General features: G+C 40.1%; 3 protein-coding genes and 2 long non-coding RNA genes across 5 annotated transcripts in view; 2 read left to right on the top strand and 3 right to left on the bottom strand.

Moving 5' to 3' along the window:
* LOC117827019 overlaps positions 1 to 1779 on the top strand; it is an 11123-nt gene extending 9344 nt beyond the window's left edge. The window contains exon 3 of the long non-coding RNA XR_004634127.1: positions 1354 to 1779. This is a non-coding gene — a long non-coding RNA (uncharacterized LOC117827019). The remainder of the gene's footprint in view (positions 1 to 1353) is intronic.
* Positions 1780 to 7200: 5421 nt separating this feature from the next.
* On the bottom strand, positions 7201 to 8622 carry LOC117827166. The gene is made up of 2 exons (XR_004634156.1): positions 8555 to 8622; positions 7201 to 7665 (listed from the first exon to the last, which is right to left on the bottom strand). It is a non-coding gene; the product is annotated as an uncharacterized LOC117827166 (long non-coding RNA).
* A 10740-nt stretch (positions 8623 to 19362) lies between these two features.
* On the top strand, positions 19363 to 39143 carry LOC117826328 (protein APCDD1-like). The gene is made up of 5 exons (XM_034702306.1): positions 19363 to 19776; positions 26892 to 27075; positions 27986 to 28511; positions 36075 to 36396; positions 36581 to 39143. The coding sequence occupies exons 1-5, from the start codon at positions 19737 to 19739 to the stop codon at positions 37039 to 37041; spliced, it is 1533 nt and encodes a 510-aa protein (XP_034558197.1). The 5' UTR covers positions 19363 to 19736; the 3' UTR covers positions 37042 to 39143.
* A 1280-nt stretch (positions 39144 to 40423) lies between these two features.
* vapal (VAMP (vesicle-associated membrane protein)-associated protein A, like) lies at positions 40424 to 61403 on the bottom strand. Its single transcript, XM_034702307.1, has 6 exons — positions 61162 to 61403; positions 50672 to 50824; positions 48392 to 48495; positions 45071 to 45151; positions 42209 to 42388; positions 40424 to 41474 (listed from the first exon to the last, which is right to left on the bottom strand). The coding sequence occupies exons 1-6, from the start codon at positions 61217 to 61219 to the stop codon at positions 41313 to 41315; spliced, it is 738 nt and encodes a 245-aa protein (XP_034558198.1). The 5' UTR covers positions 61220 to 61403; the 3' UTR covers positions 40424 to 41312.
* Positions 61404 to 64458: 3055 nt separating this feature from the next.
* Positions 64459 to 72089, bottom strand: part of rab31 (RAB31, member RAS oncogene family) — a 9348-nt gene continuing 1717 nt past the window's right edge. The window contains exons 3-7 of the mRNA XM_034703768.1: positions 71153 to 71234; positions 69474 to 69545; positions 68975 to 69081; positions 68019 to 68128; positions 64459 to 67402 (exon numbers count right to left, since the gene is read on the bottom strand). Of these exons, the coding sequence (XP_034559659.1) occupies positions 67305 to 67402; positions 68019 to 68128; positions 68975 to 69081; positions 69474 to 69545; positions 71153 to 71234 (469 nt within the window). The 3' untranslated portion in view covers positions 64459 to 67304. The remainder of the gene's footprint in view (positions 67403 to 68018; positions 68129 to 68974; positions 69082 to 69473; positions 69546 to 71152; positions 71235 to 72089) is intronic.

The following is a 72089-nucleotide window of genomic DNA, read 5'->3' as shown; positions in this document are numbered from 1 at the left end:
ATATAGTCCAAGCTGTAATCTGAGCTTGGGATCACTAACCGTAATGAAAACACAGCACTTCTATCGCCTCCAAGAGTGAGATGTGAAGCCAAAATACCCACTCCATGGGCGTTGATATATTGTGCTGGTTGAGCCAAGGCATGCGTAGAAGCGAGCGAAGCCACAGGAGTGATGTCAAACTCCTCTGAGCCAAACTTGCATTGATGATACCGGGGCTGTTTTTCTGTCCATTTGAATACAGGTCAAGTATAAGTTGCAAGTATTTTAGAAGCTTTAGTGGTTAGTTACAAAAAGATCAGACAACTGTATTTTTTTGCTTCTGTGTAATTACTTTTTTCAGCAAAAGAAGTTGGATTTTAGAATTAAAGCATTGGTTTCTATGAGCCTTTGAGCAAACAACCAATGATGTCATTGTTCTGCTTGAGTCCCTCGCTAACATCCCATGCTTTAGCTAACTTTTCCTTTTAGCTAGCTCTTTAGTCAACTGGTTCATTGTGAAGGTTTTGACTTTTCTTTTCATAATAAGTTAACAGTTATAATGATCAGCAATAAGACAAAGTATCACTTTTTGAAAAACAAACAGGATAGAATATAGTGCTAGCATAGAGCTAATTTAGCTATCAGGGAAAATCCAAGCCAGAGAGATGTTGTTATAACCTGGAAGCCCAGGTGTTGTTTTTATAATTGACCTTTAGTCACCTGTAAAGCATTACAGAACTTTTTAAAACCATCTCTACAAACTAATGAACACTTTATGAAGTATGACTTTAACTGGTTCTGCTATGTTTATGTACTTTCAGGCAAATCCAAACCACCTTGTACTTTAAGAAATGGTTAAAGAGCATGTCATGAAAGGTATTTGTGAAGGCAGATTGATCCAGCTCACAAATGGGGCTCATAGTTTATAGCCTGTAGACACACCCTCTGCTTCTGCTTCATATTCAGTGTCCAATACACAAAGCAGCAAATACCCCACAGTGATGTATAAAAGAATGAGGATTATTTTTTCAATTTACTCAGCCCTTGATGTTATGCAAACAAGATGGAGCGGAGAGGAAAAAAACTGGTTAGTTGGACACCAAGGAATCTATTTCTTAAATCCAGAGTAGAGAAATCTGTGAGGCTTTAAGTTTTAATGTAGTGCAGCTGATCTCCCCCCCAGCCTTCACAGCCTCACTCCATCTTTCAATCATAAGATTATAACAGATTCTTAATGGGACACAGACCCCACATTCCCCCGGTCTGTAACAGGCCCACAGGCATCCAAATCATATTGTTCACATTCAGCCTGAAACAATCTGAAGATGACAAAAAATCTGTGACACACACTGTCGAACACACTGTTCTCATCAGGCCATGGCCGGGAGGAGAGGGAGGTGATGATCCTCACATTGTGCTTAAGCTCCTCTGTAACTGCGAACCTGAAGCTCAACAAAAACAAGAAGAAAGCTGTTTGTGATCAATGCTGGGGTGTTTGTCGTTGGATATTAGAGACTTTTCTGCAACTATCTCTGATTTCTATCCAGTTTGATTTTGATCCAGTTATACAACTGTTGGTTTGAATTTTGTTGCTAAATTTAGAGGGTATGTTCCCAAAATAAGATTTTTATTCAGTTGAAAAGGCAATATGTATATGCTTGCAGACCTGAGATGAAGTCTTAGTATTTATTGCTCCTTGCTTGTATTTTAGAAATGTATTGATATTCACAATCTGAACATAAAGTTTCCAATTTGCTCTTAAAGAAATGCTTTCCTGGTTTTTGATCTTCTTGCACTCATTTTGGGATCAAAATGGTCATTAAAAAAGGTTGCTAACTCATCCTTTGATTCCCCTTTGTGATTCTTTACACAACACATTCTGATTCTGTAAATGTGTTCGAGTCAGTGCAACACCTTGAGTGTTTTTACAGAAATTCTTAATAATAGGAAGTGTCAGGAGTCCTGATGCAACATACAGGGCAACCTCTGATCTATGTGTTTCATTTCTCATGAACTAGTGCAGCACTGTATGCAGGGTTGTGCCCAGAGGGGTGACCAGAGGTGGCACGGCCCCCCCTTAAGAATCTGGTTTGCCACCCTAGGTACCACCCCAAAAGTCTGAACTATGACTCGCTTTTACGCTTTGTCAGAGGCAGGGCTCATATTAAAATCTACTATCTTAGGCTTTGTTGTATCAGGCTGCTAGTAGCTTCCTTCCCTTTGGTTGGTTCTCTAAATCAAAGAGAAATACTTTGTCTATTTCATAAGACAGGTGCATAGAAGAGGAATCGGCTATTAAAATTTTCAAGCAACCTTATTCACATAATCTTACTATCAAAAATACTTTTATTAGAAACATTTCTATACCAAAAATGTGCCAATATTTGTATTAAAATTCAAGATTTGACTTTGGTCAAGCATGATTTTTGAATCCTCAAAGACCTAAAGTTGCAAGTTTCATAAGTTGCTACTCTGTTGTGTTGCTTTTTAAGGTTTGAAAAATGTTACACAGGAATACAAAATCTTATTGTTCTTATATGTTGGTCGTTAAAGTGGATATGATTAGTAGATACAAAGGGCTTTTCAAATGTGATTCATTCATGGGTGTGTGTGCACATACTTAATGCCACCCCCGCCATAAGTCAGTTCTGCAGTTGGGCCACCCCAAAAATCTGTGCACGCCCCCCTGACTGTTCTTTTCCTTATGGTAACTGTATTTTGTTGAAGTCTGTAAAATAAACAGAATGTTTTTTTCAGCTGCACTTACTATAGTTGTCAACGTATCAGAGCAAACTGTGGTGTCATGACTCATCAATATACCTGCATAAACATCTGATGGTATGGGGAGGAGAACAACATACTGGTGAACAGTCTGTTTGCTTTGACACATGCACCCCACCTCAGAAACTAAGGGCATTTCTTTGAGTTCAGTGAATGTGTGAATACAGCTTATGTTCCAGAGCAGGAGTTTAAGTTATTTCTATTATTGTTGATATAACTTTGAATGAGGTTTTCTTCACTCCTGAACCAGAACTTGGAATTTGGCTCCTAAAATGTGTCTTCATGTTTTAGCAGGTGAAACACTTTAGCCTTTAAATGTGTTTGAACCACTCTTAACTCAAACTGGTTCATTTGAAGAATACTGCTCGCGTTGGATTGGTATATTTTCTGTTTCAACACCCTCTAAAGCAAACCAAGGACTCAAATAAAAATCTCTAAAGAAGGCCTGTGAGGATATAATGTTGGAATGCTTTTGTTCTTCAGTGAGCCACAGAAAAAGTCTTAGTTCCTCATCATGAGTTTGGCAAACACAGGGGGCTCCATAGTGTCCTCAGTACTCGGTCTTTAAAGATGTTTTCTGGGTCACTGAAGCAGAACCTGATGCTCTCACTTACATCACACATGCACACAGACACACACGCGCAGACACACACTGGAGGATGAATGAAGGGGTAGCAAAGATTTTGTGTCTCCAAGACTAAAAGATTTCCACCAACGCACACTAACGTGGAAAACGAGAACACTTTGGTGCCTTGGGAGTTAAATTACACACACAAGCACCCAAAGATGCAAACAGACATGCATGCACACACACAGTGACTTATGAGGGAGTCAGACACTGCTGAGTGGGTGCATTGTTGATGACAAGGGCCCATGAAGGAAGGACAGGCTTCCTGTCTGTGATCTTGTTGTCGTGGCGACAGCAGGGCCCGGTCAAATAGATTAGCTGACATGCTTTGATCTTTAAGAGGGAAACCAAAGAGGATCCTTAAATTGGCACAACTTTTCCACATTAAACAAACCGCAGGCATAGTTTTAGAGTTCCTCTGTCAACGACTGCAGTCTGGCTCGATGCTAGTTGGAAAAATCAGCACTTTGAAACTCATAAAGCGGCATGTTGTTAGTTTGGAGACAAAACAATTTATCTGAGGCAGGAAACATTTGATTGGACATGATAAATATCAGCGAGAGGGGCCGATTACATACTCTTTATAGGTACAATCTTTAGAACTTTAACATTTGGAGCAGAATAAGAACAAAGGTCAGCTAATCTAATGTGCCACAGTACAGTATGTGTTGCCTTTATGGTATATTTCTGTGTTTTTACAATAAAGGCTATCTTTTGCATGTCAAACATAGCTCCTGCATGTTGGGAGATGCATGAATCAGTCATCTTATTTGGTGCATAAGTCTGCAAGACATGCACGTTTACATTTTGGAGTATGCCTCAGCTCCTCTGTGAGCCTCAGTGGCCCACTGGTGCCCACAACCCCAGTCTTTGCATCGCTCCACAGAGACACCTGATCCTTAAACATACGTCCAATCTTCATAGACCTACAATGCACCAGTCAAGCTCATCAGATAGGGACTTAAGGTTATCTTCATCCACCAGTTTTTAAGCACATTTTTAATTTGCACATTGTTGCATCAAACTGGAATAAGGTGAAAAAACGTTAAGCTACTTGGCTTGTTAAGGTAACTTAAAGCTACTGTAAATAACTTATATTTTGTGTTGATTTTTGTGACCCTCGTTGACACTGCAGGAAGTCTTATCTCTTTGTCCTGTATCTACCTGTGTTATAGTCTCTAAAACAAATTACTGCACTAGGAAATGTAAGAGGCTCTTTTGGCACTATGCTCTGATCCTGTGGTGACAGGAGGCATTAAGGTGACATCAAAGATTTTTTTAACTCTTCCTCCTGATGTTCTCATTTGATTTTTCTGCATCAAAAACTAGACATGTAAATTAAGGCGGACAAATATCATTCAATGCACCTTTATTGTATTATTGATCCTCTCCTTCTCTTATACTGTGGATGTCATGATGCTGCTCACTGTAGCCTGCTTAAAAATATGGTACAGAAACATCATTGATTAAAGAAAGGCTATTGTTCCCTTTCTCTATTGCTGCCAATGAAAACATAACATAGCACACATCAGTTTCTGAAGAATATTTTAAGTTTTAATAGAACTTTAATCTCGGCTTGGAAGCTGATATTGATATTCACAGTGTAATGACAGACTTGTAAAGTCCATCTAAATGTAGTTATCCTTTATTGACACCCATAGGATTTCTGCACATAGCCCATTGTATGTACTAAGGTGACGTGGGCATGCTGCAACCAGGAACCAATACTTGCCAAATGTTTTTGGTGAAAGGTCCGGACAAAGGCTCAAACATAGACCCTATTAGGGACTGTACTATTACTAATGGACTGTGCTACTTTGGTTTTAATAAGCTGGGATGTAGCTGAACAGACCAAGGTTCTGTGATTTTTCTTTTTGTTAACACATCAAAGAATATAACAATACAACACATACAAACACAGTAACACAAAGAAGTGTGAAAAGGAAACCCTGGCTAAAAGCTTGTGGAAGGAGGCCCAGACATGGCACTAATAACCACAAACAAGTTCAGCAAACAAAACAGCAAATAACATGATAGTCCTAAACACATTCATCCAACATAGCAGCTATAGCATTTGTTCCTTAATAATGGCAGCACAAAGCACCCAGTACCAAAAGAGGAAGAGGTAGATCAGGAGCCTGTGAGCACGTGGATCTGTCCACACTTGATCACACGTGAATCTGTCAACACTAGATCACACGTGTGATCAGTCCACATGATCACACGTGGATCAGTCCACACGTGATCACACGTGGATCAGTCCACACTTGATCACACGTGGATCCGTCCACACTTGATCACACGTGGATCAGTCCACACTTGATCACACGTGGATCAGTCTACCATTGATCACACGTGGATCAGTCTACCATTGATCACACGTGGATCAGTCTACACGTGATCACACGTGGATCAGTCCACACTTGATCACACGTGGATCCGTCCACACTTGATCACACGTGGATCCGTCCACACTTGATCACACGTGGATCCGTCCACACTTGATCACACGTGGATCAGTCCACACTTAATCACACGTGGATCAGTCTACCATTGATCACACGTGGATCAGTCCACACTTGATCACACGTGGATCAGTCTACCATTGATCACACGTGAATCAGTCTACCATTGATCAAACGTGGATCAGTCCACGCTTGATTACACGTGGATCAGTCTACCATTGATCAAACGGGGATCAGTCCACGCTTGATTACACGTGGATCAGTCCACACTTAATTACACGTGGATCAGTCTACCATTGATCATACGTGGATCAGTCCACACTTGATCACACGTGGATCAGTCCACACTTGATCACACGAGGATCAGTCCACACTTGATTACACGTGGATCAGTCTACCATTAATCACATGTTGATCAGTCCACACTTGATCATACGCATCAAGGTGAGTCAGAGAGGACATCAAGACCTCCATCGAGAGACCACAGCATCAGGAAATATAAAATGCTAAATAGAATTCAAATGGTTTTTGAGCAGATGATGTTTTTAAGTTTTTCGTATAGCAAAGTTTCGCATCTTTTTAAAAAGGAAACGTAGCTGCTGAAATCTGATAAGCTGTTCAAGCTGAGTTGTTAAGTTGCTGATCACCTCAACATCCACAGTTTGGTCATGGCAATGGGCACTTACCAGTATATGTAATAATGTGTGTAATAATTCTAAAATAATCCTATGACAATAAAGTAAACCAATTTTAAAAACCTGCTTCACAAAACATGAAGGCCCAAAACTGAAATACAAAACATAAAGGCTTTGCTGCGTGTCACTTCTCTCTCTCTGCCCACATCTGACACTTTCCAGTCGGGCTCTTAGTGATGTCATATAGTCTTTGAACCAGTAAGTTGCAAATTTCTACGTTTTCAATCCGCCTCTGCACCAGCGTCAACAAGAAAAACTCTGCTGTGTTTATCCCGCTTCATGATAAAAGTGATTTTGATCCTGCTTTGTTTAAATCCTTTTGAAATTCCCAGACAGCAGAACTCAAAAGCTGTCACTCAACAAACTGCTCTTTCTCTGTTTGTCTTCGTCTTTTAATAAACAAAATCAGCTCTCTCTGTTTATTCTTCGCCGGGATCGGGTTGCCCTCTAATCAAAACAGTTGGCCGGTTTGTTCCATTGTAGCTAGCATCTAGCATCCGTTACCCTGCTGTTTCATCGTCCTGCTTTGTTTTGGTGCATAAACAGTGATTTGGCATGCTGGATAAACACTTCATGTCATGTCTGCCTCACAGAGAGACAGAGACAGAGAGCAACACAGAGAGCAGGATCAAATGACCAAGTGAGAGAAAGATGGTGGAAAGACTGACTTTATTTTTTGCCATAATCCTTCCTTTCCCTCCGGGCGAAGCGTCATTTTGGAGTGGTTGGATTAATCTTACTGTCTGTGGCTTCAATGCTTTTCATGTCCTCTCAGCTACATTAACGTCCCCTCTGACCTGAGACCCCAGGGATATCTAAATGCACGCCTTTGTGTTTTCTGTGGTGGAAGCTGAAGATGGAGCAGCGTAGGCCACCTGCCAAACTCTACAGTGTCACATGAGGGTCATAAATCAGAACGATTATGAGGTTTGTGTAATGGTACAGTACGAGCGGTTACGGGGAGTCATGTGGAGACAGATTTGATTCAGCTTGTGTTCTGTCATCCTGCTGATGCTGGTGTGGTTGTTGGTGGCCCGGTGGTCAGACAGACTATCCTTCAAACACGGGACCGGTACAGACCTGCTGTGTCAGCAAATATTCAGGCTGCTGGAGTGTCCTTAGAAGAAAAGTCAACATGGGAAAAATGTTACAACCTTCAGAGATCTAAGATTACTTCAGACTCTTAATTTGCTTTTCTCAACCACCCAAAATCTGGCTGTCAATTCGGGCGTTGCCAAACCATTAGTCAATTCAGTGTGTTACGATACAGTATATTACATTACAATAGATAACATTGCAATACAAAACAAAACGATACTATACCATAGGATATGATACGATATAATGCGATTAGGTATGATACAATAAGACAATACAATAAGACAATACAATATGGTATGGTACAATATTGATTTTCCTTGATCTGAACACTGGATGACTTCTGAAGTTGGTAACTGGACTTTGATCAATGGAGTACACAGAAAAGGAAGTCTTGGTTGCAAGTTGTTTATACTTAACCGCTGGCTACACAGGAAATACAAGGAAGTGGGCCATTGTTCTCAAAGACATACATTTGAGTCAGATGATTGCCGATGGGTTCTGAGATTGGTCAGTACCAGATGAGAAAGCTTGGATTATAACCAAGCAGAGACATTGCTGTACTGTCCTTAATTTCCATACCTGAGGATGTTTTTTCCAACACAGCCTGAAAAATCATAACAGGATCTTCTGATCTACCCCATACATGCGGAGTCTGCAGAAAAATTTACCTTTGCTGTAAAGTAGGCCATTATCCTCCACTGGTTACGTGGCACTTCCCACATTAACAGCAAATTACTCGTCCAGATAATTTAAATAATGAATTGAAACGTATCAATTTCAGGGATCATCTACTTTTTTGAAATCCATTTAATAAAGAATAGAGCGAATGAGTTCTCCTCAATAAACAACAGTACCTGAAATTAATAAAAAGTTTCATTTGGTGTAACAGCTGCAACCTTTCTTACTTTTCTTGAACCAGAACAATTCTTGCTGATTTGTGTCTACATCCACGGTCACTTCCTCTACCCACACTGAAAAACCCACTGAGCAAGAAACAAGTCCAGGCATGTTCTTCAGCTGATCTTACAAGTCATTCTAGAATATGTGGGAAACTGCTCATCATTTCAGATAAAATAGTAACCCCAAAAGGTAGGCAGGTAGGCCCAGACAGGGTTGTAGTCGAGTCACCAAATCTCGAGACCGAGTCAAGTCTCAAGTCCTGAGTGTTTAAGTCTGAGTCACCGAAGAAGAGTCCGATTCAATTACCTGAATCAGAGTCCAAGTGGATACATCATTACCTGAGGACTTGTGAGGAGGACAGCTTTTCACTTAGTGTAGAAAACACATTGTATTTATTGACATTAGATTCTGACTGATCCTGCCAACGTGTCTGGAGATTTAAATTACCAATGAAATTACAGAATGTCGTCCATAAATGCACACTGGGCCTCTCTTAATGGGTGGACACACTTGTCTAATCTGATGGATTGGGATTACTGCATTGTCTAATAAACTCAAAAATACATGCAAACTATCTGCTATAATTCAGAACTTTTAACAACCAGACATCTTGTACCGGGGGGTTGAGTCACTTACATTACCATTACCTTACACAACAGTTAAAGTAACATTCACATTTCTTACATTTATAGGTGCATCCTGGACAGATGTGTCTTTTTGTAAAGCGTCTTGAGATAACATTTGTTGTGAATTGGTGCTGTATAAATATAGATTGATTGATGTCTGTTTTCAGTTTTAAGTTTTTCTCATTTTCTCCTCTTTTATTCTTCACATCCGGCACATGTGGCGCTGCTCTAGAATGCATCTACCATATCTTAGAAAGCCAAACGTACAATTAATGGCGACTCTTTTTGCATCATGGTAGGAACTGTCGCTAACGAGATGGCCCAACAACGAAACTGACAAAAACAATAAAACAGTCAATAAATACATTTGTGTGCTTCTCTCCACCCTCTAAGTCTTAATGTTGTTGAGTCCAATATTGAGTCATCAGTACCCAAGTGCAGTTGGAGTAAGAAGACCTAAAAATCAGGACTGGAGTCTGACTTGAGTCCTGGACTGTAGTACTACAAATCGTGAGGACATCTGAACAGGGATTGAGGTTTACAGAATAACTAGGATGGCCAGTTCTTATATCTGTCATAGTGAAACTAATGAGGGTCTTCCAACCTATTTTGGGATTGAACCTAAAAATAACAGCCCTGTATGTTGATGACTTGATGCTTTCCGACAAAGCCTTAAATAAGAGTCGTCGCTTTCCTACATAAGCGGTGGGAGAACATTCTTACTCCTGTTCTTTTCTGTGGACTGTCACCCACCAAGACACCCCGCTCCGTCTGTTCCACTGAAAGAAACTTTACAGTAAACTGGGCTGGCATGTAGGCAGCTCCCCTGTGGCCCTGCACCCATCTTCTCTCTTTCTCTCTCTCTTTTATTTATACATATGCCGCCACAAGCCAGTCCAAAGAGCATCTGGTTCCTCTTGGGCCTGCGGTCACAACACTGAGAGAGCGCCACATCAAAGCTCGCTCCATCCAGCCCGCAGAGAAGAGAGGAGAGCAGAGAGGGAGGAAGAAGAAGAGAGAAAATCTGGGACAAATTCCGCTTCACACACACACCGCAAATCTGTCTTTGCTCATGGAAAAATTCAGCGCACATCTGTGGTGTTGCGCCGAGAATCCATCAATCTCCGTGTCCTGACCGCCTCACTCACACAGATAGTCTGACTTCCCACGCTCATCTTTTGACCGCTTCAGAGGCTTTGGCGAGAAGTTTGTGAAGCTCTTAAGTTTGTCATTTTCTATTATATTAGTGTTACATCATCTCTATACAGTGATGTTAATGATACTGCAACAGCAAGACTTCACTCATGTCTTCTGCATGCTTAGAAATCTCAGAAGAAACAAATCCACACAGGGATCAAAAAACCCTCTTAATGCCTTTCCTGTCTTCAGGCTTGGACACGTACACACACACACACACACACACACACACACACACACACACACACACACACACACACACACACACACACACACACACACACTGTCTCTCTCTCCCTCACACACACACAGACAGAGAGAAGATCAAATGTTAAGGGGAGTGATGGGGCTTTTTGAAATGTGACCTCTCTAGTAATTTCCCTGTCTGTCAAAGGCACCAAAACACAAACATGAGCGTACCTGTCTTTTCCTGTGTTCGACAGCTGAAACTCAAAGAACAATTTCACTCTGCAGAGACACGTTCAGACAACTGATGTGAGCGGTGATGAATTAGCATCAGATTACATTTTATCTCTGCACTAAAGCATCAGAATTAGTAACATATTAGAGTAATGAGAGACAGCAGGGAGGAGTGTTGGTTGGAAAGACTTTCTAATGTTTCTACCTGGGCACCTTAACATACCACTCACTTACATAGAAATTAGTATGGTGAAAATATAAAATGGGGCCTGATGTTGAATATCTCTAGTTAGAAGATCATTGTTGCATCAAAAGGAGCTAAATATGTACAAACATTATTAATTTGATGCCAGCAACATGTTTCACAACAGTTGGTAAAATGGCATGTCAACCATTCTTCCACGGTCGGTTTTAATGCAGTGATTTCTACTACAGAGTCATGTCTGTTTTTTAATGCAGTGACTTCCACTACAGAGTCATGTCTGGTTTTTAATGCAGTGACTTCCACTACAGAGTCATGTCTGTTTTAATTTAGTGACTTCCACTACAGAGTCATGTCTGTTTTTTGATGCAGTGACTTCCACTACAGAGTCATGTCTGTTTTTAATGCAGTGACTTCCACTACAGAGTCATGTCTGTTTTAATGCAGTGACTTCCACTACAGTCATGTCTGTTTTTAATGCAGTGACTTCCACTACAGAGTCATGTCCGTTATTAATGCAGTGAACTCCACTACAGAGTCATGTCTGTTTTTAATGCAGTGACAGAGAGGTGAGCCTGTTCTTGCTCACTATGTCAGGGTTTCAAGTCTTGTGACCACCAGCTTACCATGCATTATCCCTTACATAGTGAGTCTCATGATCCAAACATAGTCACAGCAGCATCATATATTTTTCTAATAGTTGTTTCATAGAGAAAGTCAGCAGTGACGTGTAACATGAGTTTTTATGAACATTAACTGTCATCATGATCTTTGCATAACCTTAACCAAAGTGCCTCTGTTGCCTGAACCAAACCACAGACAGGAGTGTGGAGTCAAACCAGGGACTGTATTTGACAAACTGCCCTCTGTACACCCACCATTCACCCTCTTCACCTCACTGCAGCTCCATCATGCTTCATAAATGTGTTTCATTCACTCAAAGAAAAGTCGTCACTGAACATCATCCAGGCAGTGATTACGTTGTCACCACAATTTAGTCATGAAAACCTTTTAGTTACAGACGTAGTTTCTTGGAGACAGGGTGGACATTTTACAAACAGCTTCCATGATCATAAAACGCATCACTTCATGTGCAGCAAAAAATGGTCCCAGTGTATAAACATAAAACCTTTATTAAATGGCACTAGCTGTCAAAACACACTTTTATTTCTACCAAAATGTGCTCTTATTACTTCAAACTTCCACTCCTTTAAGCCCCGTCATAAATAAGATTGTCAACTTAGATGCTTAAAAAGAAAGCAAGAATATTGCTATCGAAAATTGATTGCACTGTTTTGCAGTCCTCAGTCAGATTTGTGAGGCTGCTCTTAGGTTGTCTTCGAGCCACCTGTGAGCAGCTGGACGATCAGGAAGTGTTCTCAGCTCTCTTCCTTCTCCTCAGACTCTCTTTTGATGTGAGCAGCTGCCTGTCACACCCAGGGGAAAACCACTGGACAGAAATAAGATGCAATCTCTACAGCTTGCTCTTTGGCAGCCCTTGTACAGAGCTGTCTCTTTACTGATGAACCCTTTTTTCATGTTTGTTTTTTTCAAGTTGCCAGGTGATTCAGTGCTGTTTGCAAACATGATTATGTTTCCAAATGAGCCATTAACATGCTTTATTACATGGCTTCCATATGAAAGCTTACACAGCATCTGCTATCTCCTTTCTTTTTATGAGATTAGGAAGTCCTGGACAAATGACTTCAACTCTGTTGTTTATGTGTAACTATTTTATAAGAATCCATTGATTCAAACCTCCAGTCTTTAAATATGAAGCCAAAACAGGCAAACAAGGAACTGTAGTTCCTTGAGTGTCCACTTGAGGCTGTCTCCAAAATCCCATTGACACCCATGTTAAAATGTCTACTTTTACATTACCATTAATAAGTCTGGTAAAAAAAAAAAAAAATACTAATAGTTATGCATACATTTGCTTAATAAGGGGCATGGCTAAGATGATGGCCGGACACCATGTAGTTTAGCAGGAGGCTCAAAGCCTGCTTCTGCCTAACACTGTGATAACATCAATGTTTTATACTGTCTATGATAGTTATCTAGCATTGATACAGTCCCAACACAGACAAAAAAAGACATTTTTTCATAGTAATTTACAGAAATGTGGGTTGAATTTACTGAAATCTTAAACACAAACATTTCTACAGACATAGTCAGTGAACAAGTTTCCATAACTCTGCGCTCAGCCTCTTCAAAGATTGTTTCTGAAAACCCATAAGCTGTGAGCTGGACCAGTTTTTCCAGCATATTAAGCTTTTTTGGGGAAAAAAAAGTGTCTAATCCTTTGAGTCTCCTCCTGTCATTATCAGATTCCTTGCATACTATAACTTAATTGCGGCCGACACATAACAAACATTGTTTTTGGATATCAGGTGTCAGGGCTGAGGTCTTTGTTGTTTTGATGTGTAGTTGCATTTTTGTGGAAGGTGCACTTCAGGTTAAGCATGCAGGCTTCTACGTAGGGGCTACATAAACCTACAGCGTATGCTACTGCACAGATCCATCCAATCAGATTCAGGTTGGATGCAGAAGTATAAGTAAGGGTTAACTACACATTACAGAGACAACCTTTTCAGTTTCTCATAGCAACATTCTTGGTGGGTTTACATTTGACTGTTAAAAAGCAGCTCTGTAAAATTGTCACAAAAAATTAACCTTACACAAGTGCAGAACAAAAATCCTTTTAGAGACAGGATGTTCCAATTTGTCCATAGGGGGCATCAAAATGAACACAAACCAACAGTTCCCTATAGTAGCTTTAACTAACCCAGACCATGTCCTTTTCCTATTACTAACCGAGCTGTTTTATACCTCCACCTAGCCAATCAGCAGCTGCTTCACAATATCAGCTATTGTTCCACGGGTTCTACACCACTCGCCGTCTTTCTACAATATGAGATGTCTGCTTCATACAGAGGCCAGCCATGTCTGGTCAGCTGGCATCCTGAAGGACTAACAGAGGGCCTGTAAGAGAAGTCTAGAGCCCACTGGATGGCCACAAATACCACAAGAATCCTGACTCTAGCATTGTACAGGAACAGCTTGGCCTCTTCAGCTCTGCTTTGAATGTCAGAGGGGTCGTTCCTCATCACAGACCTCTACCCTGATTTACATTTTTATCACTTTTGTTACTTCCTTGATTTCCCTCTTCATCTCTCAGTGAAAAAAACAACCTGAGCAGTCCTGAAAACGGCCCGAGGTAAACAATCCATCACAGAGAACATGACAGCTCATGGCTCCTGTCCGTGTTTCGGTTTTATCATTATTCCTCCGGGCTGAGCGAGTGGCGTGTTTCAATATCAGCACCACATTACATTTCGCTCTGCTTACTGTCAATCAACTCACACTCGCAGGAAGCCCTGGAGGTCTCCTGGAGGAAGCAATCAGTCAAACGCTTGTTGCTGAAACATCTGGGTCCTCCTGCAGGATGGCAATTTTTTTATACCTACTGTACGTTTATCATGTAAGCCTGGATTTATGAAGGATTTAAAAAATTAGCTAAATGACTGAAAAAGAGATTAGGCAGGGGTTGTATTTCTCCAGCCTCTGCATGTCTTTCCTTGAATGTCCTCCAGTTTTTCATTTATTTATTTATCTATTTATTAATTCAAGGACAGTTCCTCCTCGGCCCTGCAGGCTGCTTGATTTAAAAGAAGCTCCACACAATAGGTTCTCTCATCGCACTAGTATTTACCATCGCCACACAGATAAAAGACCTCCCACCCCCTCCCCTCCTACACCTTCTCCCTGACTTTTTCTTTTTTACCCCCTCTCTCCCTCTTTATTTCCCACTTCTAGTCTGGAATGACTTAACTGTACTCTTTCAGTTGTCTCTGCAGCAGCAGATGTCAACCATATTGGAAGTGAACTTGGAACCTCAAATGGGCTCAGGGCTACCTCACATGTTTGACTCTGTTTAAGTAATACGTTTTTTCAAGGCGCATCGTCACCCTTCTGCAGTTTGAACTAATGTAGGTGGAGTAGTGTTTGCAGATATATTTTATATGTTTCATCTCAGTTAAACAGGCATGAAGACTAGTTTTATTTTCCTCTTAAAACACTTTGAAAAAAGATGTAAGACTGGAAAAGCTTCCTTAGTCTGAAAAATTACTCAAAATTTTCAGGAAATCCCAACATTTTCTAAACCTGCTTGATCTTATATGTCCCTCACAGCGTGAAGTCTCATCCTGTAATACGAGGGTAGATGGTGGAGGGTGGGCAGGGGAGGATGAGTCTCTGGAGGCAGGACATGAAGGCAACAGAAGTACACTGCAAAGCCAGAGTTTAATGCTTACAACATAACTGCAGAAGACAAAACAGAGACCTATCCTATTATCACAACCTTTGCATTTCTTTTAATGTGCATAGGCAGATGTGCAGACATGTTCACTGCTCCCTTGTTAACATTGCACAAGAGTAAGCAGGTCCAGTTTGAGGTGAAACTGGTGATAGCACACAAAGCAATGAAAACACACTGGCTGTCACTCCTTAAGCCTGGTATACAGCTAATAAATTAATATCTCATAACTCAGTGTGAGTTTTATGTTCATTGTGCACCACTCCCTCTCATTCTAACTTTTACATCAGCCTCCAGAAATGACACAAACGTCTTCAGGGAGACATGATGACAGACGCAAACAGAAAACAGAGCAGTCATCCAGCTTCTCTGAACACAGCGTTAATCAGAAACAGAGAGAGACTTTGAAACCTCCCCACACACATTCATCTAATCTGACATGTTTAGGGACACCAAATATGAAAAATATGTCAGAGCAATCTCTGACGGTTTAAAACCAGAGTCACAGTTTTCAGCATTAACAGGAGAGTCATGTGGAGCAGCAGGTTTTTAGGTGTAACTCTCTGTATGAAACTTTAGAGGAGTTTAGACTTTTATACTGTCCCACTGAGTCCTTTCACAATCAAAGCAGCTTATTTCCACCTCTCATGAGCCCATCCCTGCAGCCACACAAAGAGGGTGCACTGATGCTTTGATTAGCCACACAGGACAACACAGGGGTCAACACACCAGAACAAGCCCCACAGTCTCACCTCCCTGCCTCCAGCCTCTCCTCTATACAGCCTCGTTATTAATACGCCTTCCGGCCCTCTCCCAAATCCCATCAGTGTGTTTGTCCGGATCTCGCTCTGCGGCTTTTCCGGCTCCTGAGAAAAGAAGGAGTTGAGGGAGAGAGGAGGGATGGAGTCACTCTCCCAGAGCGTGGATCCAGGATTAGAGGGAACAGAACAAACACCATGGAGCGTAGAGAGAGAGGCAGCCGAGGGGGGTGAAGACTCCAGACAAAGGAAATTAATTAGAAGTCCCTCAGTGGAGCGTTGCTCTATGATTAGGGATTGGAGGATTATTGGATAAGCACATGAAATACTGTTTTTATGTGCGACAAGGCCTCCTTCATCATTCTTCTCTTTATGAAAATAATGACAGTGAAATGTTTCGGAGCTGAGTCAGGTTCGCTTTGAGCTTTAAGATGTTCAAGCTGAGTGAAACTGAGTAGAAGAACTACATGTTTGTGCATCAACCTCTTCTTTTTTTCCAATTTCACATATGATTTCCCTTTTAATAATTTAAAGATGGAAAAATAATCTTCTTTTGCATCATCTGACATTCATTTAAATTCTGAGCTAGCATGATCAGTCAATGAACCATAGATTAGGCGCGATTAGCATAGTGTTTAGCATAGTCAGGTCACATTGCACAATATGAAGTTGCCAGGTTTTGGTTTGAAAGAAGAAGTCAGAGGTAAAAATGAAACTTTGAAAGAATCCTCTTTAGTAACCAGAAGCAAGAACAGTCCTGACTTCAGCATTTATTAAATGTTATCTTTAGATCACAAGTTATTCAGTGTTGTAGTTGAGTCACCAGGATAGCATTCATTAAACCATTAGAGTAGTTACTTATGTGGCTGGTAATCAGTTGGAATTGAAAGAAAATAGCATACCATAGAAGAAGAAAAAACTGGTTTGGTGCTTTGTGCTCAGTTTGCTCGATGTCAGGACGACTGTCTGAGGGAAGAGGAGCTGAGAGTCGCCTCGGGGTCAGAAGATCAGAGCAAGAACAGAACCACAAAAAGAGACAGAAACTCAAGGCCAAGGTCCCCACCGACACACACACACGCACACACGCACACACACACACACACACACACACACACACACACACACACACACACACACACACAGGTGTAGGGGAGGAAAGAGCTCTGTGAAGCTCCATAGTTGTTCCTCCCTCCAGGCAGGGCTCCTCTGATGAGAAGGTTTATAATTTGAGAGCAGCGGTCAGGAAAAATGTGAAGCATCCATCATGAGTGATAACAGACAGGATGTTGGACACTGAGTATGATGAAGGAAACCACAACAGGAAAGGCTACAGGTGGTCCTGCTCGGGTTACCTTACCCATAATTAACCCACAGGTACTTTGATTACCCTTTTCGTTTTTAAAAAATCAAGGCCTAGGCTGACATGCATCTTATTCCCATAATAATAAGTAAATGCCAGTTGTTTACTCCTTGAGTTATTTTTCTCGTGATCTGGGGATAACAGAGGTGGTTTTCTTGTGATGAGGGACTAACAGGCTGGTCACCGTGAAAAATCAGACCATGACAACCAAAGATGGTTCTTACCAGATTTACCTGTGGTATGAAGCATGTAAAGGGAGATATTACTTCCCTTTGTTTTGCTCACAGGATGAACCTCGAGGACAGCTATGTGTGCTCTCTGTGGATTCTCACATGGAACAGAACGATAACCAAATCTTTTAAGATTTTAAAAGTCTTTTTTTGTGGGCCAAGCTTCAGGGCTTTCATATGGAGCACAAACAGGATATAGATAAACAACTCAGCCTTTCTGTTATTGTGCACTCCAAAAAATTCTCTCTCTGAAGACTGCAGCACTGGGTAAGTTTGAAGTAGGATATTTGGAACGTAAGTTAGGATGGAGTTTAAGCTCTACTTACGTTTCAGGGCTTGCACCACCTGAGGTAGTTTCAACGTAAGCAGAAGTTACATCTTAAATCTTACACTCTATAGCTCTAAGGAGGGGTAAAGTCATCTGATCGTCTTAGCTCATTGTTTTGAAAGACAGGATGATAAGTAGTTTCCTAAAGTCTAATAAAATTAACATATATAGGGGCGCTGGTGGCCTAGCGGTCTAAGCGCCCCACATACAGAGGCTACAGTCCTCGTCGCAGGGGTCGCCGGTTCGATTCCCGGCCGGTCGACCATTTCCTGCATGTCTTCCCCCACTCTCTACTCCCCACATTTCCTGTCACTCTTCAGCTGTACTATATAATAAAGGCAAAAAGGCCAAAAATATAACTTTAAAAAAAAAAAATTAACATATATGTACATTTTACACAATAGATTAATTATTATCATATCATACTGCTTTATCATATTGAACATGCCTTGATGTTGCTGTTAGTGGATTAAAGGGAGTTGAAGGCCGTTATTGTCAGCAGTTAGCATGTTCAGCTATCAGGCATGAGAGTGAGCGCAGAAACAACCATCCCATTAAGAAAAAACCTTTCTCTGATTGGCTACTAGAAGTGTAAATGTCATAACTCTGATAATTTTTTGGATGTTAGTGTATACTTGTTAAGATGAACTCAATGTCTGCATGGTGCAACAAAACAAAGACACAACATAAGTTACAAACTAACTATTTTCAAAGCATTGTCCAGTGGGGACGTCACATTCTGATTTAAGACACAACTCATACATGGCTGGTGCAACAGGCCAGATGAGTGGTTGCACAAAAAAGTAAGAATAATTTGAGCACATAACGGTGAGTTGTTGCAAATACCCCAAATAAAAGGACCTTAGATAATCTGGTCTTTGCAGAATTAACCTGAACCCTGGATTCTTATTTTTCAGGTCATGTCAGGTTGGGAAGTAATTATTCTTATAAGAGCAAAGAAAACTTCACCATTATGAAGGGTCTGAAAAAGTAAGGTGTTTTACTGCAAACAAAAAAAATGTCTTCAATCAAGTCAGGCTCTCTGATGAGAACTGTGTAAAAAGTAATGCAGGGGTTTTTTGTGGTTCAGGTCAATTTAGGGATTAGAGCTGTTGCTCGTAAAGCCTCACTGTATTGAGGTGGGAGGGTGAAAAATGTTAAAGATGCATTTATTTTGTTATTCTGAGACGTAAAATGCTTCTTTTGCAAGTTCACGAACAGAAACAGTGAAGTTAAATCAGTTAAAATCATCACCTGTGAACAGCTGACCATTACACCTTGCACACATGGCCTTTATTTTTTTCCTTTTTTTACAGTGTGCATCCAACTGGATCAAACTTCAGCACACTCCACGCCCATAAAGTGTGTGCAGAGGCGGGGGAGTCCAGTTTGTGAGCAGACGTACTTACACTCCTCCACGCACGGGGAACGCGCGTAAAAGCAATTCCGAGCAGTCCCGTCTGAACGGCAACTCTCAACTCCAACAGCGTGCAGCTCAGAGGTGCCGGGACTTTCCCTCGTCTTGTTGATGTGATTCTTTGTCTTGGAAGTCAGGTACACGGGGTGTTATTATCGGTAGAGACCCGGAGTTGTGAAACATATGATGCTCGGACATCAGATAAGTGTTTGCTCCACGCTTTGGATTCACAATGTGAGGATTAGTATCGGAAGAAATAAGGACGCTGCGTAAAGGAGAAGCTGAACTCTTCAGTGTGTCCAGTGAAGCTCGTCAGTCCCAGCTGAAGAGCGGAATGGGGCCGAAATCTGCACTGATCCTCATCGCTTTGTTGGGTAAGTTTTATCCTTGTAGTGCAGCAAGAGAGGAGGTTTGAGGGATTCTGGGTTTGTTTTAATCCACGTGTGCGTGGTAAACAAAATGTCCATCCAGTCTACGAATGAAGCTTTGTGGCACACAGTTTATTTCTCACCTTCATAACATAATAACCTCCAAATTGTGTTATAGTTTTTAAAATTATATCAGACCTTTGATGTTTTCTACTTGCAAGTGAAGATTATATCTTTAATGGGAACCTGACATGCCTCTCCTCCCTCTACACACCTGTACACCATCATGCCTGTGTGTGTGTTTGTCCCTATGTCTACCAGAGTTCATATTAACGACAATATGTTCTGCTAAGTTGTCCCTCATGCCCCGGTGATGAACATATTGGAAGGCTAAAGGCCAATAAAAATCTTCCCCGGGGCTGCTGGACAGATGAAAGTGCTTTAAGAGTTAAGAGCCACTTAAAAATATCCATTCCTGCTGAAACCCCTGTCTGAGCAGCAAAGGATTATGGGACTGCAGTTGACCCGATCCATCTGTTGTCAGTGACAGTTGAAGGAAACATTTGGCTTTGACTTCAAATGAGCGGGTTTGAATAGGATGATATTTTGGAGCTGATATACTCTTAAGTGTGTTAAAGTGAATCTAACGTTCAATTAGGTGGTGTGTTATTGCAGTCTTTCACAGTGTCAATGAAAAAGTGCTGTCAGCCTGGATTAGTATGTGATGTGAATTTACAGAGGAGAGAAAACCTCAGCAGACCTCAAATTAAACAATGAAATTTAAAGAGGACTCAAAGCAGCTGCTTAAACTTCACCTTTTTACTGATTAAGAATCCAACAAGATCCCAGCTGAGCCTCAAAAGCTCTCAAGTTTTACTGTCTGTAAATAATCAGCATTTTCTATAACAGCAAGAAGATGAGCAAACATGGGATGCATGACATGTTTTTTTAAGCCTATACTGATGAGCAATAATGACCTCCTCCTGATGGTCAGTACTGATAAGATTACTGTTTTTCTTTTTACATTTTTAAAGCTTATAAAGTGACGTTTTTTAAAGTTCGTTTTAGGACTTCTTTGTAATGTATTGGGTAGGACAGCTGAATAGAAAGACAGGACATGTGTGGAGTAGATAGAAGGGTAAGACATGCAGCAAAAGGTCATGATTGGGAGCCGAACCAGCAACAAGTAGAGTTTATGCACCTGAGGGTAAGAAAGGCTGAGATTTATTGAGCAAGGGCACATGCCCTTTTATTGATGCTCCTGCTGTTTGTTTTTCTTCAGTATGTCTTTGTAGGGATGATGACTTTCTTGGTGGCTTAAAAGATTTGTTGTTTTAAAACTTGAGGACTTTTTTCTTCTCCTTGAATTACTTGCAGTACATGTTTTGTTAATTTAAACTGTTTTTTTTTTTTGCTACTCTGAAACAGTGAAAAACACACACCAGTGATATCATTTGTACTCCATCTCCTAAACTGAAGAGTTTAAGTTATTGCACATCCTGCAACTCTTCATGTGCATAGTTTTTTTTGCCTTTTCTAAAAAGTTTCATCATCACCAGCATGTGATGGGACAAAGTGTAGAACTATTGACAAAACACTGTGTGAAAATCCAATTGAGCTTATTGATCACAGTAATAAAGAGGAACTCCAGTGATATTGCATTCATGAAGCTGACATTAGTAATGAAATGTGAGATCTTGAAAAAGAAAGGTCTGACACTTTAGACAAATACCAAATAAACAAAGATTTTATCACTGAACATTTTAAACGTGGCTCATATTGAGCCTTGACATGCTCTAGGAAATTGTAATTCAACAGTTACATTTTCTGCAGGATCGCTTCACAGAACTTGGAGAAGAATAGTGTTAAATGAGCGATAAATAAGGCCTTGCTGGGTGATGTGTAAAATCTCAACACAAGAAATAAAACTCCCACACACTCCCCTGTCAACATGGGACACTTTGGGTCTTTATATCACTGAAGAAGCCAAGCAGTAAGTAGCTGTTATTGTAGAAAAATTGATGAAATAATGTGCAAAATAATTTCATATCAAGGGAAACACTCCGATAAATCCTGCCAACAAATTCTTAACAAACTGCAGCAAGAAGAAAAGAAGGAGGTCACGAGTTCAGACAAACCAACAGAGGGAGGAAAGACAAATGATGCTAATCATCATGCAGCCCGACACGTTCCACCTACGTGTGAGCAGAGTCTCTGTGGTGGTTCGTTCACTGATGGTGCCAGAAGTTGAAGGCTTTCTAAAACATCAACACAGCTTCAGGAGAATGTCTTCACTCCTGTGGGAGAACGTTGATACAAAAATGGACCCTTGACAAAGTCTATTTAGCTGTTCAATTACTATAAATCACATGGTCTTTATCAACTGGGGTTTGACATGAAATTGGTGACGTTTACATTTCAATTTTACCGATTTTGCTGGGGTATTTTTTATGAACAAGACATGCATGGTCCTCTGAGGATAGGTTAGAAAGTCCGGCTGAGCAGGTCATCTTTTCATTGATCCAGTAGAACATCTCTACCTCCACTCAATAGATACATAAAATAAATCACATAACCACTCCTGGTTCCTGGAAGATTAATCTTCATGAAGTCAGTGATGCCCTGACCTGTCCCCTGTGGCTACCATGCTTACAGTAAAATGCCCTGATAAAAGGGACGTGGCTATGATGCTAAACCAGGCACACGTGTTTTTGAGCTCCTGGCGATTTTCAAACAAACTCCCATACATTATCCTCTCAGCACAATGTTTTTCATACAACAGTTATTAACTTGTCAGTGTGAAAAGCAGTTATCATGCTGCTTTAAAAGCTGAAGAACTAACCTTAAAACAGACTTGCTCCCTATTGAGAGGATGATGAATTGGATGCTTACAGCATCAGTAGCATTGCTAGCTCGCATTACTCAAGTAAATTTACTTTGTTACTGTCTACCACTGCTCGCCAGATACAAGCCTAACTCAAAAATAAAGATACAAAGTATTGAACACTTTCAAAATCTGGATGTTCTGCAAAAATCTTGCCTTGATGAGTGGTGACTTAGCTACTAAAATCAACGAGTCCTGGATGCGATCTGAGATGTTAAGAGGGATGTGATAACAGGTTTGACATAGAGTGGGATAGACCTGCTATGTTTGTAAAAGCGTTGAGCGATAAAGTTTGTTGTGATTTGGCGCTGTACAAATAAAGATTGATTGATTGATTGATTGATTGATTGATGTGAGCGATTTTTTTCGTGTCTCACAGATGAGGCTGAGGAGTGCATAAGTAAGATGGAGGACACTGTTCATTTTCAAGTCAAATTACTATTCTAATCTATGTAAACTAACATACTAATAACTGTTGGATAAAAATGTATTGAATAACAAAAAGTAAAATATTTACCTCTGGTCAAGTAGAGCTAAAAGTCTCCCAGAACACTCAAGTAGCAGCACTTTCCTGTACTGCTGTATTTACATCTCACCTTTTAGATGTAGCTTGAAGTCAAGGCTAAAGTGTTGTATGGATTTCACTCCCCCCTAAAGTCCACACGTTCACTGCCACATGTAAAGATAACTCAAAGAACAGTCCTTTGTCCGATCTGCTCCAGCACTTCTGGATTTTCCTCTTCCCATGAACGATGTGGAGCCTCTCAGCTCGTCTGGGGTCCCAGTGCTGTGACCTCACTGGTGGGAGCGGGCCAACTGGAAATGTTTTGTGTGGTTCAGGGCTCGGAGAGTTTTGTGGGTGCTTTGATTTAGATAGAGAGCAGCAGTTTGGGAATGCAGCGATGAGGGACAGGAGAGGGTTTGAGTCCAGCTCTGATTGTTTTAATGAAAGCTCAGATTTTTAAAGACAGAAACAAACTCAATACGATTTGACTCCTCCTCTTAAAAACTGCTCAAGCAAACAAGCTACACATAAAATCTGTTTAATCATCCCCTCGTTTATTTCCATGTAAGCCTGTTTTCGATTTGGTGTTCTTGTTTGAAGGGATAAACTTTATAAAAGAGTCTGTAACTGTGTTTATAATGGCTTTAAATGAAGCTCATGTTTAAAAAGTCTTCAATTTGAAGAAGCTGACTCTGTATCAGGTGTGTTGCTGCAGCATAGTTAAACATCAGGTATCAACAACATAATTCACCCTCACCTGTTTGCCAAAACCACAAAGTAATGCACATGCCAGACAAGTGATTTTCTTTAATTTGATGCAGTTTAGTCCCAGATTAGAGAACAAATCTGCTTTCCTTTACCACATTACACACTGTTTTCAGAGAGGAACAAGTGGAAAGCTCCAGATTTACTTGAGAGCTGAGAAACAGTAGCATTTGCTGACTGAATCCCTAAAATACTGCAAGTATTTCTACCGATATTCATTCATAATCATGGTTGTTACAGGCATACATTACTCAGAATTCATGGAAAGCTTCAGCTGAATACTTGGAGGTAATTCACCATCAACTTGACTGTGGTGTTGAAGTCATACCCGGACAGTCATTGTTGAGCATCTCTGGTGTCTGCTGGAGCACTGAGCTTTCTCTTTTTGACACAAATTCACCTTTGTCTTAAAAAATGAATCTAACTCCCTTTGTGTCTTCATCACTCCTCATTAGATTGTGTCTAAGAATCTAGTTTCCCTATTTCTGTTTTTGCTTGATTCACTTTTCAGTGTTTGGTGTGAGGCTGTATATCAAATGTACCTAAATAATTATAAATGTCATTGGGAAAACAGCTTTGAGTGACAGGTTTGCAAAGTTAAAGTTCTCCAGAACATCTGCTGAATCAACAAAATGACTGTTCTCTTAAATTTGTTTTTCAAAAGTCCAGACTAAACTCTGTTGAATAAAAATAATAGACATGAAAAAGTTTGGACAAAAGGAAGCACCACAGGGAGATTTGTGTTTGGCCGTGAAGTTGAAATTCAAATCAAGTTTTTTTCCCAAATTTCAGGCCCTGTCTTTGATCATGGATTTAAGGCCAAACATGAGTTCATTTTTTTGTTTTGTTCACATAAAAAAAGTTTTCTTTATTCCACTGCCAGAGTGAATTAAATATATTTGGGTTGTGAATAAAACAGGAGATTTAAGGACATTGGAAGCATTGAGAAACACTGATGAATATATTTCACATTAAAGCTCCTGAGAGGAACTTTCAGTATTTGTTGATTTTGGCGCCCCCTGTGGACAAAGCTGTAACTTTTATCTCCTTGATCTTGACCCGTACAACCTGCTTACTGTTAACAGTGACATTAAAAACTCCCTGTGAATATGTACTATGGAACAAATAAAGGCTGTTTCTTTAGTGAGCTGTCGATTGTCTGGTTCTGGTCTATTGCAACAGCAGGAAAATATGGCGCCTGTGTGTGTGTGTGTGTGTGTGTGTGTGTGTGTGTGTGTGTGTGTGTGTGTGTGTGTGTGTGTGTGTGTGTGTGTGTGTGTGTGTGTGTGTGTGTGTGTGTGTGTGTGTGTGTGTGTGTGTGTGTGTGTGTGTGTGTGTGTGTGTGTGTGTGTGTGTGTGTGTGTGTGTGTGTCGGTGCCCTACCCTGAAATCCACCTGCTATTAAACCTGAGGTTCTATTTAAACAACGGAAACCTCAGTGAGGGGAAACGTGTGTTTGCATTAAACATCTCAGCAGGTCTCCTTTTAAAATGTACACACTCACACTTAACACACACAGTCCGGTACTTTCATCTTAATCATTGTAAAAACATGTTTATGCAGCCACACAGACTCTTTGCTTTGGTTCTGGCCAGATTGCAGGTGCACACACACCCACACACACACTCTCACACATTCACACGTTACATAAAGCAAACTGTGAAGCGTCCTCTTTCATTTTGAACGCGGCTCCAGCCAGCAGAGCGGCGTTACTAATGCCACCAGCTGAGTCTGGAGATCAGGTCTTCTCACTGTCCAGTGTTTCCGCTGAGCAGAGCTGGGATGTGCTGATTTACACACAATTTACACACGTAGCTAACTCTCGGGTGTAAAACAACTGGACAAACCTTTGTTCTTCATGTAGCTTTTGCTTTCTTTTAATCAGGTTCTCCTGCTCCTCCCTTTGTGTGTTATTGGTTTCACATTAAAAGCACACAGACGACCACAGCGGCATTCCAAGGCGTTAAACGATATTGCATGGCAAGTCGGGTCAGATAGAAAGAATTTACAGCAAAGTCTTCATATTTCAAGGTAGATTGTGATGATATTGGAGTCTTATTTTGATTAAATCCCTGCTGGAATGTGAGCTTCAAGGCCTTTTATTTGGCTGCAGGCTTCGAAAATGCTTTCATTTCCGATATTTTATCCCCTTAAGCTCAGACGATTGTTGAAAGTATTGTTGCTTCATATGGTGCAGCAAGGGTTTGCGTACAGGGTGGGAACTTGGAGATTTCAAATGTCAATACTGCTCATGTCCTTTTATCTTTGTTTGCAGCTCGATTTCAGGGTTTGCTTCAGTGTTTGCAGAGGAAGCAGAAAGGCAACGATCAGTTCTTTAACTTGAACATCTAAGTTTTGATTTTTCATCACATGTTCAGCTAATATCAACCCGTAAAAACTCCACTCAGACCAGGTGTTGCAGGTCAGCGATAAAGCCCTGTAATCCCTAGGTGATGACATGAGTTAAAATGACTCAATAAAAGCCTGTAAGCACTTCAAAGAGGTCTGGATGATTGAATAAGCAGAGTGAAAACATGAGAGGGAAACTTCAAACTAACAAGATAACTTCTTTCCCTTTTTGATCTTCGTCTAATTAACTTCCTTATTGCTTTCCCTAAAAGCTTTTGTGCTCTTTTTTTATGGGGATGAAAAGATCTGAAAGAAAAACGCTGTTAGAGTAAAGTTATTTTTTCGTGGTTTACTGAACAACTCAATTTCATTGAAGCTAAAATCTGTGCCTTGAAACTTCACTAAAATTTCACTTAAAGTATCTACTTAGTGCTTAAACCCCCAAAACTCACATGAAAGATATGAAAATAAACATCCACCCCGTCAAACATTCATAACATAATTTGAATGCAAAATGTAAAAAAATCCTCAAATATTCCAGAAAGAAAGGACACAGCTATGGTCAAGTCTAACCTGAGCTCCTCTGAACCTTTGGTGTCTATCTTTTTATTTCTGCAGGCTGGGCTGAAGGTTCGTCTCTCCATTACTCGGATGGTCTGTCCAGCCGTCTCTCCCTGGAGAAAACCTTCGGCCGACTGGTCAAGGACTCTCAGTGCCAGCACATGTTGAAGCACCTTCACAATGGAGCCAGAATCACCGTGCAGATGCCTCCAAACGTGGAGGGCCACTGGGTCTCCACCAGGTAAACAAATACAGGCTGATGGTTTTATCTTTCCTGTGCATGGTTTTTAGAGGAAGACACCACAAAAGTCCAATTCATGTACACCAAACTGCAAAATAAAGCTGAAGAGGAAGTGCAAATACATGCATTTTAGAATACAAGGAAACTTAATATTCCATCTTTCAGTCAGCACAATCTGTTTCAAAGTTATTGAAGTCTTTCGTCCATGCAGTTGTGGTTTTTCATGGTCATCGTGTCTTGTTGGTGATCAAATGCAGGCTGGGTTCAGCACGATATTTCTGTCAGATTTTGGTCTTCTGTTCCCAGAAAAACATTAAAAACTGCAGCGTTCGAAATCATTAATCTTGAATTTCACTGCTTCCTTAAATGTAACAAAACGCCATCCTCTGCTTGGTTAACTTAACTCTCACTCTGAAAGAAGTGGATCAAAAGTTTATAGTAATGGAAAACGGAGATATTTAATCTCTTCTAATCAATGTTTATTTTTCTTTGCCTTCCTTAGAGGAGCCCATTTGTTTAAATGTAGTTTTTTCTTTTAAAGAAAAGGGCTAATCTTGTAGTTTGGTCTAAGGTGATGTTAAGTCTATGAATACCCATAGAATTGTTCTGAAGCCACCTTAAGCCAGAGGATTAAAGTAGGCTCAAATGAAAAGTCAACCTGCACTCCCTTCAGAAAGCCAATGTTCTGCATAAGAGATTTGTTCGTGCACGTGTTATTGAAGAACATGCACTTGTGATTAAAGACATCAGGAAGCCCTTCAAAGAGAAATACACAGCAGGCAAAGCAAAAGCAACAGAAGTAAAGAAGGGCTTCCTGCACACACAAACACTCTGGACCTAATGAAAACCAAAGTTTTCTGCACAAACATGCATGGTTTAGACTTTGAACTTCTTCTGTTCTCTGTCACAGCTGTGAGGTGAGACCAGGCCCTGAGTTCCTGACACGCTCCTACGTTTTCTACTCCAACAACACCTTCCAGGCTCACCAGTTCTACTATGAGGACAACCACTGCACCAGACCCAGCTACACGCTGGTGATCCGGGGTCGTCTGCGCCTCCGTCAGGCCTCTTGGATCATCCGAGGGGGCACAGAGGCAGAGTACCACCTCCACCGCGTCCAGATGGTTTGTCACACAGCCACGGTGGCCAAAGAGCTGAGCCAAAGGCTCAACCGCAGCTGCAAAGGAGCAGTGAAGGGCCCCTGGGAGCCCAATGTGATCCATGAGCTGTGGAGCGAGGAGGGTGGCTACGACTGCTCCAGAGAGCTGAACTTTGCAATGCATGAGCTGCAGCTGCTGAGGGTGGAGAAGCAGTACCTGCATCACAACCTGGACCACCTGGTGGAGGAGCTGTTTCTGGGAGACATTCACACGGAGCCGTCCCAGAGGCTGTACTACAAGCCGTCCAGCTACCAGACCGCCCTGCAAAACGCCAAGGTAAGTCCCTCATGATCCTCACTCAGTTAGAGGGATGATGGGAAATGTGGTGGTGGAGCCACTAGAGCTGATATAATTCAGTGGATTATGAGTTCCCCTCCCAGGGATCAGAAGATGACTCTGAGGGATAGAAAGGAGATTACATGAGGTGGAATTCAAGTTAGAAAAAAAAAATGTACAAAAAAGTTTACACTTTTTAACAGTATTAGCTTTTACTTTTTAAGGTAGCATAGTGGCCCCATGGAAGACTGTGTTTGGGACTGACTCATTACTCATTACTATAAGGCAGGGCTATTCAATTAAATGTTTGGTTGGCCGGATTTTCAGACTAAGGACATGAGCAAGGTTGGACATTTTTAGCAGACAGTGAGCAAAGTTAACCATTTACAAGAAAAGCAAATAGATTAGATAACAAACACACTGGATGTTTATTAAAGTATTACCACATCCAAAAGGGCATAAACACAATAAAAGAGCAGCACTTGTCAGTGTTACCTTGCGTAAAAGATGTTTTTCTTGCCGGACCCAAGTCACGATCACTCGGCAGTTGCTTTCGGGCCATTGGAGGGTTGCTTTCGGGCTGCATGTGGCCCGCGGGCCGCTAATTGAATCGGGCTGCTGTCGGGATCACCTGAATATGTTGTTTAAAATGTTGTAGTCCTCAGAGATCAAACATTTCCTCTAGAGACAATGCATGAATCACATTCCTAATTTGGAGTAAAAGTTCTAGAAAGTTTAAAAAAAATGCTATGAAATTTAGCTTTGCTCTTAGACTTCTGTCCCTACCAAATTTATCATGTTTCTCAAGTTGCACGTCAGACTGTAAACAAAAGCAACACACAGATGAGGAACCTTTGGCTGAACCACAGCTGGCAACATCAGAAGCCCTGTGTGACTTTGAGGTTTTATCACTTTTGACTTCGGAGGCATGCAGACAGACTTACCTGTAGGGGGCGTTGTGTTACATCCAGGATGAGAATTTCTCAGAGCTCTGAATCCAGTGTTCGTGAGTTGGAATGCACGACAAGGAGGGGGGTTAGGTTTTGTTTTGTGCTCTGAGCATTAAGCTCTCTGCTGGACCTCTGCTGAAGTCAACCACCAAGATGTCGACCCTCTGTACGGCCAAAGACCACACAGTAAAAACAGCATGACCTGACTGTAAGAGCAGTATGAGACTTTATCTGAAGCATATCCCACACAAGGCTGTGAAGAGACCTGGGTCAGACAGTATTCAAAATAAAGACTTAACGTGTTGTTCATGAGGGGTTGGTGAAGGTGGATTGATTAGAAAGGAATATTTAAATGCTGAACACTCAATAAATGCTGAACTGTTGAGTTATTGTAATTCTCTAGAAGGACTTTTGATATAATCTAAAATATTTAGAGACACCACACTCCACCTGTAAGATGCAACAAACAGCCATCAAGCTGTTTAATCACGGTTTAATCTTAATCTGATTTAGGATCAGTGTGTATGCCAACAATCTTGCCCTTTGTACCCTAAACATTTGCACTTGTAGAAACCTGACGCTGTGTACACACTGATTTCATCTCTTAAATCTAGCGTTAAGAAAGAGGCCTTTCTCTCCTCCGCTGAGCTTACAGATGTAATTTCTTTATTTACACTGCTGAGCAGCAGCTTCCCCGTGGAGTGAAACCCTAGAGTGATGTTTTCACTGTCACCCTCCACAGAGATTACAATGAAATCCCGCTCTGGTCTGCTGTCTAAATAAACATCCATGTGTGTGGGGATGATGGGGCTCGGTGTTGCTGATCAGAAAGTAAACAGAGGTTGGAGTGAGGAGCTGTGATCTGACATCTCCCCTGTGTCGTTTTAATGACCAGAGCTGCTCTCTTAAAGCCCCTCTGGCCCGCAGCAATGTGAAACCCGGCCTATCTCTGGGAGCGATCAACATGTGGTATTCCTAGAATTCGGATTCATGCGGCCGTATGAATTATTCCAGAGAGCACATACCAGGTCTGATTTCACGCATGCCTGAGGCTCAAATCAAAGTGTTACATGTGCTCGCCTCAGTATTGTTCTGGACTGAAAGAAAGGCGGATGTTTGACAAACTTTGCACTTCCAAAGTTACAAACAACACTTGAATGTGATGACAGCTGCCCTTAAAGGTACAGGTCATAAAAACGATCTAACTTTTGTAGCAATATCATGCTGTGAGGATATTTTGTTTCCCTCTTAAACATACATATCTGCTGCCACCTTCATATAAATACAGTGAATTCAGTTTTGGTTGATCTGCAGTAAAACATTACGTTCAAATGATTCAACTCTTTCAAGAGAAAGTGCCCCTGGTTACTGGGAGTAACACACAGAAGGTGCTCTTTATAGGGACTGTTTCTCCTTGAGAGTTGTTCCAGTTTAAACTGTTCACAGTGGGCTCTTTGGCTCGTGAACATTAAAAAGCAAGTTTTGGAGGACATCCTGCAGCATCCTTCTCTTATTAAGAAACTCAAAGAGCTATTGTCTAGCTCTGCCTTTCCCTTCAACTCCATGGAGTTATTTGTTGTCTTTCAGTTCTTTGTTTTGGTTTTATAGAACTTCAGAGTTTTTGGTCCTTAAAAAAGTGCCATCTACATTCTTTCACTTTGCAAATTGCAGTAATAAAGGATCTGTCTGCTTGATCAAATGAACCTCACATCAATATTTGATGACTAGTCGTGAATCTAGAGCAGCATTACTAGCTTTGTTGAAAATTTCCCTGAGCAGATGGTGGAGACCAAAATGGAGCTTATCATAGAGTGGATTTTGGGGGAACTGTTTTCATAAGCTTCTTTTTTATAACTGTTTGACACATACAGTGTTACCTGAGAGGCTCTGGGGTATAAAATTGATGAAATTTCCCTTTTGCTTTTTTAACTGGCCAGAGGTACGACTCCATATGAATGCTTGTGTTATGTCATCTGGTTGTGTACTTACATAAGTAAGCTGTATTTACAGCTTCTAGTACAGCCACTCATTAAATAAAAATCGATATAATGCTGATTTCACTCTGTATTAATTTAGCTTAACAAAGATAAAACACCATTCAGTGAAGTAATATTTAATCCCTATAATCTGAGTTGACCTCCCCTTTAAGCACTGTCGTATGCTTCTATCATAAGACGTGTTTGTGTTAAAGGCAATTCAGAAAATCATACAGTACAAGTTGGCCATTTTATAGCTTCGGTCAGTCTAAGGCACCACTGGTCTCGAGCTTTTCCACATATATTAAATTAAGATTTGAATTTTATATATTTTGTGAAACAGTGGTAGAAAATACCTCACTCCTTCCTACACAAAAAGCTCCAAATCAACCACCTCTTGAGGTTGTACTAGTTTCTTTTCAGGGCTTTTATATTGCCAGGGTGACGATCCAATCCATTAATCTTAAGCGTTTTACCCCAAGCTGGTCCCAGTCCAGAACACTTGCTGGTGCCAGCATGTTCATTTGTGGTTATTGGGTGGATCTCAGTGGTGAGAAAAGCAGCAGACTTTGTTTCCAAAGGTTTGTTTCTTGTGTTTCTTTCAGTCGTCTAGTTTGCTGTGATGTCATGGAGGCCGAGTTTAGACCGCTTGATAATGATCCTTGTTAGGAAGTGATCTGTTTTTTATATTGTTGTTGTTGGTAAACTGTTTCTGTGGTTCTAAGGTTTTTAAAAGTATCACTCATGCTGAGACTCATTTGTGATGTTGTGCTGTACTTTTCTGGGTTTGGTTTTTATAATGTTTGTGCTTTGGGACTATTTAGTGAGCATGCAGGCATTCAGGATTCAGTTAGACTTTAGTCATGAAGCTGGTCAGTCTATGATAAGACTCTTATTGTAAATTCTCAGAAAGTTATCTTGTTGTCTAGCTCTACAATAAAATCATCACGAGGTCTCTTCTGCTTCTCTTAAAATGTTACCCTAAAATATTAAAAAATTCAAAGTGAAAGTCAGATTCTCCCTGATCTACTGTGGTTTGGATCTTACCTCATTTCCACGTCAGTTCTGACTAAAGTACCAGCCAAACGTGGTTGTAAAAAATAAAATGGATAAATGTCAATTATGTGAATGAAAGGCAGTAATATCCTCCTCATTTCCTCATTTCCTTGTTTTTCTTTGATTCCAGTAAGGCTCTAAAATGTTTTTTTCCAGCCTGAAACGCCAACAAATTTATTGCAGCGCAAGCTCATACAGGTTTAAAATTGTTGTTTGGCAAAATACACCTTTAGAGGGAGAGTATTTTTCAGTTTAAGCTTCCAGAACATTCAGATGTTATTGTTAGTTCATTATAAATGCTTTACTGAGAACCTGATCATGTTTGACACAAACTGAGACAAGTTGATCCAGCAGCACTACTTTATTCTACTGGGTTAAGAGGTGGTTCTTTTTCATCTTGATCCTTTCAGAGCTAAACGTTTGATTGATTCATTTATTTTTCCAGTGAACATAGAAATATTATAATTTACTATTTATTTAATTACTATTTAACTTCCAGTCTCTTAAAGAAACAACCTTTAAAACAAAGCCGGCTGTGTTTCTTTGATTTTCATGGTTCACTTGTAGGTCTTTGACTTTCCTCCCATGCAGTAAAATCTATAAACTAAGATGTAAACATTATTTTGAATGTTAAAGATAAGTTTGGTGTCACAACTACAATCAAAATTTAATTTGTGACCTGCAAATCATTTTAAAGTATTTGTGTGTGTACATTTGACCTCTGCTCCAACACTCAGCTGTGGTGATTATAAACTAACGTATTCAACTTTTATCTGCTGAACAACAGGGAGTCATTTCTGCTTAGGACGAGAGGTGCCGCTCACTCAGGTTGATTTTCTCACAAAAATATCTCTGAGCTTTAACATAGATTCCAGCCGTCCTAGTCATGTGTTGATAAAAATGTTTACACGCTCGTCTGAGTCTCCTTCAGTTAGTACTGTGTGCTCAAAGCGATGAGCTTCCAAATACAGAGAGAGGGAGAGCTATAGGACTATTCACCCTGGTTTTTGTCTGTCAGGCTACAGTTTGAGGGAAATCTGTGAAAAACTATAGGAAACATTTTTTACAGCTCTGCCAAAAGTCTACTTTCATGCTGCCCTCAGTGTTCTTTCATGATCATAGAGTGCTTATTGAATCATTTGTTTGAGCCTTATAGATCCAGAGATTGTGACTTTTCTTTGACTGTCTCACATTCAGATGCGTTTCTAATAATCTTCCAGCTCTAAAAAATATAAGGCACACCTCTTAACTCTAATTTGAGTAATTAAAAAACCAATGAAGTCATAAAAAAATACCTTAAAAGCTTCTCTATACTTAATACTTCAATCTCTTTATGACCTACAGAAGCAAATCAGACTGTCATGAATATTTGAATACATTCAAAGGTTATTTATTTTATCTTTAACTCTCCATCGCTACAGAGGATTAACAGCAGTGCGGTAAACACACTGCTGTTAATCTTCTGCAGCAAAGATTCACAGTGTGTGATATGTTCACTTAACGTTCACAACACCTTCTACCAAGGTGGTTTTAATTTCATATTTGCATGATGCACCAAAGAACAGTTTTGTACATGCATGTAATTCCCTCACTGAACACTGGGTGGAGCCTTGGCTCATGTTGAGCTCCAGGTGAAGGCAGTCAGGTGTTTTTTGAACATCTGAGGAGTTTACTTAATTTTCATTTGTACAAGGTTATTATACATTTATATTTGGACTTCATGACTGAATTCTACCTGATAACTCTCATTAGACATGATTCTATTGCTTCAACCTGAGCATGCAGCCTTTTCCATATTCGCTCCTCAGTGTCGTTGAAGATGCTGGTTTTGTTAAAAGTTACTCACTACAGTTGAGGTTGGAGACTAGGGGGGCTGATGAATTTTATCATTCATGTTGTAAAGCTTCTCTTTTGTCACAAAGCTTCTTTGATGGTGCAGCAGGAAAGTTGAGCGATGAGCATCTTTGGATGGAGAACACATTCATGGTTGGGGGATTTATTTTTCTGGCTCCGTCTGGCTGTGTGTGTTTTATGAGCTCAAAGTTCCTGCAGATCTGGAACATGTTCTCCACACCTGCCACGTAAACTCTCCCTCATACCGCCCGCTTTCTTGTTACCCCGTATATACATATGCTAAAACATATATGCATATTTGAATCTCTGCACACTGTATTTATTTCTCTTTCCCTGCTACATGTATTTATTCTCCCTCATAAGCACAAATGGTGCTCTATGCTCTCATGCACACAGAGCTGAATTCACAGGAGTCCTCGCTCCAGTCGGCCCATTAACCTCTCACTCTGAGGCAGTTATGGAGCTGCACTGGGATTATCTCATCTGGAGGATGGAGTGATAATGCTTTTCCCCCCCTGCTTTAAGCATTCTCTGCTTTTTCTTTTCTTTTGTACTTCCCATAAATCTCACAAGGACGGAGTGTTGTCTGGGAAAAGAGTGATTGTGTTGGGGAGTTTGTGTCTTACATTTTGACCACCCTCAAATAACAAAAAGTCCAGCACCTCCCTGGAGTCCTTCAGACGTTTTGGAAGAGGTTTTGCCGAGCACAGTACGACTGCTTCCTGCTTTTCTCCTGCCAGAGATCACAGCTGTCCTGTCTGAGGATACTCTGCTAACATGCTGTGAATGATTAATGGTCAGTTAGATTTAGAAAAACAAGAATTTGTAAGATTTTATGAGGCTGAATAAAAGACATCCTGCTGTTGTTTGTGCGTGTAATGAAAGGTGGCCTCGCACCTCGCTGTGTGACATCCTGTTGTCACGGTAAGACATCTGTGTTTTACAGTGAAGCGATGCGATCACTCTGAGAAAATGTTGGAACTTTATCTGGCGTCCAGCACGGCCGAGGTTCAGACTGAAGGAAATAGTTTTTCCTCCTCCTCTTCTGAGCAGTCGCCAGAGGTCCTTTATTTGGAGTTCATGACGCAATTTACAGATGATGGATCGAAAAAGCTTTCAGCACTGACAGATTTTATACAGGATGACTGCATTTTCATTCAAGAAAGTTTCGCTGGAACTTCAGTAGAAGTTTTTAAACGATGAAGCCTCAACAGCTCGCTGATTTTATCTTGGTAAAGGCTCATTTCAAAGTTTGTTTTTTTATACCTCACCTGCAAAGTGTGCTTGTGCTATTATCAAACTACATAACTAAAGAAATCATTCTACCTGTTAAGTTTAATCTGTAACTCAAAGTCAAATATTCTGTTGAAGGACCTGAGATGTGTTGCATACATGAAACAGAGCACATTAAAGAAGTGCTTTTTCATATTTTTAAAAACAAATATTAAGTTAAACTTTTGGATTGTAATCATGAACAAAGTTTTAAATTGTGATGAAAACATGTGTTGGAGTAATCCCAGGATGACACCACAGGCTGCTCTCAACAGCTTGTTTAAAAAGTTTTGCTCAAATTGTGGCATCACCAGCTGTTGATCCTCCTTCTCCTGGGGGTTTTCTCATTCAGGAGAGGCTTCTTTTCAGTTTAAGAAGTTTATAAGTAACACTCTGAATAGAAACAACTTTAAATATCTTCATCATCATCACATTCTGCTTCCATTTCTTCCCAGAACCATGACCACGGCTGCATCGCCTGCCGCATCATCTTCCGCTCTGACGAGTTCCACCCTCCCATCCTGCCGCCGCGGGCCGACCTGACCGTCGGGCTGTATGGTCAGTGGGTGAGTCAACGCTGCGAGGTTCGCCCCGAGGTCCTCTTCCTCACCCGTCACTTCATCTTCCACGATAAAAACCACACCTGGGAGGGTCACTACTACCACTACTCTGACCCCGTCTGCAAACACCCCACCTTCACCATCTACGCCCGCGGGCGCTACAGCCGAGGACTCCACTCCACCCGAGTCATGGGGGGGACTGAGTTTGTCTTCAAAGGTAAATGGATGATATTGTTTAACTTTCTTAAGAGGTGGATGTCAGTCATCAAAAGAGGGGTGTTGATTTAGCTCAGTTAGCAGAGTAAGTGCCCCATGTACAGAATCACTTGTGTTACTTTTGCGAACTCAAAAGCAACGCGAGAACTGATCTGAGCTAATGATTGTTGTCTTTTTTCCTCTAGTGAATCACATGAGAGTAACTCCCATGGACTTGGCCACCACCTCCCTCCTCAATGTCTTCAACGGTAACGAGTGCGGGGTTCAGGGCTCGTGGCAGGTCGGGGTGGAACAGGACGTCACTGTGACAAATGGCTGTGTGGCACTGGGCATCCGCCTGCCTCACACGGAGTACGAGCTATTCCGCATGGAGCAGGACGCACACGGACGCTATCTACTCTACAACGGCCAGCGTCCCAGTGACGGCTCCAGCCCAAACCAGCAAGAGCGGCGGGCCACCTCGTACCAGATGCCTCTGGTACAGTGTTCAGCTAACAGCCAGATGTCTGACTCCAACAGAGCGGACGGCAGTGACAGACTTACGCAGCACAATGACTGCGCAGGATCGCACCGAGGCGGCCACGAACACGTCAAAGTGGCTCTCCTGGCATTCGTCACGTGTTTGCTTCTCTGCTGGAAAAGCTAAAGAGAACTTTGAACTTTTTTTTACAAAAAGACGAGTGTGGATTTAAAAAAAACAGGGTGAACAACAGGATAAAACTTTAACCTCCTGGGACGTGAAGGAGGATTACAAATCTGGTGCCTTTAACGCCTTTAAGACTTCTAACTACCAAAGACCTGACCATGCTGCACCACAGAAACTGCACTTTAAAGTGGAACCAAAGACAGACGCGTCTGTGTTTCCACAAATATACAAAGATGTCAATATATAAGACGGACCTGGGAGTATGTTTTTATACAGTGTATTTACCGACAACCATCAAGTCATTTCTTGGTACTTCAAAAGGACGACAAGAAGCTCCCTGCTGGAGGAGAAGTGTCACTGTTTACAGTAAAAGGGAACAACAACACTTTTATTAAAGAACGATTTTAACATTTCTTTAAAGTATGAATCAACAGTTACATCATCTTTACCACATTTAGACTTATCCTGTTATCTTACCACATACATCTACTTCAGCTGCTTACAATCTTCTTTACAAACCCAAACTGGTTCCAATTGAGCCTGCTTTGAAATGATGCCACGCTCAGATTCAGAAACTACACCTGGATTATTGCCGATTATCCACCACTACTCCTGTTTACATGCAGCCATGCACCGTCTGAGTGCCTTTCAGCTTTGCAAACTGTTGGCTCATTGGTTTGTTTGCAACTATTGACTGTATATTAATATGAACAATGCGCCACCATCTCCTCATGTTGTGAGATGTGAAACCAAGATGTTGCCTTAGTGGGCACTGTTGGAGCAAAGCATGGGTAGAAGCACTCTGGCTGATGGAGCCACTAGACTGATGTCATACCATTTCCAGTCACCAGGGGGAGCTCCAAAAGTTTTGGCTTCACTTGGGTAGCTGTTGTTCTGTCCATGTTTTATTCAGTTTATTCACAACACTCAGAGCTGACGGTAAACAGGCTTGAGACTTTGTGTCGCTGACTGCAGTTGCAACTATTACTTATCCAAAGAGCTGTATATCCACAGCTAAAGAGAGCTCCTTAAATCTGGATAACATTGGTATGTTCCACCTTTCTTAACTAAAACCAGACATGCGCTCATAAAGGCCTCGTTCAGAACCTCTAAATCAATACCCTGTTAACTTCATTTGAATGAAATTCACTATATTTTCAGATTCTACATAAAGTCAAATCCATGTGAATGTATTCACTGGCATGGCCGTCAAATCTGAAGAGAAAGTTTAAAATGAATCAAGATTATTTAAATTGGATCATGAATTTAACAAATCATAACCCTTATACTGGATGAATAACATGTCTGCCTTGTATTGCTAACATATAGATTTAACATTTTCAATGTAATGGGTTTATTTACACGAGGGATCAGAATGTGTCAGAGAGAAAATGTCTGTGTAGATGTATGAAATCCTGTCACTGATATCCATAGTGAATGATCCACATTAACAGTGAAGGGTTTCAAGGTCTACAGTTTTGAACCAGCAGACTTCAAAGAGAAATTCAGGCTTTGTTCCCCCCAGGTTTAGGTTTTACCACATTCTCATCTCCCTTTTTTACTATTCTTTTTCAGATGCACCAAAAAACCTTCAGTTTTTGCTCCACGCTGATGTTTGGGCAGTTATAACAATAATATACTCATCTGCAGTTACTAATATAAAAGTTGGTGCTATAAATATGTGACAGAAAATACAGAGGACTCATGTCAGATCAGGGTTCCTCCAGTTTTGAGTCAGCGGTCTAACAGGAATAACTGGACTTTGGTGTAATCGTAACAAAGGATAGCTTCTGGTTATTACAAGTCTCAGATATTACCTGTTCAGATACAGTGGCCCCTTGAAAAGCCCATTTTTAAAATACCACAGAAGATTAGGATTACTCTCCCTCTCGCCATCACCGGATGATGACACCATCCTCTAGATCGTGGAGCTGTTTGGAAACCAAAACTGTTCAATGTTAGAGAAAGCACATCATCATCTTACCTCTGTTTGTTTCATTGGTGCAGAATCTTGTTCCCAAACTAAAGAACATGTGTACAGTAAACCTCTAAGAAATGTCTGTAACTGGATTCATGTATAAGATTAAATCTTTAATACTCTCTGATCTCGACTTCTTATGAACACTTCCTGTTCCACCATCAGACGGGCAGGTTTGGATCTTCTACATACTGAACTTTCATCTCATCTTTTGTCATGGGGCGGCTGTGGCTCACTGCTAGAGTGGGTTGTTTCTCAATCAGGAAGTTGATGGTTTGATCCCAGCTCCGATAGGACACATGCTGAAGAGACCTTGGCCAAGGCACTGAACCCTGTTTTGCTTCCAGGGTGAATCCAGAAGAGTATGAATGGAATTAGAGGATACTGACGGGCACTTGTAGTGTAAAAGAACGTGGAGTGGTCAGATTAGAAAAAGTGCAATATTAGTACGAGACTATTAACCATTTAAAGGTTTTACAATTTATCTGCAAGTTTGTATTTTGTGCCTCTGAACAAGATTCTATTTACAACACACTGCATATGTTAACACTATTATATAAGTTGTTTGGTTAATGTTTTTCAAATTCCTGATGTAGCCAATCAAAGCTCCTGTTTCCTCAAATGTCCGTTTATTATATTCAGTTTGTGTCACTGTTGCCACACAGTCGCAGCAAAGCATGTAACATGTTATTTCTCTCCTACTTTCTCTCTCTACTGCCAAAAAGCAAAAAAACAGAAGTATCCAGTGGTCTTTTCCCACGCTCCTCCATCCTGCAGGAGTTGGAATGAATCATATTACTCTATGCTTTAATGAAATGATTGCAGGTTTCACTTTTGGGGAAAATAAGCATCTTGTAAAAAAGGTTCCATGTTTCAGTCGTCATGCTGAAAAAGAGGGAACTCTGGGGCCAAATTACCGCTGGAGATTAAACCATACAGAATGCCTAATGTACCAAAAATGTACCATATTACATCGGGTGAAAAACCTTGAAAACACAGAGCCGCAGACGCCATTTTTAGATTGATTAAATCCGAAAGTGTATAAAAATATCTTCATTTTTTTACTTTATAAAAGCAATAGAACTCTAAAGGGATCCAAACCTCTGTGTGAGTGCTCAAGCTCATGATATCAGAGGCTGACCAGCACACAATCGTGTTTCTGAGTCTTGGCAGCTCATGACTGAGCGCCAAATCAGAATAGATGAAATATTCGAGTAATTAAAACATGTGGTTAGCTCATATTGTACTTTGTCCTCACACAAGGGGGGGACAAAGTATCTAATATATAATGCTGGCAGGAATACTGACAGAAAACTTGGCATCCAGAGACAGCAGGCTTATTTATGCTGCATGTAATGAATGTCTGAGGGTGTATCATGAATGGCAGAGACAGGAAACGACAGCTATCGAAACCACATTTTTTTCATTTTATTTTTTCAATGCTTAATACCATGGGACAGGATTTTAAGAATGAAGACCTTATTTCAGTCAATATTTGCCTCAAGGAATATATGATTTGTATAATAATAATAATAATAATAATAAAGTTGAGTCTGCATCGTGAAGGAAAGGAAAAGGACAGAAATGTACAAGGAGGAGGCACCTATAAACCCCGGCTGGACCTGAACATTCAGAGACAAGAAGTAGAAATTACAAACTGAACTTGTTTACTTCAGAGGCGATCCAGCAACAGGTAGAGCAAGGTCGTTACGATGCAAGGTCGTTAAGATGGAAGGTCTGTCCTCTGTCTGTGTTTAAAAGGATTTAAAACTACATTTACAAGACACCTAACATCCCATTCAATTCCTATTAAAAACAACAGAGAAAGGGGGAGGGAGAGAGAGATAGAGAGAGAATAAAGAGAGAGAGAGAGAGAGAGAGAGAGAGAGAGAGAATAGAGAGAGAGATCTAATCGGACTGCTTCTTGCTCATGGTTCTCTCTAGGTGCTTCTTCCACTTTGACTGATAGAATACAACTTTTATTGTCCCGATGTATATCTGTGTAATCCAGCGAACAAACAAGAACAAAAAGAAAGAAAACAACAAAAAAAGAGAGGAGTAATCACGTTTGTGTCGCCTTTCTGTTCTCAGCTCTCTGTGTACTAACCGTGTGAGACTGTAAAAGGCGACGCCTTCGTATGATACTGTACAGATGTGTTCACTGTAGGCCACACTACCAATGATATGGCAAAGTCAACAGAAAGACTTCTCGGTTTTTCCAGGCCTGTTTTTATTCCGGAGTCGGGGGAATTGAGGGGAGGAGAGGGGATACGGCTGGCATGCATCTCCCAGTCTACAAGATGAACTTCCCTAGGAAGAATCCGATGAAGATGGCTGCTATGACGACGAGGAGGGAGGGCAGGGAGGCGGAGCTGGTTTCTCGGCCGAGGAGGGTAGTTGAGTTTGATGTCATGTGGTCTGGGCGGGGTACCTTTCTCATTCTAACACCTTCGTCCTGTAACAGAGGAAGAGGAGCAGACAGTTATCAACAGGAAGTTCAAACTCTTTAAACAAGTGTATGCAGAAGGAAAATACCTCCTGAGGCGGATCGAGACCGATTAAAAGGATACCCCAACTAAAGACTCACAGATGCATCATCAGTCTCATCCAACCGTGATCATCTATGTATGAGTGCACACAGTGCTGAAGGTGTTGTACACCATTGGGTCTAGGTGCACCTGTATTAAAAGCTTAAGTGCTGACTTCAGTTTACATCCTCACAAGCAATGTTTTCATATCATCACCAAAATGTCACGATGGCAGTCTGTATCAGCTCAGTGATGTAGGCTGTGAAAAACCCGTGGAGCTTCAGCTCTTTGACATTGAGTGGACCGGCCTCTTCATCCAGGAGAAAAAGGTACACATCCTTTAAACGTAATTTAAGCAGCTGCTTAAAAGCACATCAAGGGGACTCTGTTTGAATGTTTGGACAAAACCATTTTAAATAAAACTGTCTCTGTATTTTTTAAATATAATGACTTCATCTTAGTGTGTCCTTGAAGAAGCAGCTTGTCTGTTGGCAGCCTGATTCTGAGTGACAGCACACAAACATCCTTCGTTTCCCACACAGGTGGAGGAGGGCAACCCGTTCCTCTCTTCTCTACATCACATTTGGTTTCAGCTTCTTCTCTGTTAATGCATTTGAAGGTTTCATCATGTAATGGACATTTTTTAATCAACCCCTCTCACCTTTAATTGCCGGTTCTCGTCAGCCAGCTTGTTCATCTCACTCTGCAGCCTCTTACACTTATCCATCATCTTCTTCATCTCTGACTCGTCCAGTGAGGCAGAGACAGGCACCGAGGCTGCTGACGGGTCAGCCTTTGCAGAGTTCATCACCGGGGCCGCTTTGGTCGCCTCCACGTCATTCTGCCCGACAAGCACAGGGAGAGAACCACCAAAGTGAGATCCAGCATGCTTTGAGCTAAGTATGGAGGCTAGCCTCTAGACAGCGGACAGAGCCAAAGAAAGGCAGCCTTGTCCGAGTCCCGGGCGCTCACAGCGTCAGATCAAAGAGACCAGGGAGGAAATGCATCCCTCCAGAAGTCCTGTTTGATGTGGCGTTGTTTAGTGGGACAGACAACATGACGGCACGGGGAAACCAGGGTTTTGTAATGAAAATACAAGAAGTGTATTGTAGTTTAGGGCTGACAGTGAACACGGAGACAGGAAGTGATGTAATTACCTCTTCTGGAACAGGCAGTTATTTAGAGGTCCATCAGGCTGCAGGTCAATTTTAAACCAAATGACATATCCAGTATTAAGCTTTTTTTGTCTCTCTGAGTGTATGTGACCTGGGTCATGTATTAGGAACATCTGTTGTTGATATTTTATCAATTTTGGCCTCTCAAAAGTCTTATCTCTTATCTCTGTAAAACAACATCACTTATCGATTTCCTGTCCTTCCATCAGTACAGACGACTTACAAAAGAAACTGAACTATTTCTCAGGTTATGGATGAAAACATATCAACATTTTAAGATGCTGTCCTTAAAGGGGAAATTAAAATGTTCACCCATGTAGAGTAGGTCAATAAATACGTTTTCATTTCATTTGAGTAATAAATCATAAAAAATAAGAGAGTTCCCTAGCTAAGGAAAATATCTGCTAAAAGATGATAACATTAGCAGAATGAAAATCAACAAAAAAGTTGTGAATTTGATTTGGTATAAAAACTTAAATATTCGATTTTAGATTTTCAGTACACTGAGACCTACATACAAGCCTGTGTCCTTAATTTATTAAATGAAGGACACAGACTTGTTAAATGTAACATTTTATCTAGTTTTTTTAATATTTGAAGATCTCATTTATTGAGGCTTATGTGAGTTGAAACTAAGAACTATGAAGTCTTAGAGGAGATAAAAGCAGTAACTTTCCTGAGCAGATACTTAATGTTTTTTTTGCTTTTTTTAAAGGTCTGTTCATTTGAATTTTTACACACACAAAAAATCAACTTAAACAATTCAGGCAAGTGATGTTTTTCTTTTAAAGGAAACAAAATAAAAAATCTAATTGATATATCAGGGAGTAAAAATAAATGGTAGAAGAGAGCACTTGACATTGTCCATAAAAAGTTGCAAGGTCTGGGTATGCTGACTGAATTTTGATGTTTTTAAGCAAGTTGCTCATAAGGAGCTGACTGAGGGGTCCACATACCCACACTGTAGTGTCTTAGCATTAAGCTAACTCTGCTATGCCTTGAGGCAATCCTTCTTCTAACCTACAAAGCTCTTAATAAACAGGCACCTTCGTATCTTAAAGAGCTCACAGTGCCATACTACCCCTCTCTAATGCTACACTCCCAACATGCAGGCCTGCTGGTCGTACCTAAAGTCTCTAAAAGTAGTATGGGAGGTAGACAGACACCCTCTCTACTTTAAAGAGTAGGCTTCAAACTTTCCTTTTTGATAAAGCTTATATTTAGAGCTGGATCAGGCTTGGACCAGCTCTTAGTTATGCTGCTATAGGCTTAGACTGACACACAGGGATCTTATCTCACCCCCCTCCCCAAAACCCCCCATCACTTACTTTAATTCTGCCTGTCCCATTAAAGTTACTAACCATAGACCTTTCTGGAGTCCCTGAGCTCTCTTGTCTTGTAGGTTCCCCTGAGCTGCCGTAGACATCCTGCTGCTGTGGATGTTCCAGACTCCAGCTGATATGGATGTGCTGGACTCCAGCTGCAACAGCTACTACTACTACTAATCGAGCAGCTCGCTTATCTAAGCCTGATTAGACTGAGGGATCATTCAGACGAGATTCCAGTGTTCATAGAGACAGACTGTAACAACAGCCCTGTTATGAATCCTGTTTCATACAGCTCCAGGGTTTTATTGATACAGAGGTTTAGCGCTTCAGATTCTTGATGCTGAGTGGAGACTGTTCTAACACAACACCTTTGGTTCATCAATGATTGTGTGCTGTGAACTATTGGTCAGGTTTGATCAATCAGCTATGCTCTAATCATTCAAACCTGTCAGCTTCGAGAGCTCTCCTCTCACCTTGGACGGGCTTCAGAGCAGCTGCACTTGGTATTCACACTGAAGCACTTGGGCTTTATGCAGGCAGCTAACAAAGACGATGCTAGCTGTTAAAATGCAAAATGAAGTGCAGAGGCATGGCTGAGGCTGTTGTGTTTCACTTCAATTGAATGCAACTAAGAATTCATGCGTCATGCAAGAGAGCATTTATAAACTATTCAAGGAGAATTGTATCACCCTCAGATTCAAAACAACTTTTATTTTGAGCAGCTTATTTATTCTTAACATCAAACACAATGCCTCATTCTGCATTATTGAATGACTGCAATGCTTCAGCAGACTGTCTCACTTCTACCTTACACTCCTGTGTGAATTCTCTGGCATGCCAAGGATGATCTTTTCACCTAAAAGTAAGCTTGAATTGATCAAATCTGAGAGATCTGCCAAACAAAATCTAAATTTCACCTGACAATTTAGTGAAAGAGTAAGCAAGAGAAGGAAAGAAATCGACAAAACTGTGCAGGAATAATAAAGTGTACCGGTCTAAAGGTGCAACAGCGTCTCTTACCACTTTATCGTTTTCAGAAGGCAGCTCGAAGACACATCTCAGCTTGGAGTCCATGAGATCATCAGGTTTTGCATCTTTCCACTGGTGGAGATGAAAAATGGGAGAGTTACTCATCAAGTCAAACTGTTAGCTGCTGGACTCTATCCACATATGCTCACAAACTACTTCATACTGCTCACATGCAATGCAGCCTTGAATCTGTGGACATGGCAGAAACATAAAACATGCACGGCTTCTTTTAAAAACATTCAGAAACACTGTCCAGGTTTAAGCCGGAAAAGCCACACACTTCTCAGAGGTACATTTTTCTGTGGATTTACAGGGTGAGTACGAAAGATCAAAGACAAATTCAACATTTCTGATTTTCTTACACTTACAAACAAATAAGGTGTCGGTTTAAAAAAAGAAGCCCAATGGTATTAGCCTGTGTATTTTTTAGAACAACAAATCTCCACACAGTCAGATGCACCACAGACATGAGACTTTTTAAGGTATATGTATACACTAAATTAGAAAGGAGTGCTGGTTATGAAGCTTTTCTGTGCCTTTTTTATTTTGAATAGTCGGCTTAAAGGAATGATTTTTGACTGAAGAGAAGACCAAACAAATTGCTTGACTGTTGATTAAAGCTATTGAACTGTTTCTCTAATAGAAAAAGGTTCAAGCTTTCCCTTGAGAACCTCATACCTTTGTTCCTCTGTACTTCCTGGATTTAGCTTCTGACTATGGACTAGCCAGTTCATGAAACCGGTATGTCCTGTTTTACTGCCTGACTGAGCCTTTGCTGTCCTCTGGTGGAGGACTGGGGAATGCATTTAGGTTTACTGGTTTTGTGCTTGGATATGGGTCCATTGTTGCAAACAGTTCTGCAGAGAATGTAAAGAGCAGGAAATGTTTAAAAAAATGATTGGTGAAGGATAAGAAACCTCAACTTACAGTCCTGCTGATGTGTTCTATGTTTTAAAAAAAACACTTTTATTAGGAGCATAAATATTGTCTTTAAAAGATTTTACTCCAGCTGTTACACAGAGCTGGTCTTCTCCAACATTTCATCAATGACTTAATAACATGGTGCTTATTCTGAGTTGTTGTAGCTGCTTATTCTGAGTTGTTGTAGCTGCAAGAGCACCAGTGAACTGTACACTGTGGTGACTTCATGCAGTTGGAAAGGACACATGTATGTAAAGCTACAGACATCAAAATCAATATAGAATTTCATTGACCTACTTTATGTAAATATTTGATAAAAATAATCCTCATTGAAATGGATGAGTCTTTGCTTTAGAAGCCTGTCAACACTGTGACTGCTGGGATTGTTGATTTTGTGGAGGCAGGCTGAGTAATGTGGCAAACTGTGTGTGGACCCACACAGATGAAAGGAAACCAGCTTCTTACACTAGAAAATGTAGGATTTTGTTCTACGCTGTGTTTTGCAGATATTTGTTTTGAGCTGTAGCTGAAATGATCTCTTATTTCTAATTGTGGGAATTTACAATCACTGAAGTTGCTAGTTCCTCAACCGTGAAGCATTACAGCGAGCAAATCTTCTATCGTGGTACAAACCATTCTTTTTACTTGGCTGTGTTAAATACTTGATTCTGATTGGTCATTCTGATTGATTCTCAACAACAAAAACGACACAACTATCATCTCTCTCATCATCTCCTCTATCCCTCTTTCCAACCCAAACTCAGCCTCAGCAAATGTGTGTCTAACATGAGTCTGGTTCTGCTCAAGGTTTCTTCCTGTTGAAGAAAGTTTGTCCTTGCTGCTGTAACTTGCTAAATGCTGCAAAGTGCTCTACTCATGTTGGATTAAGATGAGATCAGACTGAGTCCTGTCTGTAAGATGGGACTGGATCTTATCCTGTCTTGATGTTGGGTCTTTGTTAATAATAGAACTGAGTATGGTCTAGACCTGCTCTGTTTGTAAAGAGTCTTCAGATAACGTTTGTTGTGATTTGGTGCTATATAAATAAAGAATGATTGATTGATTGACCAGGAACAACCTGAACCCAAATCAATCTGTGAAAAGGAGTCTGCCACATTTCATTCCTGATTGATGACACTGTGGCAAAAACGTTTCTGCTAGCATTCTTGATCAGAAGGTGAAACAACACGAGGAATATTTTTAATATTAGATCCTGTAGTAATCTGATGGTGATAACAGCAACAATGTTAAAAGTTGTGACATTTGCCACATTTCAGTGTGAGGGTTCGTCACCTGCAAAGCTCTGAGAAGGTGGAGAGCTGAACGAGGACAGAGCATTTAAATACTTGAATATTTCTACAGAAATGTTTCACCTCGTCCATCGATGCCTTCAGTGTAATCGTTCAGTTTGATGTAGTTTAACATAACTTAACAGGAAAGGTTTAATTTGACTAAATTGAATGTTCTGTTTAATGATAATGTTCTTTTAAGTAGGCTGATGGGAATCCGTTGCCATGGAAACATTACAGACCATGGGATTGGAGGGAGTATTATTTTAAGCAGTGTATAATCTTTAAATCAATGTTTTGGAGTCAACCTGTCCTTTATTAGTTGGTAGCTGGACAATAAGCTTAATAGCACAACCACCTGATCACTATACATTATCCCTGACATAATAAAATCAGATGATGATGTAACCCTACAATACAGTAACTGTTAGTATAGTTCTGTTTGATTTACAATTGAATCTGTCATCAAGTATACTTTCTTCTTTTACGTGTATGACATTTCCACTGCCCTGGTCTCCCCGGTCATGACGTCCAGCCAGCAGCATACAGAATAGATAACAAGCTAGAAAATAGACTCTATAAATAAATGCATAACCTAAAAGCCTACAGATGTTTGAGCTCTAAACAAAGAACTGACTGCATAGCTCAACTATCAGTTTGTTGTTTAATATTTATGGTGAACATTTACACTGTTGATGATTCTTCAGAATCAGCTTTATTGGCCAGGTATGCTTGAACACACAAGGAATTTGACTTAGGTAAACAGATTTTTGTTAATCTATGCATCCTACAAATCACATGTTTTAAAAGAATCATCATTTGCATTTCTAAAAAACGATGTCAGAATAAACTGGAGTGTGCAAATGACTCTCTGTGCTCTGTATTCAAAACTTTAATCCCCTGCCTCTTGCCAAATCAAATCTCTTTTCCCTGCACGGGCAGATGGATTCACAAGAACACCCAAGGATCCAGCCCCGATGGGCTCCAAAGCCTGCTCCCAACAGGTTCCATGGACGACCCATTGATGCCCGATATCTCTCAGTAAACCGATCCTGCCTAACATTTGCTCAAGCATTAATGGAAGAAAAAGAAAATCACTCACCAACATATCCATGTCAGACACATTTGGAGGGGCAAAAATCGTCTGCACCATGAATTTGTGTTTACTTTTCTCGTTGGGGTCGTAGTCGAAGGGCTGAAGCATGACTGCAAAGAAGAAACGATACATAAATAAATGATCGGCCAAATATTCTACGTAAGAAATCAAAGACATCTGTTCCTGAACGCGTAAAACATATAAAAAACAAAAGAAAATCAAATCTCATCCAACTGGCTCTCCATATGATTCGATTTGACCCGTCTGATTGAAGTCATGTTTTCTTTTTTTCTGCACAATTCATAAAATATGTTTTCAATTTCTCCAAATGTAATTTTCCTATAATAAATCTGCATTGTTACTCATCCTGAATCTAAATAGTATTAGACTGACGCAGATGCCATATCTCCCTTTAATAGAGTTACCTAATATTAGGTATAATCATAAAACTTTTTCCAGCCAGCTACTCCATCACGCCATGACTGGTGCGTAAGAAGCGGTGCATTCTTGGAATTTTGAGGACCTGGAACGTACTGACCATGAAGAGGAGGTTCAGCTCAGAAGTTTGAGTTCTTTTCCCACTTTGAGTGTGAACGTTAAAGTACACTGCAGCTAATACCAATTTAAAAATATGGAGGAAATTTCAAAAATAGCTTCAGAATGGTCCCGGCTTTAGAAACGCAAAATTTCAAATGAATCTGTTCATTCGAAAAATTGCTCTAAACATTTTAGGTAAGGCTTCTGTCCAAAACTGAATAAGATGAATAAAACAACAGAAACCTGATGGAACAAATTAGATTATTTGAGGCAGAACTAGAATCCACTTTTTACACGGGTTACTTTCCTTAGTCTTCTAAAACCAGAACTTCCTGCCATGCTACAAACTGTGGTCGGTTCTTTAACGCTACCATCAAACTGGTTATAACCGTGCTTTTAAAAAGGCCTCTCAGAGTAACATTTATTCAATAAAGCTTCAATCTTTTAAACATCTTATTCATTTTCAAGCAAAGTGACAATTTTTCTGTTCCTTTATCCTTCAGTGTAACAGTTTGCAGCTTTCCTTCATCATTCATGCCATTTTCGAAAGGCCTGCGACATACTACCTATGAATTTAGTATGCAGTACGTACTGCATACTGCAAACTGCTTTTGAAGATAGTATGTAGTATGACTGTTCTGTTGGATCTGTTCTGCAGTGTTTCCCCTACCATTATACTGGGGGGGCGGGGCGCCAGGCGTCGCTGGATTTTCTGGTTTCAGGAAGTAAACAATGGCCAAGCTGATAGAGAAACTGCTTCTTTAGCATACCTTGTGATTTAAAAAGTTAAGAGGTGGTTTATATGGAATCTAATAATTTTCACAGCACCTAAAAACTGAGTTCCCCACCGTCATATACGGAAAAAAGAAGAAGCGTAAGGTTAGCTCTGTGCATTGTGGGAAACAGTACGCGAGGCAGACTGGCCCGCTGCATATTGAGACATTCCCGTATCAGTACGACACCCAGGAAGTATTGGCAGACTGCAGATTTTGCTCCTCTTCACATACTACATACTACTGAAAATTGGCCAAATCAGCATGTACTGGTATAGTAGGCGGTTTCGAAAACAGCCTAAGTGAGGATTGTTTGGGGTTCGGTTGGTAAAAAAGGTAGTTTTAAGAAGTTGTGCATGGCTTTGGAGAGATTGTGAGGAATATAGGCCACGATAATTGATTAATGGAGCAATAACTAAAATGTTAGGCTGATTATGACAGACCTTTAAAAGTCTTCATCTGCAGTATGCTGTTTGTTTTAAATGAGCCTCATCTCTTTGTGAAACAATGTATACAGCATATGTTACCTAAGCCCTACTGAAACTGAATTTTGTTAATGTGAGAGCACCGTATGCAAACACCTTTTTACTGATTTAACTGAGCAAGACAACACATTTTAATATTTAAAACAAGAGAAGGATATTTGTTAGTATGTAAATATGTTTAGCCACTGATTTACAGCTCTAGTCTACAGCATTCACTGGTCAGTTTCTATTTTCTGCATCCAGTTTGTGCTCTATACCAAATGGGCGATGACCAGCCGTGTCGACTTGGTAGGGTAAAAAACGCTTCCAAAAATCACAGCTTGGGGCTTTAACACCTCTGCTTCATCTTAGCAGGTAGCCTTGTTTACATACAACCAAACCACGCTCTGTCTTAGTGACACAGTTTCCCTTTAAAGGCTCCTCACTGTCTCTATAGCAGTAACATTTTGGGTTAAAATTAAGTTAAAATGAATGAATGAATAAAAACTTACCCGAGATAACGACAGTGCAGCCTGCTTCGATGACACCACTGTTTGGCCTTACACAGTACCTGCGGGGTGCGGTCGTTTTCACTTTGAAACACACTCTTCTGTCAGAGGGGTTCTTCAATTTGAGGTTCGTGGTGACTACATCTGTGAAAGGACCTGATGGACATAGAACAAACATAAGAGGGTTACATTTCTGTCTTTTAGGAGCACACTTGTCTCATCCACTGTAATACCATACATGAATATTGAAGCATTTATCCCTATTTCACAAATTAAATCAATCAATCTATAATAAATAACAAAAAGGTACAGTCCTTGGACAGTCATGTTCTTGCTATGATTAACTGCAGAAGAACATTTTCCTGGCAGCACATCCTCCAAAGTTCACCACGACAGAGTTTTACACGAAATCAACAATTGAATAATCTGCTGCTGCAAGAATTTGCACAATGAGACATTTTCTGGGGGAATTGGCTTGATTTTGATCATCAGATATGTTTTCAGTGACACTGCAGAAATAAGGTGAATCGGATTTATCAGGTTTAACTCCATCACTGCCGGGACGGAGACAGAGGGACCCTGTGATGAGGGGCTGTGTTTCTGGAGCAGGAGTTTAAAAGGAACTTCTGAAGAGATTAGTTAAAAAAACAAGATCAGGTTTTAACTCAACTAGACCCTGGTGATTAAAAGGACTAATTGAATAGCGAGTTCTTTGGCCTGGAGGCTGTACCGCAGGAAGGTTTTACCTTATCTAACCCTAAAACAGGGATCGATACGGAGGGCACATAAAACTGGTATATTACTTGTGATACTTCTACATTATCAATAATAACTGAATCTACTTTCAAGTGTAAGAAAAAGTGCCCTATGATTCATTTATTGGAGGATTATTGAAGCTTCTGTTACCTCATTGGTAGAACTTTAAGACAGTGTTTGTTCTCCTTTTAAAACTCAAGTCTTATAAACACTGTAGCCTGAAATATCCAATTATACCGGCTGGAATGAGCGCACTACCTTTAAGTGGAAGCTGAGCATGACACACTCGTGAAGATCAGATCTCTCTAAATGCACTTTAATTCTTTTTTTCCGGACAGCTGATTTCATACAGATGTTGTATATACTACTTATCCGACCTCAGGTCGTAGTGTATCAAGAGATCAGTAGTTAGCCCTTCATCTTGTGACAGAGCTCGTATCAAATTAGATACCTAACCGTCAGCATTATCAGGCTTTTTAAAGTCACATCATGTCAAAAACAAAACTTGAAGCCAAGTCAGAAGCCCACAAAATTCGATTCAGCACAATTAGGCTGGGAGCCGGAGAAATATGTCCCATGATACCTGGTTAGACATAACAGCTCTGCCACGCTACCAATTTGTCCCGCTGCACTGCATCAGCCAGTTAAACATTAAGAGGTTATTTTAATATTAAAAATACTACCACGGACCACAAGACTCTTATGAAGCTACTCTCAGTGTTATCCGACAGGTGCTTGAAGCACAGACTGTAAATACTAGATGAGGTCACGGTGGCGTCACTCATCGGTTTGTCATAAATGTTTCCGAGGCCTCACACGGCTATGTTGTTTTTCTCTCAAGCAGTGATCGTGTTTAGAAGAGACAGTGGAACTGTAAAGAGGTACAGGTTGCAAATGCTATGTTATCAGAGGTATACAGTCAATGTCTGAGGATAATTCATTAGCTACTGAATCAGCAAGCTAGCCTGTGAACTTTCCAACGAACAAGACCCTATCTGTAAAAGATGACCAGATTTAATGGAGGATATGGAGCAATGGAAACTTCCAGATCGCCCACAAACTGAAGGAGAATAACACAAACAAGGTACTATACTGACTGTTTCTCACATGCCAGCACAAATAAACAATGCATGAGAAACATTTAATGATTAAATTTGACAGTTTGTAAGACCTCTGCATGAGAGATGGACCAATTCATCGGGCTGATTGAAGTCATTTTGAAATAATTAAGCTGGCATCAGCCGATACCTGAGCTCACGAGGCCGATTAATAACAATTAATGTCTGCAGACACTGCAGGCAGACGCATCATTCTGCATTCTACTATAACTTTCCTTAGTCGCCATCATCTTTTCCATACAACAATGTTTTTCTCTTCCTAAATGAAAGCACATCAAATCCAAGCAATTCCCTGCTTCAAAATTGAATACCAATCATGATCTGAAATCTAAAACATAAACCAATGTACACTTCTATTCCATGAAAGATCAATCCAAAACATGTTTCAGGCTAAGTATATTTTTTTGTCACTACCTCCCCGAGTCGGGAGTGGGTAATTTGCGCGCCTGCTGCCCTCCTTGGATGTGGTAGCAATTTCTCAGGCTCCCTCTCCAGAATCGAACCCTGATTCCTCGTTAACAGACATTCCAATGAGACGTCGCCATCACGGGGGCCATTGATCGGCTGTCTAGAGTCACCAAAGCGACCCTGCATTGGCTTTGGGTATGATAAATGCACGCATCCACGAGGTCAGCACTCGAGGGCATGTATTAGCTCTAGAATTGCCACAGTTATCCAAGTAACGTTGGAGCGATCAAAGGAACCAGAACCAACTTAATGAGCCATTCACAGTTTCACTGTACTGGCCGTGTGTACTTAGACCTGCATGGATCAGCTTACAGGTCTGTTAGATTGTAATGTGCCAAGAATAATTGATATTATTAAATTATAGACTGGTCATAAGCCGACCTGCCTTCTAATTATTGGCATTGGCAATTATCTGCCAATGAAAACCCAACATCAGTTGGCCATTCCTTGGCTGCCCGTAAATAAACGCTTACATGCAATTCACACATTATTGGATTTTCCCTCACCAAAAGAGTTTGGGGTTCATATCTGAGTTTTAAAGAAATCCCCAAAAAGGCAAAAACAACAAACTATATACAAAGGTTCAGTCCCTGAATTAGCCGAGGCGACACCTAGCAAAGCGCTATTAGCACCAACTAGTCGGTCAAAGAGACAAAACCCTTTGTTATAACAACTTATACCTTATCTAAACAGGTGATTAATGTGAAATTCCACACCCTGCACTGTTGTCGTGAATGAACTCAACTTTCATGCTCCAATTAGTCTTCCATCCAAGCGAGAGGGGACAAAGTTTTAGCCTCGCCTTTGAATCTTTAAAGTGTCAGCAGTGAAATTGGCTTTAGTTTTTTATCCTGGACGTCCTTTATGTGCTCTGATTTATTACATCGGGATGCTAGATGGTATGGCATCAGGGAAATGTAATTTTTGCACAAATATTATGATATTCTCAGCTGATAACTACAGAGACATATATTGAAATGTCTGGTAGGAGTTAACACATATTTATGACTGGGTCAAATGTTTGAAAAATAATGATCAGGTGTTTTTGTACCCTGACCTCCAGAGTAGTAATAAAACCTTTGAACAGAAAAGACATACAGTCAGGTCAAATCATTGATGATGAGGATCTGACATTGGTTTGAATTTCTAAAACATTGTCCTTGTTTCAGATATTCAAAAAGGGGAACATAACCAAGCTTCCTGTGTCTTACCACAGCTCGGTCATTGTTAGGAAGTGAGCACAGCCTTTTCAGTGTTCCTTCACAACCAGCACTCAGAGATAAGAAGCATTGCAGGACCAGATTGGAGTGGCTCCACCCAGCTAAAGCTAACATGTTTGGGTGATGAGTGGGGCGTTGTTGTCAGCACAGGTGCATCACAAAGACATTCCTACAAACCTGAAAAACCTTTTGTCACGGGCACAGTCTGCACCATCTGATATTTCTTTGTACAGTTTGGGTTGGACCTCTTTAGTTTTTCCTGTGTAGCTTTTATTAAGAGGTCAGTGTCAGAGAGTGGGAGGTGATTATGTTAGTATACATCGTGTGCAGTTATTTAAAAACTATGTTTCATAACCCTGTGTTCCAAAACAACAAACATTTAGTCCTGCAGTTTCCATACCGTGTAATCATAACACCACCACCATTAATCCAGACACACTGAACACTGTTTGTGTAGATGAGCCATGTGATACACTGTCAATGTTACTGGTAATGGCAGTTATGGACTTTCCATCATTGTGTATAAAATTAAATGTAGTCATGCAAGTCGAGTTGTCGAGATGAAATAATCATATTTAGATGTTTTGAATTAGTGAGGAATGACGGTACGTAAATAAAGCCGTTTCCAAGAAGTAAAGGTTAGGCGTCATTATTTAAGATCTAGAATGATTCTCTGGCGTTGGACATGCCGGATATTTTTCTGATTAGAGTCTAACAAATATGGAACTCGTTTCTGTGGATTAGCATCTTCATAACCAGCCAATTTCCTCACAAGTCAACTTTCTTGAAAAAACGACTGTGTACAATTATGATATCTCTAGGCCAGCCTATCATCTACACAAAGCTTCCCTATATGTAGTGCAGACAGTGTTGAGAGTGTTGTAAGCCTTAAAGTCGGAGTGTGCTTTCTCAGTGAAACATTGAAACATTGCCATTTGTATTGTACATGTTCTTCACAGCTGGTTTCAATATGCAAAAAAAGTATGTGCATGTGTGAACCAAGCGGTAACCTCCGGTCTTAAAATATGAAGCCCATGCAGAACAGCTAAAAACTGCAGTTCATTAAGCGTCCGCTTAAGGCTGTCTGCAGAAACACCGGGAACCACATACACACCCATTCAAAGAGACGATATTTGCATCAATAATAAACATGTTTACAGCCTGGTTCAAAAAACTGTTTGGGTCTTAATAGCTCATTTCTCTATCAGCACACTCTGTACAGAAGTGCTTGATTGACAGGCGGGCAATCTGAGAGTCAACGTGAGAAGGTAGCATAAAAGTCAGAGAAGTTCACAGCAAGCAGGCAGGTTTCATGATGTTTATACCATGTGACCTGCATTCAGTGTGAACCAGGAAAAGCAACACATAGCAGGATGAGTAAAAACATCAGAGGTTGATGGAGACTTAGATCAAGGATGTCTGCACATCTGCCGTTTCTACATCACATTGCTATCAATGCAAAAACAGTCGTCCCAACTTCGGTCTTTGCTGCTTTGTCCAACATCGTGTTGTAATGTTACAACGTGGCTTTCTTTCATGCTTTTGATGCTACGCCCTGCCTCCTGAGTCTCATCTCATACCCTTCAGCCACTCCCGCCTGATCCAACAAGGAAGACTTCACACTGCAAAGTATCAGCAGCAGATCACATCTGACAGGCTCATATTGTGAACACAGTTAATAAAAATGCATATTAGAAAACATAAAAGCTGGGCCTTAAATATACTTTATTGTTTGATATTGCCTCAACAAATCCGCCTACTCTGATTCTGATGTCTTATGTTGCGGTCGAGTTAACATTTTGGATAATGTGCCAAATATCAAGAGCAGCAGAGCTCCTTAAGGAGACAAAAACCCTGAGTCAGGTATTTTAACAAACCCTCCTCTGTCACCCTGACTCAATAAACACACGCAGTCCTTAGACAACCGAGTAACTGCATCAGCAAAAAGGAAACAAGGTTGACTGAGATAAATTCTACACAATGTGGGTTTTCTGCTCTGTGAGCATTACTCAACCAAGACTGAAATGGATGAAACACTGGAGAGAAGTTGTACGCATCAGATATACACCCACATAGCCCGCATCCACTGCCTAACTCCGAGATGCCACCTTTGCTCGAGCAGCGTTAGCACCGTCTCTCTCATCTCAGTGCATGTATGCTGAGTTAGGGTCCCCCAGGCCAGTACTATTCTAAAAATACCAGCCAAGGAAAGGAGGGCTGCCCCCTCTAGCTTGCTGGAGGAATCCCAGCAGAGGCTCTAAAACAGACCAGCTCTCAGATACACGCAGACCGATTTAGCTCGGCCTCTGTGACAGTAAAGGAGCCGTGGTCATCTTCCTTCTCCTCGTATTGCTTCTGAAAGACAGAGCAGGAACCATTTCATTTTCCTCTGTGTTCCTCCTGGACCTCCCAAACTGATTAATCCTTTCCTTTTCTATTTAGAGATTTGAATTAGATTTGATCAGCTGAATAGTTAATTTCATGCTGGGTCATACAGGAGGTAAACAATTAGTTGGGGCTCGGGCACAAAAACACAAACTCTTTTCACAACACATCAGACCCAAGAATGAAGTATTCAGAATGAACAAAGAGAGAACAGGTGACGCTTTAGATTGTCTGCTCTTCATTGTAAACTGATACATAAATACATCTGCAGCTGATTTCATTTCATTCAACATTTCTCCCTCATGACTTATAGTAAACATGTTTTTCTCCATGGGACAAGGGTTGTCAGATTTACTACTGTCAATTAAAGATCATCTGTGTCCGCATCATTCTTTTATATAGCCTCCAGTCTATTCTGGTGTACGCAGGACTTTTTACGTGAGCAGAAAATGTAGACCCTGTGACTGTTCAGTAATATGAATAAGTTCAATTAGGGCAGAATTTCTTAATCAGGTAGAATGAGGAGGTTTGTGATCACATTATGATGGACCACGTCTCTGACATCAGACAGGACACTAATATCAATTAAAGGTTCAGCTGAGGGACAAAGCGGGTGTTTATCTGGGGTCATCTCTTGTTCCCCTTTTTCAAAACTTGGTTTCCTTGAGCCTCAAAGCAAAGCATTACTTACCTGTTGCAGGAACTCCTATCTGTTTAAAGCTCTTTATATTTTTCACTAGCGAGTAATTAAACAAGCTTGAGTTTTGTTGTTTTTGGGATTGCGCTGACCGGCATGTCTTCTTCGCATCTTTCAAACTTGTAGTGCATCAGAGAAAAAGTTTCACAGTAAAGCGAATGATCACGGGTTAAGAGTTTAACATTCAGCTATCTTTCTTCTTCTCATCCTGCGGCATTATCTGCGACAGGATCTGAACCGTGTAATGGCGTGTTCAAATATGACAAATCAATTTAACACAGGACACCTCAGCACTTAGACGTATCTGTGACTTTCCTCCACCTAAAGCTGTACTGTGAGTCTGGTATGTGAACTGGTGACCTTTAGAACAATCCTGTCAAGTCCAGGTTATCATCAGGAGTATCTCATACCTAGTCCTGACTGACAATCAGCCTTTTAGATCAGCGGCACAATGAGCTAAAAGATACTTGGTGCATTCAGCAATAATGAAACAGTGTCTCATTGACAGTGATGCCTGTAGCAGAGACGGAGGACAGTAACTGGGACAAATATGAGAAATACAGAGCAGACTTCTGGGTCAGAATGAATAATGATCATAATAAAGTGCAGGAACTGTTTACAATAGCACGGCCTTGGCCTACACTGAGACTTGTACTTGCATCAGCACAATAAAGTTTAACTGTTAGCTGTTACCTGAACCACAGGTGACTTTTAAATACAAACAAAATGTTGAAATCCTAGCTACATTTCCCGCTTACACTATATCTAAAGGAATTAAATAGGTTGAGGAGTCTGCAAAATGCAACAGCAGCTGATAAATCCTCTGAGTATTGGTATCAGTCAATTTTAGCCCTGTTGACAGGTATCAGACTATCATGTCACAGCGATTTAACAACACAAGCTAGTAAGCCCCATGTTACAGCCTACTGTCATTTTTGGTCTAATGAAACAAAAGAATGTATCTTATACGAAAAGCACATACACTGAATAATAGCCCTGCTTGTGCTTGTAATCTTTATTGGTATTTTAGATTTTTTGAAAGATTTAATTCGGTCTACGGGCCCAGATAAGAGAGTTAATGAAACAAAAATAAAAAAGAAACAACTCCAGAAGCAGGAAGGGAATAATAATAATGCATACATCACATTTTGGGAAAATGAGCTGAACATAAAAATATCTTGGTACGATTGGCTTTTTAATACCACTACCCATTAAAAGCTGGCATTCTCAGCTACATCATGAGACAGTGAGAACCATAGACTGTATGGACGTAGTATCCGTGACGTCACCCATCTGTTCTTGAGCGCTACTTCATAGCAAACGACAGCAGCAGCCATATTGGAAATGTGGAACTCAACCAGGCAGAGTGTGACGTAAAGGGGCGGAGTTTGAGCCTCCTAGCAATGTGTACATTATGAAAACGACTAAATAAAAGTACAAATAATCCATAATTCATTTCCAAAACATCTACTTATCAGCTTTTAGCTTTAATGTTGTAGTCATCGTCTGCATACAAGCCCTGACTCTCTGAATAGCTGCATCTTTACAGTTTTTCTCAACCGCTTTGGTACATTTCTCGAATCATCCTCAACATTTGCAAAACAGTAAGTGCATTTCTCAAAACAGTTCGTACAAATAGCAAAACACCATGGATTACCTGCAGAAGCCAGTATCTTGCTCAAAATCCTTAGTTCATCTCTCAAAAGTAAATATCTGTGTCAATGAACATGTCAGTGCCATCAGAATGACAAGTCCTTGTGTCATTGTGTACGGATAAGACAGTCACATTGCTTAGTCATGTTGTCAATATAACAGTGTACTCTGGAGGGACGTTCTGATGTAAACTATGGCTAAAGTTTTGATGACAGTTATTGTAAATTGTAAGTTACACCTTAGTGTATGAGGGACATTAATTGCAAGAGACTGGACAAGATTCACATTTACGTTTAAGTAAATGGTATATAAGTATATATATATATATATATATATATATATATATATATATATATACACACTTGCCAGTTGATGGTTCATGAGATACACCTTTGAGCTATGTCAGAAAACTGGTTGATCATTGGTTGGTCTAATGCTTCATACATTTCCCTTCGTTACATAAAGTCAAGATTCACCTGGGAGCATTTTACCAATTCATGACAGATTTAGAAAAAAAGTCTAATGGAAATGTACAGAAATGTGACGGACATAATCTGACAACATGTTCAACCATTTTGCATGTGAAGACTTGTGCGATGAACTAATGCCTAAATGTTGTGGAGGGTAAGACTATTCAACAGAGACCATAGACTATCAATAATGGACGTAGTATCCGTGATGTCACCCATCTGTTCCTGAGCGCTGCTTTGAAGCCAATCGACAGCAGCAACCATATTGGAAATGTGGAACTCAACCAGGCAGAGTGTGACGTAAAGAGGCGGAGTTTGAGCCTCCTAGCAAACAGCTATGTGTTCCCGTCCGGGAGTCAAGTCAGTCATGTCCTTATTTGGGCAAAAACTTTTAATCTTAATATCTTCTGAACCGTCATGTTAGAAAAAAATTCACCCCAGTACAGTGTGTGCTGATAGAGAAATAAGCCACGTCGTTTTTTGAACCAGGCTGTAAACATGTTTATTAATGCTGCAAAGATCGTCTTTTTTGAATTGGTGTCTATGGTGTTTCCGGTGTTTCTGCAGCCAGCCTCAAGAGGATTCTCAATGAATTGCAGTTTATAATACTTTCGCATGGGCTTCATAGTTTGAGACCGGAGGTTGCCGCTTGACAGACCCATTAAAATACATTTTGATCAACATGACATGAGCACTTGATAATGTATGAAACAGCAGAGAATTGTACATAATCATTTGCATGGATGTACCAAAGCATTTGGAACTTGTTTAAAGAAATGAGAAACTGCTTTTTTGATGTGCACAAGTGACACAATGATGTGAAGATGGAAGAAGTAGTTTTTAGAATTTCAATTCTGATCTGATAAATGTACCAAAGCGACTGAGAAAAACTGTAATAAGAGCCAGTTTAGTGTTGGAATGCTGCTAACGAGTTAGCTGCAGATCAACTTTTGCATTAGCAAGCTAGCTTAGACACATCATTGTACCTTATCATTGTCAGGAGAGCAATCAGTGGATCCTTAATGTGTGGGTTACATTAGTCTCATGTGAATGTGTTGTGAGATCATGGTTGCTCGTCGACAGTTGTATTATTATTAATGAAGCACATATAGTGGAAAAGGCTAGGAGGACTGAACTAATGTGAACCAAATGTTCCTTAAAGCAGTCTGTAGGTTGTTGGGCATAAAGTTTGTCATTCCAGTTACTTCCCCAGCTCGACATACAAAGTGTCTACCAGAGGAGTGTCAGGTTTGTCGCTAAGAAAGTTAATTTCCTTCACATTACGTCCGGTTTGTGCATTTCAGGGAATAGGCTGAGCCCCAAGGAAACAACAGTTTGCTGCTCCTACTAGCAACAGTATAGTGGATAGCTCATGTTGCTGCTAAAGTCAGAGCTCTTGTAAACACACTGCTCTTAATGCTTACTGCAGTTACATTTCACAAACACTGACAGCTTCCTCACATTCTTCCACCTCTTCTCTGGGTGTTGTCATGAATGGCAGCCGGTCAAGACGCACGCCACGCCGGCTTTACGCGTCACTCCAGCTCGAGGATTCAGCGGCCCGTCTGGTCCCTGGCTAACTTAAAATGGCGGTGAATGCTAGCTAGTTCGCTAGCAGTGAAATTCGCTGGAGGGAGTGTGAAGTCTTTTCAGTCAGGTAATTACCCACCACCACTAGAAGCTGGACGTTTCAGCAACACGTCAAAGAAATGTTGGATTCACCTACCTTTAAATCTGAGGTCGACGGGAGGGTCGAGAACGAGGATCTGATCCAACTTTGACATTTTAGCTGAGGGGATGCACTTGATTTCGGTGTCGGGGAGTAAAACTGACAAGTGGAAATCCTAGATCCCCTGCCACTACTGAGTCAAATGCTGACTGAGCTCTGAGAACGAGCATGTGGGTACAAATACTTGAACGCGCCAGCGCACAACCCTGTTGCGCGCCCTCGTGGCTCTGCGACTGATGTGATTATGGTTTATGGTGAAGAGCTGCTCTGACGATCTGTGTAATAAAACGTGGGAAATATTCTCATAAAACAAGGGAAAGTCTGAGTTCAGTTTACCAGTAACTAGTTTGTTAACCCTCCTTTTATGTTTGTTTCTCTGGAACAGCAATAATGTTCCTGGGTCAATTTGACCCGGGGCATACTCAATCATCCAAAAGTATCAGAACCCCAAAAAATCCCAATACACCTTTTTTAAATCTAATTGTTAACTCCATTACTAACCATTTAGATCAAGATTTAGTCCACTGGTGTTCTTTAATTATCACAGATCATGGTTCAATGAGGATAACTCACTCGTTTTTCATTACAATTAATGTTAAAACTTTTTTAATGTACATTGTAACGCCCTAAATATAAACACAAGAGTTTTACATGACATTGATTTTTTATTATTATTATTATTTTTATTTTAAATTTGGATTTTTTTTTATTTTTATGAAGTGATGTTGATAAATCAACACGACTGTCACATGTTGCCCAGATTTTTATGCTGCATTTAGCTGGTTTGAAAGGCACATATTGCCTAAATTAGACTTTAAAAAGGGGTTGCAACATAACAGGAGGGTTAACTGGTTTGTGTTCGGGGTTAAAATAAAACAGAAATAGAACTTCTACATACTAAATGCACAGGCAGGGGCGTCATAGTGGGGGGAAAAGTGGGACTGACTACCTAGTGCCCAAGTGGGGAGAGGGCCCTTGATGGCCTGAAATAAAATGTTTTTTTTTACTATGCTTTTGTTTTGTTTTGTTATAACTGCAATAAGATAAACTAAAATTGCCTGAATAAATAAACAAACATTCAGAATTCCTATCTGGAATTTCTTTCCAGCTCTGTGAGATGCGTGCCTCGTGCCTAAAGTAGGGAATTGTCATATTTTCACAGCATCAAGTGTGACTGAATCTGATTGAAAGTACTTCATGAGGTTAGATTATACCAAATAATGCCCCCCTTGTTGTTATTCAACAAGTCACTTGGCTTCAAATAATCATGTTTATTACCCGGCTTTCTTACTGATCTTCCGCTTTTGTAAGAAGCTTGATTCTGATTGGTCAAAACCCTTTGACAACCCGTTGACAGCGGTTATTAACATTCACTAACATGAGCAACACCAGGAAAAAGAACCGCGACAGGGTGAGACAAGACACTGACGTGAAGGGACATTATTGAATTAAAAAAGAAAATCAACATAAAGCACAGACCAGATAACTAAAACTGAAAAGATTTTTATTTAATCATTATTTATTTTTTACTCTTCATGATGTAGGTGAGGCTCTGCCTCTGCCTGAATGGATGGATTGATGGATGGATGGATAGATAGATAGATAGATAGACAGACAGACAGACAGACAGACTTTATTGGTCTCGGAGAAAATTTGTTTGTTCCAGCAGCTTAAAACACAGGACAGGAGAATACAACAATAGGCTTACATAGTTAAAAAAAAATAAATAAATAAATAAATAAATAATAATAATAGTAATAATAATAAAAAAATAATAATAATAATAATAAAAAAATAAAATAAAAAATAAAATAATAATGTTGATAATAATAATGAGAATTTGAATATAAAATAAAATATGGTAAATATAAAAGATATATACACTACGTACACTTCTACACTTCTATCTTATGAATTGACAGTAAGGTATGTTATGGATGAAATATATGACATGTTTCAACTTGTTGGGACTATTGTGTCAACGTGTGTCACATCTGTGTAAGCTAACATCAGCCTGATAATGTATAGATCAAACTCTACTTCAGAGCCATGATCGAATTAAACTTTTCTAAAGTTCTAAAAGAGTTCAGATACTTTTATATTAATTTGCCAAAATAACTGACTGTACCAAAAGTGCCATACAGGGCCTGTGCCTGCCTTTTCACAGTTTATCCCTCAGTAATGAAGCTTTAAATGAGAAGTTTTCTTTCTCCATCTTTTAGTAAACCATGACGCCTCTCATGAGAACAAGAGTCAGCTATCTATCCAAGACAGAAAATTATAAACACATTATGTAATCATGTTCTTCAGATGGCATCAAATATTATGACCTCATTTTGTTGAAGTACATTTGGATGAGTGACTCTCTGGAGCAATCTAATAAAATGAGAAATAAAATCATTCTAAGTTTATTAGATTTTGAAGGGGTTTAAATTTTACTTTTTAACAAACATACTGTGTTCAAGTTCTGAGTGCCACAGCAGATCAAACTGTGGGATCACTTCCAGATTTGTCCGGATTCCAGCCGTGAATTCTAACATGATTATGGAGTAAAATTCAGATTTTTCATAGTGTTTGCTCATTTTTAACCATAAATACCGTCCTTAACTCTCTGAACGACCATTGACAACTGTGGCTATGGTTTAAATCCATCTCCGTGACAAGAAGTGAAGACAACCCCCCAACTGTAAGCTGCTGATGGTGTAATCCACTGCTGTGAACTGAGCAGGGCTGAAATGCTACACTCGTGCCGTTTACAGCTTTTTATTTTGACAGGCCACAAAACATTCATCATAATATTTGTGCACAAAAATAAAATCATTACAACTGGAAAAATATTTTTTTATTGTATCAGGTGTCTCCTCTTTTGAAATGAAGATAAAGTCATAGACAAATAATAACACTTTTGTTTAACAGGATTAAAAGTTAAGAGAGTAAATACTTCGAATTTCAATAAAGAGGGCGCATGGTTCCCACTTTATTTGGTTTGTAAGGACTGGAATAAAGCTCCCTCTATCCTGTGCAACCAAACAGTGTTATTTTCACTCAGAGTTCAGGTTTCTGAAGTGTCAGTGTGGTTCAGTTGAGATGCATACCATGTTCTCGTTATGTCAGGAGGTTAATCCAAGTCCCCAAGATATGACCTTTTCTTGTTATTTTTTCTAGTTCATCTGGTTTCTATCGACAAAACTTTAAACATTAAATCAGAAAGACGTGTGCTCTGAAGTCTTTAAGATTTCAAAACACACTTTTTATCAACAGCAGAGGAAGGTAACACAAAAGCAACACAGAGGGTAGAATAATCAGTTCTTTATTACATGGATTAATATACAAAAGTTAATCTGACCTACAGAGGATACAGGGAAGCATGACTTATGCACACAGTATATGAATGGCTTCAGATCATTTCAAAGTTTTTTAATGCATACAACTAGTCTGTGCTGAACGAGTCAGTAATTCACTTATTAAACCAGCAATTTGAGCTGTTAGGTTATGTCTTACATTGCTTTAGAAAAATATAAAAAGGCACTTCAGTGGGGAAACATAAAAACACTTCATCTCATAACTACTGCATGTCCACATGACATTCCTAGCATGATTTGTCATCATTGTCTTCTATACCGGTCATATTTTGCCCAATCTGGGTTTAATTTAAGTTTACCTACTGCATGAATATGTGACCTACTGCACAATTGACCCAGTGAGCAGCTCTTAATTCAGTTTCAGCTTTTAAATCCAGCCCCAGTCACAGAGCTACATTTGAGCAGAAGATGGTGGTCATATGTCTGTCATTTGCTTTATGTAAAATATCCTTAGTGATTACATGTGATACACATTTAGCCACTGAAACTCAGGATTCAGAGTAAGTTGGGTTATATCACTTACTGGTGGGTGTACTGTCTGTTTTTGGATAAACAAGGCCACTTTAACTGGAACTACTTTTCCATGAGGGCTTTGGGTATTTGTGCAACTTTTTAAGTGAGAAAACAGTGCAACCTGTTAAAAGGAGACTGTAATTGCATTGAATAAAGATAATTTAAACCAATATTCTGTGATACCTGTTGTCCAAAAACATTTTCAACATTTTTTAAAATGACTTCACATGAACTGCGTAAACATTTTCTTTTGAGCTACTATTACACAGATAAGCATCGACTGAAGTCAGCTCTCATGTTCATTTCATTGTTTCAATAAAAATGCTGTAAAGCAGTGGTTCCCAAAGTGGGGGTCGGGGCCCCTTGGGGGGTCATGAGACACTAATTTGGGGTCACAATATGCCTTTCAAAAATCAATAAAAACTTAGAATGATCTAAAATTGCATATTTTACCCTTTGTTGTAAGAACATATACAGCATCTGTTGCAAAATTTTAGATAGAACAATGTAAATATAAAACGTCATCATTTTTCTTCTTTACTTTGTTGCCACATGATCCCTAAGGAAAGTATCCTGCTATAGCCTTCTTTAAATTACAAAGATATCTGTAGGTTTTTGGATTGGCCTACTAGTTCTGTGAGCAACATTTAACCACATCAGGAGAGTGGGGGTCTCCAGTCTCTGGCACTGTTATTTTGGGGGTCACAGAAAAAGTTTGGGAACCCCTACTGTAGAGGAGTCATGTAAATGTTATAAACAATCAAAATAGTACTGTTTTGAAAATAATCCAAAAGTACTGTTATAAAACTCTTAAGTGGTCAAATCCAATGGCACAAAATAAGTCTTGTATTAGGTTATATAACTTGGCGAGGGTTTCTTTACTTGTTTATTTCATTTTTGGTTAGATACAGTTTATTGATTTAGGGCTTAATTTGAATAGATTTCCTCAGAGTTGGTTCAGTAAACACAAGACAAATCTTATTCAACTCAAAATAATCAGACACATCACCATTTGCAGGTTGCAAAACATAAGGCATGTCACATTGCCTTTAACCCGAAGCCCATCATTCAAAACAAGGACAAATGAAAGTTTTTTTTATCATCAGACTTAAGACTAACTCTGATTCCATTGGGAAAGTACTAAACAAACAAAAAGAGAACAGAAATGCTAAAGGGCAAATTTACCCTCTAAGTTTAGTTTTGATCACTCTGAGATATTAACCGTCTCCATGTCCTGCTAAATAAGAATCAGCCAGGGCCAAAGAGTAGCGTGCAAATTGCTGTAAACTGGAAAAAAACACTTCTTACTGCAGAATCAGCATACCATCTGATCAGGCCTCAGTCCAGTCTTTAGTGGAACACTTGCAGGTATTTTCTCTTCTCAACAGTACATATGTAAAATCATGTAAAACTCGTGTTTGGCAGTTTTACTAACTCATTCTGTCATGAAATCCCAGACACTACTTTTCAGCATGTAGAAAAACATCTCTAACAAAACACTATGTAAACATCTCTAGTATTGGTCACAGGGGAAGTCATGCTATAATTGTGATTTAAGCCCCCCTGTTACGTATCCTTCAGCACTACAGTTCAACCTTTATACAGCAAATGTGTGTGAAAACACATGACGCAGTGGAATGTAAAGGTGCTGCTTGTGAGTGGCAGAACTGAATTCTTGTCTAGAGTTGAAGCCACAATGTATTAAGAAATATTCTAATAATATTCTATACAAAGATGATACATACATGTACATAAAAAAGATCCATGTGAAGCACTTCCTTGATAAAAAGTAATCAAAAAACAGCTGTTAATGTCTGCCATTTAAGAGCTGCAGTGCAATGATCATGTGTCTACATCAACGCTCGGCTTCAAAAAAGCACAATGGCTGGATCACTTGTTATTAGTATATGCGAAGTTTTAAAGTTGCAATGTTAAATGGAATAAAAAACAACTCTTTGTGATGAGTTATGTTGCATACTGCACAGACAGAAGTCCTACTGTAATTCAGCAAAAACACCACCTGATGGGGACAAACTGGAGGCTTCAGACCTGATGTGAGTTCACTGCAATGCAATAAATGTGCAATGCTACATATAATACTCATGGTACTTTTTACTCTTTCTTTTTGCAGTTGACCACATGTGCAAGCTGACCTCTGTCTGTCCACTGTCTGGTCTTTCCCTGGAGTGAGACACTGTGGACGGTGTGCTGCGCTGGTGGGGTCCCTGGTGCCAGAGGAGGTGATCTCATCAGGCACTGTTGGTACTAGCAGCATCTCCTGGTGGATGGAGCGGGCTGCCGGGTGAGTTTGAAGGACTCGTTGCTCTCCACCTCAGGGTTCTCCAGGGGGGGAATCTGTTTGCCTGAACACAAAGAACTGGGTCACAAAGTCTCCATAGCTTTTTGAAAAATAATAGGGTATGTATCGTTTTCAGTGCTGCTGTGTATGTAGCCGTGCATCCTGATGGACTACAATTATTAACAGCAATAATATAAAAACAATATATATTTGATAGGCAAATCAGCGCCAGGGCCACTCCTTTCTTTGATGCAGTTCTTAATATTTAAATAAAACATGCAAACTATAAAAGGTCATGCAAATCAAATATGTATATTCCTTAACGGTAATTTTTAAAAAAATAAATCTGGGATCTAAGATTTCTTTCTGCCCCACACTTTGGTGAAAAAACAGACTGAAAGAGGAAAATATTTTGCGCAAATTGACCAAAGTGTGAGCACAAAATGAGTCATATTTAGTGTGCATATGAAAGAATGACTTCAACCTACACGGTCAATCTTTTTTGGAAAGCATGGCACACATTAAACAGTGTACACGTGTTTATTTTATCAGGAAGATATTGGAGCATGAATAACAAAAGGCAGAACACTTAAAGGCTTCTCTAATCTATCTTATCTTTACTGCTGACTTTCAAAGCAATGCAGCACAGATGACAGAACATCCATAAGATAGAAACGTACTGATTTTCTGAAAGAGCTCCTCTACATTGACAGCATTTCTGGCACTAGTCTCAATGAAAATGGCGGCGATCGATTCAGCAAACTCCTTCGCTTCCTTCATTGGAACTTCCCTGTGAAAAGAGAAAAAAAAAACAACGCTTATGTAAGTGTGGAAGAGATCCACAGTTAAGAAGGATGGCATGAAGAATTTAACATTTTCATGTATGAATTTCATCCATTCCATCTGAAAACAGGTTTGCTCTGGGAGATGAAGGAGAAGATTATAAATAGAGGAGGAGCCGTCATTCTTCATAAAGCTTCTTTAAACAAACTTTAATGTTTCCCTGCTTCGTATTAATGTGGTTTCACCTTTCAACAAGCAATGCAGAGACAAAGAATGTCTAAACAAAAACCTGTCTCCAAAGCCGCAGATTTGTTTTGGATTAAACAAACAGACGGAGAAGTTACGGTGGCCAGCAAGGACATCATTCAAACAAAAAGCACTTATTTAACAAGGCTTTGGAGGTGCTGCTCAGCTTTCCTGCAGTCTAAAAAAGGAAAAACATGCCGTTTTTTAAAAGTTGTGTATCATATTTTTCTAATGTCTATCTCTCAAGAGTGTGGAGAAGTCATTGTTCTGGGCCGCAGGTGAGCAACAGGTTGCTTTCAAACGCCATACAGATGCTCTAAAAATATTGATAACAATCATTGAGGCATAGTTTTCTGGGACAGGAGCTGCACATGTATGACAAAAAGGTTACTTTTTTGTCTTGTTCAAAGCCAAGAGACAACTTCGCCAAACAGAAAGTTACATAAGATGGAATTGAAGAGAGTCATATTTGAGCTGGCAGACTGTTTAAGGGGGCAAAGGATTAAGAGACAAAAAAGGACACTATCTGCTGAAGTCACCAGTCACCATCTCATGAACATACTCACCATAATATTGAAGCAGTCTTACATAAGAACCTTTAGCTCACCTGATGTCTCCTAAATCATTCTTGTTCCCTGCTATGGCTACAACGATGTCCTCTGGACCGTGTTCCTTCAGCTCCTTCACCCACTTCTTCAGTGTCTGGAAAGAGTCCTGAACAAAAAGAGCACACAGCCCATCGTTCACACAGGGAGAGCTTCTTTGTGATCCTACAAGCTACATTTTCTACAACTTGTGTCACATATTATTCATCGCATTAGGAGGTGTTTTTCAGACAAGTTTCCATTAGCAGGCCAGGAAAGAATGACATTTGTAGGTTGTTGAAGCAAGGCATCCAGGGGTGATGGAAAAGTAATTGAATTTTACATCATGCAACCAGCTTCTTCAGTTACACACATTAAACACACCAGGGATTTACTGAACATAACAGCCGCTCTAATGGTACAGGGAAGGGTGAGGGGCATTGTGAGCTCCGGTGAAGAGAGGCAAAAAGGGTTTCTTTTTTTTCACTCATAAAAAGACAAATAGTGCTCTTGTATTCTTACCAGTTTAGTTATGTCATAGACTATGACAGCAGCTGCCGATCCTCTGTAGTACATAGGAGCTAATGAGTGAAACTACAACAAAGAAAACATATTCAGAGTAGTTAGCATGATAAAACAAATCATCACATCAAGTCTTAATTGCATGAATCAACATTGTTTTGTGAAAAGTGCATTAGAAAGATAATTTCAAAAACAGTCTATGGCGTTTTAATTTGTACAAAATCTATAATCTGTAACATTTACTATTAGAAATGTTGTATTAATCCATAAAATGACTGAAACAGTGAACAGTGCTGTGAGTGGAGTATTCCATACATTCTTCAGTGATGACTGGCTGATGGAAAAAGTCACTTTCCAACGAGCTTCAACTCAACACACTGTAAAGGTTACTCCAGCACTTACTGTTCTCATGGAGCCCTCTAAAATAAAATGTACAAACTGTATCCAAATGTAGTTTTAGTAGCTTAGGTTGCCGTGTTGTTTACATTACATCCAAAAATCATATAGAGTATCTGAATCCTTGGGGCTCTAACGCAGGATGCATTACTTTCCTGAAGAAAGCTCTCTTTACTGAAATAAAGGCATAATTGCCTCTTACTTAGTCGTACCTTTATAGCACATCACCACAAACCCTGAACTGATGGTATACATAACTCTACTGTCGTCAGCAGAAATATGTACCACATCATCCATGTACATATGGCAACACATGCAACAACAACAATAGCCAAACATTGCTCCTTGGCAACACTAGTGGTCAGAAACTTCAGTGTCTTTATATTTACCTTTTGCTCCTCTCTTCTTCTTTCACCACAAATGTTACTGTGTGCATGTTATTCTATGTCATCTTAATATATTAGATTTTTCTTTTAATTTAGTAAAAGCCGAACTAGCATTATTTTATTATTTTAATTTTTTCTTTATTGTCTGATACAGTATTTTTCTTCCCTGTTTGTTATTTTGTCTATTTGTCTGTTTGTTTCTTATCATTTTTCTACTTTATTTTTCAATAAAGTAATATCTTATCTTATCTTATCTTATCATGCTGGTCAAAGTCCCACATTTTATTGTGATTTTTCTTTTTTTTTCACTCTTCGGCCTGGCACTATTTTATCCTGTATGTTGTGGATATGTGCTGTTAAAAATTCAAAATCCAATAAAACTTGAGTCATAAAAAAAAAAAGAATAATAAATAAATAAATAAATAAATAAAATAAAAGCTGAACTATTGACAGGAGGTGGAAACTAGCAATGAAAACTCGCTATAATCCCTATATTCAATCCATCAGTCAATACAGCTTGTTTGTAGCAGGCAGATGTTGTACTGTCATTTGCATTGTCCCTATCAAATACGAGATGTTGTTATGTAGCCACAATTTTTTCCTAAATAAACCTCCAAACTATTTTGTGGTAGAGCAGTATTAAAATCTGGACTGTGTTACATGTCAACAGGTGTTTACCTAGAATAATGATGTTCTGTTATAAAGTTCAATAGAGACTTAAACTCGATCAACTGGGGCTTATATTATCATTTTCACACACAAGTTGACAATATATTTGGTCTAGTTTTACAAACCACTGACAGAGAAATGATTGTGTCACTGTTAGCTTTCTGACGCAAAATGTAACAGAAAATAACAGCATCAGCAAATGAGGAATTTCTGTCATGGTTCACTCACCCTCTCCTGTCCGGCTGTATCCCAGATCAGAAATTTGTGTAGTTCACTTCCACATGGCACTGTTTTAGTGAGGAATGATGCTCTGAGGATGAGAGAGAGCATTTCAAAACAAGGTTTCTCAGAGGGATTTAAAAAAAGAACAGGAAACATATGAGTTGAATTCAGCAGGGCAGAAATAACCTGACACCAAACACTAACGCAGTGCTGGGTCAGAGGCCAAAAGATAAAAAATACATCAAGCATGAAGCAGCCACACACAACTTTAGATGCAGCGTAGGGAACTAATATCAGCATGATAACCGTCTGAGAAAATACCACTGCTTCAGGTAATACAGTTAGGGGATGATAATGGAAAGCTCCTTTAAATCATTATGTGTTTGGTGACATTCAATACCATAGATAAAACAATGTAAATGGTAAAGTTGTCAATTTCCTACCATGTAATAATATTATAGGGTTTTACACATATACTGTGTTAAGAATGGACATAGTATCCGTGATGTCACCCATCTGTTTCTGAAGCGCTGTTTTGAAGCCAATCGTCGGTGGGAGCCATATTGGAAATGCTGAAGTCAACCTAACATCTGTCAAGCTAGTGTGAGGTAATGAGGCGGGCTTTGAGCCTCCTAGCCAACGGCTACAGTGTTCCCGCCTGTCAGTCAAGTCAGATGTGCCTCTCATAATGGAAAAACTTGTAATCTTTATATCTTCGAAATTGCCGCATTATGACAATACTCACCCCCCGTACAGTGTGAGCCGATCGAGAAATTAGCTATCCAGACTACACTCATTTTTTTTAACCAGGCTGTAAACATGTTTATTTCTGCTGCAAAGATCGGCTTTTTTATTTTGTTGTGTATGTGGTTTCAGGTACTTCCGCAGCCAGCCTCAAACGGACACTCGAGGAACTGCAAGTTTTAACACGTCCGCATTGGCT

The sequence above is a fragment of the Notolabrus celidotus genome, chromosome 15 (assembly GCF_009762535.1).
Source record: "Notolabrus celidotus isolate fNotCel1 chromosome 15, fNotCel1.pri, whole genome shotgun sequence".
In the NCBI taxonomy this organism is placed as follows: Eukaryota; Metazoa; Chordata; class Actinopteri; order Labriformes; family Labridae; genus Notolabrus; species Notolabrus celidotus.
The sequence above is the reverse complement of the archived record's forward strand: the minus strand, read 5'-3'. Positions and strand labels throughout refer to the sequence as shown.

Excerpts from the sequence above, each read along its gene's own strand:
- vapal (XM_034702307.1), bottom strand. The coding sequence starts at position 61,219 with ATGTCAAAGTTGGATCAGATCCTCGTTCTCGACCCTCCCGTCGACCTC. Across the intron at positions 50,825-61,161 it reads CGTCGACCTCAGATTTAAAG|GTCCTTTCACAGATGTAGTC; the intron begins GTAGGTGAATCC and ends TATGTCCATCAG. Across the intron at positions 48,496-50,671 it reads CTGCACTGTCGTTATCTCGG|TCATGCTTCAGCCCTTCGAC; the intron begins GTAAGTTTTTAT and ends TCTTCTTTGCAG.
- LOC117826328 (XM_034702306.1), top strand. The coding sequence starts at position 19,737 with ATGGGGCCGAAATCTGCACTGATCCTCATCGCTTTGTTGG. Across the intron at positions 27,076-27,985 it reads GGCCACTGGGTCTCCACCAG|CTGTGAGGTGAGACCAGGCC; the intron begins GTAAACAAATAC and ends TCTCTGTCACAG. Across the intron at positions 36,397-36,580 it reads GACTGAGTTTGTCTTCAAAG|TGAATCACATGAGAGTAACT; the intron begins GTAAATGGATGA and ends TTTTTCCTCTAG.